The sequence below is a fragment of the Oreochromis aureus genome, linkage group 19, assembly GCF_013358895.1.
Source record: "Oreochromis aureus strain Israel breed Guangdong linkage group 19, ZZ_aureus, whole genome shotgun sequence".
Classification (NCBI taxonomy): domain Eukaryota; kingdom Metazoa; phylum Chordata; class Actinopteri; order Cichliformes; family Cichlidae; genus Oreochromis; species Oreochromis aureus.
The window spans coordinates 28,222,389-28,289,771 of record NC_052960.1 but is presented as its reverse complement, the minus strand read 5'-3'; the positions used below and the strand labels follow the sequence as shown (position 1 = coordinate 28,289,771).

At 40.7% G+C, this 67,383-nt stretch overlaps 1 protein-coding gene across 1 annotated transcript; it reads left to right on the top strand.

Moving 5' to 3' along the window:
* Nucleotides 1-12,524: 12,524 nt before the first annotated feature.
* On the top strand, nt 12,525-44,235 carry dicer1 (dicer 1, ribonuclease type III). The gene is made up of 29 exons (XM_031740371.2): nt 12,525-12,771; nt 14,824-14,928; nt 15,075-15,275; nt 15,882-16,044; nt 16,135-16,265; nt 16,996-17,130; nt 17,235-17,395; nt 18,007-18,175; nt 18,786-19,258; nt 19,788-19,920; nt 20,355-20,597; nt 20,718-20,872; nt 21,355-21,487; nt 21,620-21,695; nt 21,777-21,916; nt 23,889-24,068; nt 24,178-24,391; nt 24,481-24,634; nt 24,746-24,928; nt 25,077-25,182; nt 25,802-25,977; nt 26,433-27,192; nt 27,670-27,822; nt 30,165-30,800; nt 31,854-32,112; nt 32,205-32,473; nt 33,514-33,676; nt 33,878-33,953; nt 38,121-44,235. Exons 3-29 carry the CDS (start codon nt 15,162-15,164, stop codon nt 38,284-38,286), a joined length of 5,721 nt encoding a protein of 1,906 aa, XP_031596231.2. The 5' UTR covers nt 12,525-12,771; nt 14,824-14,928; nt 15,075-15,161; the 3' UTR covers nt 38,287-44,235.
* The last annotated feature ends 23,148 nt before the right edge of the window (nt 44,236-67,383 follow it).

Here is a 67,383-nt window from a genome sequence, read left to right as displayed (position 1 = left end):
GGCGCTGTGGAGCCATTTTGTGCTATTTAATGAAAATGGTAAAATAACAAGAAAGCGCTCATCACATTGGAGGTGTGCGCCAAATTTCAAGACATTTTAAACTTTTGAAGCCCCTCAAAAGCCGCTTCATCTTTCATGGTGAACCGCGTTGCCACCAGGGTGCGCCGTTCAGTTTAAAGTCACAATTTTCTCACTGAAGCATCATGAGGGACTGATCGTGATATTCACCACTTTTCAGGTGGCCACGATGAACCTGTGAAAATCAGTAAAATAAAATATAAGACATGACATTTCCTGTTCCCACTAGGTGGCGCTCTACCTAGTCCTGACAATTGGCACATCAAGCTGTTCAGGGCGGGTCTGACATCATGCCTTGAAAGTCTGGTACTTATCAGACTGGATTTCATTGAGTTAAACTAATTTGTTTCTTCATGGCGAGACATCAGTGTTCGCCATGCTGCTGGGGTCACACCCTTCCGCGAAAACTCACAGTTTTCTCTGTAACCCAAGACCAACTCCTTAAGGCTTTCCTGGAGAAATTTGAGGCTGCAGATGTAACCCATCACTATACTGTACCCCAAAGTGTAAAACATGACATTTCCTGTTCCCACTAGGTGGCGCTGTCCCTGGTGTCAAATATGGCAGTTGAAATATGTTCAGGGGTGGAGCCTCATCATATGTGTGCTCTTTGGTCCAGGTCGGACCATGTATGACAGAATGAGAGGCAATAAGAATTTCATGGCGAGTCATCGAAATTCGCCATGGCGCCGCCGCTTCACCGTATCCCGAAAACTCAAAAGCTCCGCAATTTAACATGGCCCAGGTGTGTAGTTGAAACTGACCAAAGATGAAGCTTATACGACCAAATCCCAAGGAGGAGTTCGAAAAAGTTCGAGGCATGGAAATGACAAAATTAGAGCCAAAATGTCACCTTCACCTCTAAATTGCGGACTTCCTGTTGGGTTTGTGTCAATGGGCCCACAGACTTTTTTGTTCGTCTGGGCATGATACACATGTGTGCCAGATTTCATACATGTAGCTCAAACGATGTGTTCGTAGGGCTGCATTAAACAACACATAGGTGGCGCTACAGAGCCATTTCCTAGTGCTCATACATAAAACCATTAAAATACAAAATTTTTCACCAGACCTGGCATGTGTGCAAAATTTCATGAGTTTTTGAGCATGTTTAGGCCCTCAAAAAGGCCCTTGTTTTGCCTGAATAATAATAATAATAATAATAAGAAACGGAGCAGATACAATAGGGCCTTCGCACTCTATGTGCTCGGGCCCTAATAATAATAATAATAATAAGGAACGGAGCAGATACAATAGGGCCTTCGCACTCTCGGTGCTCGGGCCCTAATAATAAGAAACGGAGCAGATACAATAGGGCCTTCGCACTCTCAGTGCTCGGGCCCTAATAATAATAATAATTAAAGCTGCAAGCAGCGATATGAGGGCCCTCGCACCCCAGCACGTCGAGCCAAGCCCAACACCTAAAACCAGTGCATCCAATCTGATGTCACATTGGTGGAATTCATGCATTTAACCACCAGCTAACATTTCATCTAATTCAATCATGATTATAGTTGTCCCACTAGGTGGCGCTCTAACCATTACTGACAAATAGCATAACAAACATTTCCGAGCTCGAGTCTCATCACGCTTGCGACCTTTGGGAGAGATTGGACATTGTATTTTTGAGTGACAGCAGATTACTGCTTTTTGGCGAGTGATTGAATCTCCACGTGCCGACACGACCACCCCGTTTCCCTGAACGTAAAAAGCTTCGCAATTTAACATCACAAAGGTCTTTGGATTCCACGCACTGGAGATCGTGTAAATCTGATGAAATCCCTTGGAGGAGTTCGTCAAAGAAAGTTACCTCAAAAGAAGGGGAAATGTCGCCAAAATTACACATTAATTTCAATATGGCTGACTTCCTGTTGGATTTGGGATATTGCTCCAAGAGACTTTTTTGTACTTCTTGATATCTTCCATAAGCTTACCAGGTTTCAGACTTATACATAAAACACAGAGCAGGGGCTGTTGTTTTGAAATATTGTAGGGAGCGCTGTGGAGCCATTTTGCGCTATTCAAAGAAAATGATGACATAACAAGATAGCACTCATCACATTGGAGGTGTGCGCCAAATTTCAAGACTTTTTAAACTTTCCAAGCCCCTCAAAAGCCACTTCATCTTTCATGTTGAACAGCGTTGCCACCAGGGTGCGCCGTTCAGTTTAAACTCACAATTTTCTCACTGAAGCATCATGAGGGACTGATGGTGATATTAACCGCTTTTGAGGTGGCCACGATGAACCTGTGAAAATCAGTAGAAGAAAATGAAAGCCATGGCATTTCCTGGTGCCACTAGGTGGCGCTCTACCTATTCCTGACAATGGGCACATCATTCTGTTCAGGGCGGGTCTGACATCATCCCTGTAAAGTCTGGTACTGATCAGACTGGATTTCATTGAGTTATACTAATTTGTTTCTTAATGGCGAGATATCAATAATCGCCATGCTGCTGGGGTCACACCCTTTCGCGAAAACTCACAGTTTTCACTGTAACCCAAGACCAACTCCTTAAGGCTTTCCTGGAGAAATTTGAGGCTGCAGATGTCAACCATAAGAATACTGTACACCAAAGTGTAAAACATGACATTTCCTGCTTCCACTAGCCGGCGCTCTCCCTGATGTCAAATATGGCAGTTGAAATATGTTCAGGGGTAGAGCCTTATCATATGTGTGCTCTTTGGTCCAGGTCAGACCATGTATGACAGAATGAGAGGCAATAAGATTTTCATGGCGAGTCATCGAAATTCGCCGTGGCGCCACGGCCTCACCGTATCCCGAAAACTCAAAAGCTCCGCAATTTAACATGGCCCAGGTGTGTAGTTGACACTGACCAAATATGAAGCTTATATAATCAAACCCCAAGGAGGAGTTCGCAAAAGTTCGAGGCATGGAAATGGCAAAATTAGAGCCAAAATGTCACCTTCACTTCCAAATGGCGGACTTCCTGTTGGGTTTGCGTCAATGGTCCCATAGACTTTTTTGTTCGTCTTGGCATGATACACATGTGTGCCAAATTTCAGACATGTAGCTCAAACGATGTGTTCGTAGGGCTGCATTTAACAAGGCATAGGTGGCGCTCTAGAGCCATTTCCCAGTGCTCATATGTAAAACCATTAAAATACAAAATTTTTCACCAGGCCTGGCATGTGTGCAAAATTTCAAGAGTTTTTGAGCATGTTAAAGCCCTCAAAAAGGCCCTTGTTTTGCCTGAATAATAATAATAATAATAATAATAATAATAATAATAATAATAAGAAACGGAGCAGATACAATAGGGCCTTCGCACTCTCGGTGCTCGGGCCCTAATAATAATAATTAATAAGAAGAAGAAGAAGAAGAAACGGAGCAGATACAATAGGGCCTTCGCACTCTCGGTGCTCGGGCCCTAATAATAAACAGAGCAGATACAATAGGGCCTTCGCACTCTCGGTGCTCGGGCCCTAATAATAATAAACAGAGCAGATACAATAAGGCCTTCGCACTTTTGTGCTCGGGCCCTAATAAACGGAGCAGATACAATAGGGCCTTCGCACTCTCGGTGCTCGGGCCCTAATAATAATAAACAGAGCAGATACAATAGGGCCTTCGCACTTTTGTGCTCGGGCCCTAATAAACGGAGCAGATACAATAGGGCCTTCGCACTCTCAGTGCTCGGGCCCTAATAATAATAATAATAAACGGAGCAGATACAATAGGGCCTTCACACTCTCAGTGCTCGGGCCCTAATGATTACATAATGTTAAGTACCTCCCCCAAATGAGGGATGTAATAAATTAATTAAAAAACATTCACATCAAATGCAATCCTGTTTTCATCATTTCTGAAAATACTATCTAGGTTACATCTGTACGTAGACTTAGGTTATGCTGTGTCACTACTGCATTATAATGCTGCTAATGTCATTGATGTCAAACTTTCAAATGAGTAAGTTTGATATCAATGACAATAGCTTAATAGCAATAGCAATATTAAAGAATAATATTGCTCGAGGAAAGCATGTATAATGTAAACAGTACAGGTCCTAGCACATAACCCTGTGGAATGGCATGACTAAGTGTTGTGTGAAGAGGACTTCCCATTTACATACACAAACTGCAATCTATCAGATAGATATGATTCCAACTACTGGAGCGCAGTACCTTTAATCTAAGCCATAATCTTAAGCCATATTTAAAACTGAAGCATTAATTAATGATAATTGTAACCCTACTTACGGTTGAAGAACAATGACCAAACTCTCACTAGGCCAGTATCAGAGAATCTAGGATCGGCAGGAGCCCAAGGTATAAACATCAATAATGAAGAACCACACCAGAGTAAACAGTGCACAAAATGTTATATCTGACACACAGCAGCTGCAAATAAATGTACTTAATACAATAAAAAAAAATACAAAATATTTCCCCTAAAATAACAAACTAAATTAAAGTGCGCGCATACAGCTTGTCTCTGAGTCAAATTTAGGAAAGGATGTCTGATAACTGATGCATTGTTGGGGCCTTCTGCAGGTATCTGTTTCACCACGCGATGGAAACAAAGCTCGAGCTTCAATAAAACCTCAGCATTCTTATCCATTCTTGGGTTGGCTCGCCATGCAGTTAACTGGAACAGTGGAATTGCTACTCCTCAATGGAGGGTACTGAGTTGCTTCACACTTCAGACTTCTTTGAGCAGTCTTCCATGAATGGGGTCTAAAATACACAATGATGATTCCGAGAAAGACATTATTAACCTCAACTCACAGTATCAATAGAAGAGAAACAGTCCAAGTACTGAATGATCATCCTATCTGTGGTAGGTCAAGGAGCACCTAATTGTGAAAACAAGGCTTTTCCTCTTCTAATATTTGTATTTACCGGTATATGTATTAAGTTTAAATAAGTAAAATATTTGACTTGCAAACAATTTCTTTGGGAGGTATGCCAAACTATTAATGAACTAAACTGTTTTTCACAGATAAGTAATTGCAGGGTTATTCCAAGTTTACAGATATTGGGCACAAAGTCAAAATACTGTGGCAGAAATTTGCAGGCTGACACAGAGAGAAACATTTTTAAGTTTTTACAAAGATACAAACAGACTGTGTCCATGTGACCCAATGCCAAACCACTGAACATTCTAAATGTTTAAACAGCACCAATCCAGTGCAATAAATGACATGACATTGAAATGAAATGACATTAAAACCCTTTGTCTCATGTGCTGTGTGTTTTGTTTTCAGCTCTCAGGGTGTTCTTGTTGTTGTATGTGAATCAGTTAAAGTTAGTGAAATGGAAACCATGAAATTAACCCTTTCACGCATAGTGGTCACTAAAGTGGACAGCTATTCAAAAACTGTTTTCTTGTGTTTGTGTCATAGTTGCACATAAACACAACACACAGCGTATATTATTTATTCGTTTGTCAAATTCATAAGTCAAAGCGTATGTTATCTACCTAAGTGGACATGTAAAAAACTCTTTGAAAAGTACATGTTTAAAAAAAATGAAGTTCAAAAATCTTTTTTTCATGTCTAAAGATAAATAAAAATACTTAAGAAAAAAATTGAGGTTGTCATAATTCACGCATGAAAGCGTTAAATTTATCTTTTAATTTATGCATTCGTTTTAGATTAAACTGGTTGCAATTGTGTCATCAGTGGGCCTGAATATGTGGCTGTGTGATGGCCAGTTGATGCACTCTTAGAATTAAATGTAAGAACTTTTCCAGGAACCCTGGTGAGGTAAAACAGGTGGAAAAAAAATTTGTCACCTTACCACAGAGGTGTAGTGCAGCCAGAAGGCAATGGAGTATTGCTCCGCCACTTCTTATTTCTGAGGAAATAAAATAGTCAATTAACTCAATTGGTTAGATTTATTCCACACCCATGCTCATGGAATTTTTGGGGTGGTCTACTAATATTGCACTAATATATATATTACAAGAATGCAGTTAGCTTATAATTTCAGTAATTACCTCCCAAGAACAGCAAATATCAGCGGCACAAAAACAAGGACACCAAGTGAGGGAGTGTGAGGGAGCGAGCAGTGTCCTGACAAATATAATCAAGTGGAAGCACATCAGTTACATAAACGCATATATTACTCTGTGAAAAGTGCCAGAATTCAAAATTCACCAGAGAGAGAAAAGTACAATAAATAATTTCTTGAGGCTATATACACTACCAGTCAAAAGTGTGGACACACCTTCTCATTTAATGGTTTTCTTTATTTTCGTGACTATTTACATTGTAGATTCTCACTGAACACATCAAAACTATGAAGGAACATGTTAAAGTGAATTGTTAAATGTTGTCATTTTTATGCTTACCATCTCTACATTGTTTTAACTCTGTGATGAAAGGAATTCCTTTGTCTCTGACTGGCTGGAGAGGCTTTTATTGCAAATACATCCTATCTGGAAGATCTGTTTCTTGTGATGTTGCTTCCTGCTTTTATGATCCTTTTGGTCAGCAGGAGCACACACACATTCTCACATAACACACACACACACACACACACACACACACACACACACACACACACACACACACACACACACACACACACACATACAGTGCCTTGTCTTAGAACCATTTGGAGGGTTTTATGGTGGGCATTGTTTTGCTGTGATGTGTATTGTGTGAACTGTTTTCCCAATAAAAGGCAGCAAGTGGAGGCCGTCGTTGGGGTCATTCGTAATGAGATTCGAAGTGCGTTTCTGAGATACCGACGAGGCCTCCCTTGCAAGTAAATCGATCGATCGCTGACTGTCTTGTTTTCTTCACAATGAATAAGTCTGTAAACCAGCGGGGCTTGTGGAAACACAGACCCAACAGAACACATGTGGAATTATGTTGTAAACAAAAAAGTGTGAAATTACTCAAAAAAGTTTTATATTTTAGATTCTTCAAAATAGCCACCCCTTTGCTTTGATTACTGCTTTGCGCACTGTTGCCATTCTCTCGATGAGCTTCATGAGGTCGTCATGTGAAATGGTTTTCCAAAAGTCTTGAAGGAGTTCCCAGAGATGCTCAGCACTTGTTGGCCCTTTTGCCTTCACTGAGCGGTCTATGTCATCCCAAAATATCTTGATTGGGTTTAGGTCAGATGACTGTGGAGGCCAGGACATCTGGCACAGCACTCCATCACTCTCCTTCTTGGTAAATTAGCCTTTACACAGCCTCGAGATGTGTTTGGGGTCATTGTCCTGTTAAAAAAATAAATGATGGTTTAACTAAATGCCAACTGGATGGGATGGCATGTTGCTGCAGGATGCTGTGGTAGCCATGCTGGTTCAGTTTGGAATGAATCCCCAAAGCCCCCTCACACCATTACACCTCCTCCTACATGCTTCATGGTGGGAACCATGCATGTAGAGACCATCCATTCACCTTTTCTACATCGCACAAAGACACAGCAGGTGGAACCAAAGATCTCAAATTTGGACTCATCTAAACCAAAGCATCTCATTGTCCATTCCCTTTTGTTTCTTGGCCCAAACAAATCTCTTCTGCTTGTTTATTTTCCTTAGTCGTGGTTTCTTAGCAGCTACTTGACCATAAACGTCTGATTTGCACAGTGTCTTCTGAACAGTTGATGTAACGGTATGTCGCTACTGTGGAACTCTGTGTGCCATTTATCTGGGCTCTAATCTGAGGTGCTGTTAACCTGCAATTTCTGAGGCTAGTGATTAATATTTCCTCAGCAGCAGAGGTGACTCTTGGTCTTCCTTTCCTCTGGCGGTTCGCATGTCCGCCTCATGCCAGCAACTTTCCAAGTCTTTAATGGATGTGTAATGTTTTATCATTAATAGTGAAAAAAGTATATTTCAGTAAAGCTTTGGAAAAATGAGAAGGATGAGACATTTTAAATAACACACATTTAAATGATCTTTTGGATCTGGTTCTGGGTCGACCTACTGAGACTGATTTATATGTTTCAGTGGAAAATGTGTCAAGGCTGAGACTTTGAATGCTGAGCCATTCCAAATATTGTTTCACACAACAAATAAGTGAATCTCAGTCTGTGAACACATTTTAATATGAAGTGTTCAGATCACATACGTTCTGTAGCTGCATTTGAATCGTTACTATAACCCATTTTAGTTCAGTATGGCTGGTGTGATAACACTGCAAGATGGTTTGTATTAACAAATTACTTTCAAGAATAAGCAGTCAATCAAAAAAAAACAAAAATAAAAAAATAATAAAAAAATAAAAAAATAATTGGCAACAGGTAGACTCTTTAACAGAACAGACCTTGCCGCCATCTGGAGGATGTTATGTAACATAGTCCAAAAAATGGTAGAGGGTACAACAGATTATGTACATATAATGGAGGAGTAGGTGGCGACCAAATCACAGCAACAAGACAACTGAATGTTGTATATCCTTTCATCAACTGTACACAAATATGACCTCTAGTGAGCTGGAAATGAAAATGTATTTTTTATAACACTTTTAACACACTATCACAGTCAGCAGAAGCAGACTGAGTGGAGTTTGAAAAGTGGACCCAAACGCAGACACTTGGAAAAAAAACCTGTAATTTAACAAAAGGTGAGCCGTTTACTGAAGGCTGATTCCCCAAACTGGACATGAGTAACATGAATACCTGAGACATGAAACCTGGAAACATGGCGCGAAACACAGCAGACGACCTGACGAAGAATGAATGAAAACTCACAGACTATATACAGACAGAAGCTGTAGGAGAAGCCGAGGAAACAGCTAATACAAATGAACATGACACCAGGGGAAGCATAACTTAATACATTGAACCTTGAACATGAGAGTGTCACAATAAAAAAGGAAGCACGCAGACTTAGACACACGGACTTGACATGGTGATAGTTAAGGAGAGGATGAGAGAGGAAGCAAGGGAACATGGATAAACATGACAGACAGAGGAGACATGGAATGAATACAAGCAAGGGGGGACATGGGAACAGAAAAGGGAGACATGCACATAAACACAAAAACAGAGATGGACACAGAGGAAAGAGACACAAGGGGGAACCAAATGGACAAGGGGATTACACATGACAATCAGGGGAGATCACGGGAGACAAAGACATCCCTGAAACACACAAAGGGTGAGGGAGGCTAAAACACAGGGGACTTGACAGACTTGCACACTGAAGACACCATGACACCATAGCCAACATAGTGGGGAAGACACAGACCTGGGACGAAGCTAGACAGACGAAAACTAATTAGGGAAACAGAACTCACTATCAACAGAACTAAATGAAGCCTAAACTATACAAACAGGCAAAATGGGTCAGAAGGCCACCTGGGGCCACCTGGGGCCGACCGCTGGGCCAGTGGGGGCAGAGCAGGCGTGGCTGAAGACTTTCCGGCGGCTTGGCAGACTAGGCAGACATGGCAGGCGCTGGGTCTGGCATTGCAGTGACAGGACCAGATGAGGCAGGACCAGACGACGTGACAACGCGTGTGGGAGATGGAGCTGGACCAGATGGTGGTCCAGCCAGATGGTGGTAGATGGTGGTAGATGGTGGAAGCCGCAGGTGGTGGAGCTGCAGGCGGTGGCTGGACGGGCTCTCCAGAGCTGCCAGCGGACAAGAGGAAGTGCTGGACAGCCTCTCCTGAGCCCCCAGCTGCTGAGAAGGGATGCTGGACAGGCTCATCTGAGCCTCCAGTTGGTGTAGCAGGATGTTCAACAGGCTCATCCGAGCCTCCAGCTGGCGTAGCAAGATGTTGGACAGGTTTGGCTGAGCCTCCCAGCTGAGACATGAATGGGTGCAGGCACCTGCCGAACACTAGCCACCCCCACCCAAAAGATTGGTACGGGTGCAGAGCTCAGCTGTGCCCTTGCTGGCCTCACCCTAGGAACCGGCGTGGGTGCAGGAGCCTAAGGAGTAGGTACGGGTACAGAAGAAGGATGGGTTGAAGCTACCCTGACCCTGGGAGCTGGGACTGGCACAAGTACTGGCTGGACGCCCGCTGTTTCCACCCAGAAATCAGACACGGGTGTGAGGACCAGCGCTGCCTCAGCTGCCCTGGGAACAGGAGTAGCGACCAGAAACATATTTCTTTGAGGCACTGACAGGGGAGTGATGCCAGAAATCTTTCATTTTGAGTGTGAGACACTGTCCATGTTTTCCTTAGTTGCTCTTTCAGGAGAGCTAAACACAGTTCTTTCAGTCTCAAAGCATGACTCGGACAGAGTTTCAGTCTTGGAAGGGGGCAGAAAAACGGTCTTAATATCATTGTCCAGGGAAACTACTTAAAAGTTCATAATCAGTTTCAGCCACACAAGACCTAGCCACAGCATGGAAACATTCTCTAAAAGTCTATAACTCAGTCTGAGAAACTGTTATAGTAGGCTCAGTGTTACGGTTTGCGGGGCAAGCCGTGTGTAAATATTAAAGGACCCAAGATGCAGGCAGCTTCTATAGTGAGCGAGCTTTATTAATATGAAAGGAGAAACAAACAGGAAAGTGGTGGGCATAAACCAAAACCTAAGAATTACCTAAACTGGGAAAAGCTAAGCAAAAACAAACCTGAAACCACAAAACAGAGATGCAGGGAGATGCAGAAAGATACGGGGAAACCACACAGGATGACAGAAGGAGATACACAGACGAACCAGCAACAGGCAGGAGAACACACAGGGCTTAAATTCTCACAGGGGTAATCATGGGATGGGAGACAGGAGGGAGACACGGACACAACGAGACAAGGGGAAGTGAAACTAGAAACACAGACCTTCAAAATAAAACAGGAAACACACCGACTGAACTCTACACATGCACACTTAACACGGACTGGGGAGACAACCCAAAATAAACAAAACCACAGAATATTAATAAATTTAAACATAAACATGGAGTCCACAGAATCTGGACGACAGACACTCAGTGACTAGACTCGCAGACAACTGCTGGGCACCAGCTGTGCTCACCTGAAGTGTTATGAAGCTCTTTAAACTACAAGTCACATTTAAAAATAAATTCATTTACTTTATTCTATGTACTTGAATTACTTTGTCTACCTCACACCAATAGTCAATTTAGAATCACCAATTAATCTAGCATATTTGACCTAGAATGTCTTTGGTATGTGGTGGGAAACACCTGTTCTCCTCTACAATGTATTCCAAAGAAGCACAGGGAGAACATGAAGATTAAAAAAAATACCTCCAAAATGTCACCTCGGTGAAAAAATAAGAGAATGATATCAAGTAAAACCTCTCAGTGTGTAGTATATGATAATGATTTTTTTTTAGAAGACTAGAGATGTTGTGTCTGGAAACTGATCAAATGTCTGTTTCAGTTATGCTTTAGGAGACTTTGTCTCCTAATGCTCTCATGACCAATGGGACCGCTTTTTTTTTTTACTTGCTACATCTGCCCCAGTTGTTTCTTCAGTCCCTGGTACTCTTTTGTGCTCCTTCTTTTTGATGTTGCTCTCCACTGGGATTGCCACATCTATCATATCTGCAGTCTTCTTGTCAACCATCACAATGTGGTTGGTTGGACAGCAGCTACTTGTCTTCCTGGAACTTGATGTCCCACAGGACCTTAGCCCCTCAACTATCTTTGTAGCTGTCTTCCATTGGAGCTTGGCACAAATGCTCAACTACATTATCCCAGCCACTTGGTTGTACCTCTCAATGTATCTCAATGTCTCAGCTTGCATCTCACACCCTTCTACTGTGTGTTGGATAGTCTCCGGGGCACCGTTGTACAGTCTGCAACATGGTCCTGTTCCCAAGTTCCAATAGGAGACACTACCGAAGATGGTTAAAAATTGGACAAGGAGCAGGAGACCAAAGATATGGTAAGCCTAGCAGATAACAACATCACAAAGGAGGAGGATGAGAACATACAGAAGTACAAGGGGCCAAATGAACACACACACATATTGATAGACAAAGGGTGAATCAGAGCGGAATCCTACATATTCTATATGTCTCTTCCCATTGCTTTTCTTAGTTTTGATATTACTATCATTTTTTTCCCCACAAAAAAACAAAACAAAAAACAAACAAACAGCAAATCCTGAATGATAGATTTTTTTTAATGTTACTTTTATTTAATATCCATTGGTATGGCTCAGCAGTAGAGAAGGTTTGGTACCTTTCACCCACTGAAAACATTTGTTAAGATGTGAAAGCAACAGTTTGATGCAATATCAAGTAAGAATCAGGAACACAGCATTTGGTGACATGAGTTTGCTGTCAGGGTTTTGTTAAAAGAAACCAGTAGCTGGGCTTCTGCTTGCCTGAATGCTGTCATTGCATCCTGTTTTCACTTACATTTCGCACAGACTTATTTATTTATAGTCTAAATAGTAGTAACGATTAATCCAACAGCAAAATGAAATATGTATAATCTGTAAACTGGACAGCGTCAGGTTCAGTGTCACAGGTGTTCAGTATTGCTTTGGTCTAGTTAAGTCCGTTAGTGGTTTCCTGTCTGAGATGATCGGGGGGGACCTCCACACTTCGTGCTCGGTACGGGGACTGCTATTCTGGTTCGCGTTAGTAGACTGGTGCGCCACTCTTTGACTAGCGGTTGCGTAGCTTACGTGAATGTTTTGTCGTAGCAGAGGCCCAGGTAAAAGGAAGTGGTCCCCCGTGGACGAGTAGCTACTAAATCGGGACGAGAGTAAATGGCACTTAAAATATTCAGCGAATGAGTTTAAGCTAATCGAGGTGATCATCAGAAAAGCATCCAGTGGTGAGTTTATAGTCGAGTTGCTTGATTCTTCTTTGTGAAATACTGCTGTGGTGTTTGGCCTCGCTAGCTGTTAGCTAGCTGGCTGACATGATGATGGTGCATGGTGGCCGCAGTAACCGTACAGATGTTGCACTACATTTAACGCTGTAAATTTCAAGTGAAGACATGGGTCAGATTCGCCTGTAGCGCAGAGTCAATGCCAGGAAAAACACACAGCCAGGCCAGTTACCGCAGCAGCACACAGGCCCAGTCTTTCATTTGTCGTGTGCTAGGCATGCTACGTTCACTTACTGTTTTGGCCGCTGTGAAAAGGTTTTCATTGCAATTTTACAAGTCTCTGCTCAATCGGCAACGGTTTGTACAATGCTAACGGATTCTTAGAGACGTCTGATTCTTTACATCATAGTGTAAGACAGCATTACGTAAATAAGTTGTTTTTTGTAATATGGCACACTTAGCAGTAGCTATCGCTGTACTCTGATAGCAGTTTTCAGGCCAGGGACCTTAAAGTTCTCGCTTTCTTCTAGTACATTTTTTAAACCACCAGTATTCAAATGTTTACTCTAATTTAATGTCGAGTCCGTGTGCATCAGCTCGACTGGTTGTCTGAAGGTGTTCGGTGGAAATGTGACATTTAGCTGCTAACTAGCCAGCCAACACACATTGTGCTCTTTGCCACTTGCTGACAACTGGAGAAATGCCAGAGTTCGGCCTTGGATTTAACGTAATATAGAACCTGGGAGGTGGACTTTAATTTGATCAAATATTGATAAAACTGGGACAGCATGGCGGTTAGCACTGTTGCTCATAACAAGAGAGTCCTGGTTCAAATTCACCATCTGGCCTTACTGTGTAGAGTCTGCGTGGGCTCTCCTCCCACCGTCCAAAGACTTGCAGTTAGTGGGGTTGGGTTAACTGGTGATTTTAAATTGCCCATAGCTGTGATTGGCGACATGTTCAGCCACCTCTTGCCCTAAGGCAGCTGGGATGGGCACCAGCCCACCGCAACCCTGAAGTGGATAATCAGAAGAAAAAGATGTTTTGCGATTTACCACCACCTTTTCAACAGCAAATTATATTTTTAATATATATTCTATTTTTTGGCTGCAAAAAGAGATTGTCACGCACACCAAAGTGCTACTAAAACTTCCCATAAGATAGAGTCAGTCTGCGAAATCTGTTAATCGTGCATGTGTGACAAAGACTCAGACTGATAGCAACATGTTGGCAGTCTGTTTCCTTTGGTAACTTAGACAGCAATTATTTGCTTTAACAATCTCTCTCTGCGAATGACTGCTGTCAGTCTAATTTAGAAAAATTGCCTCTTATCAGGCAACCTGTGCAATTGCCTTGTTCAGAAGTGGTTGTGAGTGGGCCACACCCACTGATATATTTTTTTTACATTTTTATTATTAATTTTTCATTTTTGTGCAGGTTAACACGTTAGCTTTCTCAATTTTGTGATCCAAACAGTTAGCACTATGCGCCTGTGTGTTTGCATCTGTGTGGCCATCTTTGAGGTGGACTTTGTCCCATGATAAGCCACACAGAGGTCCACAGTTGGTTTATAAATGCTACCGAATTTGAGCTGCTTCCTTCTTTCTTTCTTTCTTTCTTTCTTTTTTTTTTTTTTTTTTGTACCTGCATGTTGACATCTTGTATATGAAATGTTGAGGCTTCCAGCATTTGAGTTACCAGTGTGGTCTGCTTTAATTTGAAACACTTACTAGATTTGTGTATGTGAAAGACCTCACCTCAGACCTGTTATATCAGGTTGTAATCTTTTAAATTGCAAGCAAATGTGAACTGCTTCATTTACAGCAAGAAATGCTTGCTGCACCAAGCAGACTGCTGGGAATGGTTATAGCTGCCAGGGCTGAACAGCCTTCAGGCAAGCGTCAGGTGGTCTGGTGACGATTTCATGTTTAAGATGTGTTGAAAAGTAGTTGATCGATGGATCAGAATAAATGATTCTCATTTATAGATTATCTGAATCTTAATGACTGAGCTATGTTTGAAATACATGGTGATAACAATGTTTTAATTTCTCAGGTCTGTTTTGAGCCAAATGTGGGGAAGCATTAGGAGCTGAAGATATATTTTATGATGAAGCCCAGATTAACATTTGTCTGCCTAGCCCACGTGTCTCTTTTATCAGTAAGTATTTATTTATGTTTGCATTTTCCAACATATTGTTAGCCATTCTGAAGTCTTAAATTTAACTGCTTTATACCTGAAAACACCCTAATGTTATGTCTGTCATTTGCAGCACCCTAACAAAATATTTTCATGTCCATTGCCAGTGAACTGTTGAAAAGAAGAGGATGATGAAATGAGATAAAGTGGACGACTGGAGGAGCCTAGCCCCCTCACCTCCACCAGTTTGAAGCATGGCTGGCCTACAGCTTGTTACCCCTGCCACCTCACCCATGGGGCCTTTCTTTGGTCTTCCATGGCAGCAGGAGGCTATTCATGATAACATTTATACACCTAGAAAATATCAGGCAAGAAGGCTACAATTCATGAGCATTTGAGTGGTCATTTATTACTGCTGATTTTCTGTATGTCTTATTATTATCTTTGTTTTAACTGATAAGACAAAATAATAATGGCTCTAGTGCAGTCAACTCTATCTTTGGTCATTATTCTGTGGTTTTCTGAGCAATGTCCTGAGCACAGGATGAGCATGGAAGGCAAACGACCACATTTGCTGTCAGGAACAAAGCTCAGCTGTTCTGAAGATATGCTGGCAGACATCACTGATGTTGTACAAAGCACAAACTTATGCAAATGTGCTCCAAGTATGATACGTCTTTCTACCAGTAGCAAAAAAACTGAACAAGAAGCATAAGCGGCTAAGCAGGCATTCAATGACCTTAGCAGAGGTATAGCCACAGGACTAGGATAGGTTAGCAGGCAGCCACTTAACTGCACAAACCTGTCAATGAAAAGCAATAAGACTAACACCTTTGTTTTGTAATTAACAAGGGAAAGTGAAGACTTGGAGGTTTCATTTGAATGTGCCAGATTTTGCCATATAGACTTTTTTTTTTTTTTTATCTGTAAGTAATCCAGTACTGTGAATGTGAAATGTGAAACTGCCTCCACAGGTTGAACTTCTTGAAGCAGCTCTTGAACGCAATACCATCGTCTGCTTGAATACTGGCTCAGGGAAGACCTTCATTGCAGTACTTCTAACAAAAGAGCTCTCCCACCAAATACGTGGACCTTACCAAGAAAACGCGAAGAGGACTGTTTTTCTAGTGAACACAGGTACCTGTGCCAGAAATGTATTCAGCTGGTGTGACATTGTGCTTGATTTTTGTCTGTGCGCCGTTCTGTATCTCTGCTCTGTGTCCACAGCTTCTTCTGTAGTTCAGCAAGCAGCTGCAGTCAGGACTCACTCTGACCTCAGTGTGGGAGAGTATACAGATCTGGAGGAGACCTTAGTGTGGACTGACCAACGGTGGAGTCGAGAGATAATAGAAAATCAGGTGTGCTTAAGCTGATGCTAGTTGCATGCTGGGATGCTCTTACAAGTTTGTCTTCCTTTACACACAGACTTGGAGAGTAAAACAAACTGTATGAAGGGCGATACTGGTTAGATATAATATGTCTGATTGTTGATCTTTTTGTTTTTTCACCCTTGTAACATATTTATACAAACTAATTGTGTTAGCTCCTTTCAGTGTACTCCCTTTGAATGTACACAATATAAAACTGGGTCCCATCTAAACACAGATGGAACTTAAACTTTGGTCATTATTGTTCCTGAATGTCATCACATTCACATAATAAGCCAACAGCATCCAGTTAAGCGAATATTGTCTGATGCCAGTGTTTGAAGCACAATTACTCTGTGTCATGATAAAAATAATATCTGTAGTTGGATTTCTTTTTCATACCTTTAAACACTGACTTAACTGGCATGGTAAGCCCAGCACTCTGTTTCCCTTCATACTGCAGGCGGACTCTAAATCCCCCAGTGTACTTTCCCCGTGTGTGATTTCACTGGGGTCTGCTTGGGACAGAGTGATAATTTTGTCATTAGATCGTGAGTGCGAGGGTAATTGCAGACGTTTTTTTGTTTTTTGGTGACACTTCAGATTTGGCTGTGGACAATTTACATTACCTGATAGATAGATAGATAGATAGATAGATAGATAGATATGTACTCACTGTTGGTAGTAATCTCTTCTGTTGTCCTTGTCAACTTTCTGTAAGGTGCTGGTCATGACTTGCCACATATTCCTTCATGTTCTGAAGAATAAAATCTTACCATTGTCGAAAATCAACTTGGTGGTGTTTGATGACTGCCACCTGGCCATCACAGACCACCCTTACTGTCAGATAATGAAGGTGAGATTGTAGTCTTTAAGGAAATGGGATTACGTTTATTGTAATAGTGGCAGAGAATCATGCAGAATCATTGTGAATGAGCTGGCTGTCCTCTGTGTGTACAGCTGTTTGAGGGCTGCTCCTGCACTCCTCGTATCCTCGGTCTCACAGCTTCCATTCTGAATGGAAAGTGTGACCCATCAGAACTGGAGCAGAAGATTCAGAATCTGGAAAGAATCCTTAAGAGCAATGCTGAAACTGCCACCGATCTTGTGGTCCTGGACAGGTAAGCGTTATAACTGCGTGCATTTGACACTTCCTCGACTTGAGGCCCTTTCACATAGCATGCGCTGTGGTGGGCATGAGGTTCAGCAAAAATTTGCTTTGACTGGCCACTAGCAGGTTTATACTGCTGTGTGTCTGTTTTTTTTTGTTTTTGTTTGTTTGTTTGTTTGTTTGTTTGTTTTAAACAAAAAAATAGGCTTAGGGTTATAATTAGGGATGGGAATCGGATTCTCTACAAGAACTGGTTCCCCGTAGTCCAGTTCCTTGGAATTGTTAGTGCTTCTCGGTTCTTGCGCTCTCGCTACAATCAGCTGATTTCAGTTCACATGTCAGAGGAGGAAAATAGTGGAGTGGTCTATAGCCTCAATATAGACATTACTTTTATTTTTATTGCGGCTAAGCCAGCTGCTGCTGGACTTCAACAGGTAACAAACTGATGACCATTCAGCGTTTCTACCCCTACCCTACTACCCCTGTAGCCTTGTGTAGCTCAGGTGGTAGAGCAGGTCGCCTACTAACCTGAAGGTTCGTGGTTCGATTCCAGTCTGCATGCCAGTAATGAAAACCAGTAATGGTGGCAGTGAAATGCTCACATACAGTGTCATGTTTTAGATACGCCTCTCAGCCAAGAGAAGTGGTGTTGGACTGCGGTTCCTATGTGGACAAGAGTGGCCTCTCCTCCCGTTTGCAGGCTGAACTCAATGAAGCTCTTCACTTCCTGAATGACTGCAACATATCTGTGGTCAAGGAGGACCGTGATCCCACATTCATCTCCAAACAGGTCAGAGTTCCAAAGGTTTTCTGCCTTTTAAAATGTATTTTTTCTTCATCTGAGTTTTTTGTGTCCTACGGTTAATTACTTCATCTTACTGTGGAGGTGGTTTCTGTGCCTCTCACTAACAGCAGAAAAGACCAGCACCATGTTTCTTTGCCACACTTTTTACCCCTCAGCCGTAAAATGTTGCAGTATTGTTATCACCAAGCCGAAACTGATACCATACAAGAAGGCTAAGGGGTACCACTGGCTGCTGCCAGTATTGTTGAATTCATCAGTGAGAGAATAATGGTCATCATCTCTGGATAAGGAATAATAATAATGATAGTATCAATATAAGGATTTATAAATGTCAGCAAACTCCTGGGGGGAGGTTGCTAAAAAAGTCATAATGAATGTGAGGAGATGTACATCTGTGATTTCACCATGAATGTGGTATACGTGAAAGGATTTTGTAATTTGCCATGCGTGTTAAGGGGATTTTTACTGGTGGCTTTCCAGCCACGATGCTGGAAAAATGTCCCCAGAAAAGGTTTTAAAATTACAAGTAGAAAGGTGAGCTGCAGAACAGCCTACTCTTTGAACTTGTTGTTCATACTGTGCCCTTCCCGTCCAGGTCCTCAATGACTGCCGGGCCGTACTGCAGGTGCTGGGGCCCTGGTGTGCAGATAAGGCAGCAGGCATAATGGTGCGCGAGCTTCAGAAGTACATCAAACATGAGCAGGAGGAGCTCAGCCGCAAGTTTCTACTCTTCACGGACACTATTCTGCGCAAAGTGCACGCTCTCTGTGAGGAGCACTTCTCCCCCGCCTGCCTGGACCTCAAGTTTGTCACGCCAAAGGTCCTACGGCTGCTTGAGATCCTGCACGAATACAAGCCGTTTGAGCGGCAGCAGTTTGAAAGTGTGGAGTGGTACAACAACCGCAACCAGGACAACTACGTGTCCTGGAGCGACTCTGAGGATGAAGATGAGGATGAAGAGGTGGAAGCCAAAGAGAGGCCTGAAGCTAACTTTCCCTCTCCATTCACCAATATCCTGTGTGGAATCATCTTTGTGGAGAGGCGTTATACAGCTGTTGTCCTCAATCGGTAAGGACTTGAATAATAGCTGCAGTGGAGAGAATGGTGTTATTTTATGTGTCTGTCAGTCAGTGCTGCAGACATCAAAAGGAAACTGGAGTAATACCAGCAGGAGAGAGCACTGACTCGGGGTTAATCTGCCTGTCATAGTCTGTAATTAGTGGACATAAGTCATCATACAAAATTTGTCTGGGTTTTTACAATTTTTTTTTTTTAGGTGTGTTTTTAAAGCAGCTGAGTGCAACAGTGAGGCAAAATAAGACACAGTGGCTAGCTTAACTGTCGAAGCTTTGGGATTAAAAAAAAATGGGTGTTTAGAGCCAGTGAGTATCTTAAGGTACCAAAATACACTTTCTGTTCTTACTTTGGTGGCTGAGCGATAGGGGCGCGTGGTGAGCATGAACACACCCTCTAAATCGTCAGTGCAACAGGAGGTGGTGATAAATCATAAAAGTTTGGAAAGATGGCGCCTCTTGTTTGACTGACTGCATGTTTTTGTCCTTGGTGAGTTATCACTGACACTCCTTCTGTTCTCCAGTCTTATCAAGGAGGCAGGGAAGCAGGACCCAGAGCTTGCTTATATAAGCAGCAACTTCATCACAGGCCACAGTATTGGCAAGAACCAGGCACGCAACAAGCAAATGGAGGTGGAGTTCAGGAAGCAAGAGGAGGTAACTGAGCTTCTCAGTGGTGTGGCACTCTATGAAAAGTGTAACTATTTCTAAAGAGTTATTCTGACCTTGGAACAGGTCCTAAAAATTTATTTGGAGTTATTTAATTGTTTTCTCTAATCCTGTGAGCTAGCACTTGTGGTTGTGTGCACAGTGAGCACCATGGCAACAACACTTTCTCTTTCCAGACTATTCTCGATCAGGTGCTTTTCGGAAATGGCCAGATTCTGCACGTTGTGCTCCTGGTCTCCGGGTTCTGCCACTGAATCTGATAAGATAACTACAGAAAGAAATCATGCTGAATATAAAAGAAAACTTGGATTTTGAAAATGAACAGTAGAGAGATATGTGGATACTGTGTTAAATGCTTGGTTGTTTTGTTGTTCATCACTTCCTGAACCCTGAACTCAGGACCCTTTTTTCTTCTCTGACAGGTTCTTCGCAAATTCCGGGCTCATGAAACTAACCTTCTGATTGCCACCAGCATCGTTGAGGAAGGCGTAGATATTCCAAAATGTAACTTGGTGGTGCGGTTTGACTTGCCTACGGAGTACAGGTCCTACGTCCAGTCCAAAGGCAGAGCTAGGGCACCCGTCTCCAACTACATCATGCTGGCTGACACTGGGAGGACCAAAGCCTTTGAAGAAGATCTCAGTACCTACAAGGCCATAGAAAAAGTAATGTTTTCTCTTTATCTGACAAGACTGAGATGCTTAGTCTGTTAATGGATTGTAAGTGTGTTAGACCTGGGATTTGTTGGGAAAGGAACAAAGATGACCTCATTTTCTCTCAAACAGATATTAAGGAATAAGTGCTCCAAGTCAGTGGAGGTGAGTGAGTTTGAAGTGGAACAGGTGATGGATGATGACAACATCCTACCACCGTATGTTCTGCGGTCTGAGGATGGAGGTCCTCGAGTCACCATCAACACGGCCATCGGACACATTAACAGGTGTGCTTTCTGATTTTCAGAATGTGTTTATTTCCAGCTCAAATACTTTATTATTGATCGAGACTGCCAGTTGCTCCAAACAGCCTCTTTCTGTGTGCCACTTTAAATCCATGTGAACTGCTGCCTACATTGTTTCTGCTTGCATGGAGCCAACATATACATTATACTGCTGCTTCTTTTTCTCTCATTCATCGTTTTACATGTCAGTAGAGCTGAAAACAGTACAGCATTCCGAGTCCAGTGTTTGTGAGCAGTGAGAGTGTCAGACACACACACAGTCCTACCACCGCCACATCAGCACTAAGTTTGTAATAAACAGATGGGGTGTGTGTGTGTGTCTTTCATTCATGATTCCTGGGTACAAGTGCTCGTGGCAAAAAACAGTAAAGCACTTTGAGATGTCAGTAAGAACCAGCAGAGCTCTTAATGTATCAAAATATTGCCATAAATATTTGAAAAGGTCTTTCTGTCCTGGTGTTCAGGTATTGTGCTCGGCTGCCCAGCGACCCATTCACTCACCTAGCACCAAAATGTAAAACCGTAGAGATGGGGGATGGATATTTCCAGTCTACACTCTACTTGCCTATAAACTCCCCTCTGCGAGTTCCTGTCAAGGTAAGGAAGGCTGTTATATTTTTTAAAATTGCCAGTGTAAACATTTTGACGTGCTTCTGTTACTTATATTTCTAAAGAATGATTGATATTTTGACTTGCACCTACTTTATTGATGTGATTGAAATTTTACAGGGTCCAGTGATGAATTGTGCCAGACTGGCAGAGAAAGCGGTTGCACTAGTATGCTGTGAGAAACTCCACAAAATAGGTAAAACCACAATAACAATCTTGCGGACTGATCTTGTTTTTTTTGTCTCTATTGCTTCATCTTTTGCCTTTTCCTTCTTAGGTGAACTGGATGATCACCTGATGCCCGTGGGAAAGGAGACGGTAAAATACGAGGAGGAACTTGATCTTCACGATGAGGAGGAGACCAGTGTCCCAGGCCGGCCTGGTTCTACCAAGAGAAGGCAGTGCTACCCCAAAGCCGTACGTCATGCTCATTACAACAAGAGTTCAGTGATAACCCAGAGCAAAAGTTAACGTGCTGGAAAATGGAGGCAGTGAAAGCTGCAGTCTCACTTTAGTAGAGCAAGCATTAGATACAGGGAGAGGACGGCTGAACCAGTTTACAGACTGTTTTTGAAGTAATTCATCTGCAAATATCTGATGTAATATGGGGGGTGGGAGGGTCAACTGGCTGTATCCAAACTCTCATCAAGTCAAGTCATCTTTGTTTATATAGCACATTTAAAGGACATCAAGTGTCAGCCAAAGTGATGAACAGAGGGATAATATAATCAAATAAAAAGAATTCAAATAGATAAGATGAAAACATTATAGAAAACATTGTAAGACATCCAAATATGTTTGTAAAAATATGTGTACCTACAAATATGCACATAGATATACAGAAGTGTACACACAAGCACACATACGGGAACATAAAATACGTATATACATGTACACATGCAAACATCATCAAATGAGATAAAAGACCAGAATAGCTAAAACAGAATAAAAGTGATCTGAAGGCCTTAGAAAATAGGTAGGTCTTCAGAATTGATTTGAAGATTTCCAAGGAGGAAGAGGATTTTATAAAAGAGGGAAGACTGTTCCAGAGTCTCGGGGCGGCAATGGAGAAAGCCCTGTCACATCTAGATTTTAACTGGGAGCGTGGAACTAATAAATCCATCTGACTGGAGGAGCGCAGAGTTCGAGTGGGTAGGTGCAGGCTAGGGAGATCTGAAATGTAACCTGGAGCCAAGCCATGGAGAGCTTTAAAAACAAATAATAAAACCTTAAAATCAATTCTATATTTAATTGGCAGCCAATGTAAAGATGCGAGTATTGGAGTAATACTCTCTCTTTCTGTTACCCGTCAGGAGCCTTGTGGCTGCATTTTGAACAAGTTGCAGGCGGGTCAGGCTTGAGTGACAGACGCCTAAATAGAGAGAGTTACAGTAGTCAAGACGTGATGATATGAAGGCATGGACAACAGTTTCCAGATCTTTAGATGACAGGATATTTTTGAGTTTAGCTCCTGAGTTGGGTGAAGGGGGGGGAAAAAAAAAAAAAAAAGTAACCTTGCTATCTAGCACCATTAAGTAAAAGCGTTGACATCTACAGCACTGTGCTCCCCTCATTTCTTTGTATTCTGCTTCCTTTAAAGTAGGGTTTAGCAGTAGTACTCTAGGCTTCTTTAAGGTCTCTCACAGTTTTTCCTCAGACACTGGCTGCTTTCTTACTTCTTGTCAGTCCAGTCTCAATGCCTGACCATTTTCAGAGCCAAGTTCAGCCATTTTAACACTGACTTTTACATTAGCTAAGACTCAATTTTAAATTGTATCTTTAAACGCTTTACTAGCGGTCTGTTGCTAAAGCACATAATTTGCTTTATCTTTAACTATGAAAATACTAAAGATGGCACAATGAACCAGCATTAAATGATTCCCAAAGATCTATTAGCTGTAAACTTAACAAAATATGACATGGTGTCCTTTGAAAAAGGAAGGAAACTGGACAAGTGGAGGTCAACAGAAGTAGCAGGCCTAGAAAAACTAATCTACAGCAGATGAACGGTATCTGAATGTCACGGTCTTAAGACAAGGAAGAAATCCAGCAATGATGTGACATGGAATGGGAGGGATGCATGGTGCCATCAGCTGATCATCTGTTGTTCACTGAAATCCCATCAGAGGTTGTCTCAGTGGAAGGGTGGCTGTCAAGAAGCCATTCTGAAGACTGTGGTATGCCACATTACACAAGAACTGGACTGAAAATCAGTGGAAATGGCTTTGATTGAATGTACAGTATATACAGAGGAGGACAGGAGTGTGCAGCCATCCGTAAAACACACTGGAGGCTCTGTCATAATTTGGTGCATTTCATCCAGTGTGGTTGGAGGTCTCGTCATACAGTACTGTGCAAAAATCTTGCGTCCCTTCTCTGTCATCTCCAGATACCGGAGTGTCTGTGTGACTGTTATGCAGTACCGGAGCAGAGCTACTACCTGTATGTGATTGGGATGGTGCTCACCACTCCCCTCCCAGATGAGCTTAATTTCCGTAGAAGAAAGCTCTACCCGCCAGAGGACACCACCAGGTGCTTCGGCATACTGACTGCCAAACCCATACCTCGAGTATGTTGCTTCCGCACATTTGAGTACCTCAGTGCTTCACAATATTCTTCAGCATTTATTCTGTAGATGTGTTATACGTGTCAAAATGAGCAGCTGTGCTTTGATCCAGATTCCCCATTTCCCGGTGTACACTCGCTCTGGTGAGGTGACCATCTCCATCGAGTTGCAGAAGTCTGGCTTCACGCTCACCACTGCCCAGCTCGACCTCATCACTCGTCTCCACCAGTACATTTTCTCCCATATTCTCCGCCTGGAGAAACCTGCACTGGAGTTCATGCCCACAATGGCTGACTCTGCTTACTGTGTTCTACCTCTGAATGTTGGTGAGTGCTCAGTTCAGTGTGCAAATTCATTTCCACCTGTGTTAAAATGTTCGTTAACCATCTTTCCTTCTCTCATTTGGCTTCTTCAGTTGGAGACTCCAACACACTAGATATGGATTTTAAGTTTATGGAGGACATTGAGAAGTCTGAGGCCCGCACTGGCATTCCTACTACTCAGTACACCAAGCAGAACCCCTTCACCTTTAAGCTGGAGGACTACCAGGATGCTGTCATCATTCCAAGGTAGTGGAACGTCACGTGTCTGTACTGGATTGACTTTGTGTGAACGTGTCAGCTGTACGAAGTATACGCTGAGCCAAACTATGTGATAATGGCCTCGCTGCTACTTTCCAGGTATCGCAACTTCGACCAGCCTCATCGCTTCTATGTCGCTGATGTGTACACAGACTTGACGCCACTCAGCAAGTTTCCTTCGCCAGAGTATGAGACTTTCGCTGAGTACTACAAAACAAAGTACAACCTGGACTTGTCTAACCTTAACCAGCCACTCCTGGATGTAGACCACACCTCCTCTAGGTCAGTGGCGCTCTTATCCATGTTTAATACTCTCTATATATGTGTGTGTGTGTGTGTGTGTATGAATGTATGAATGAATGAATGAATGAATGACATAGGGAGAGAAATGTTAATGTTCAGTTTTTCCAACTCTCATGTCCCGTTGCAGACTAAACCTGTTAACCCCTCGACACCTAAACCAGAAGGGCAAAGCCCTGCCACTCAGCAGTGCAGAGAAGAGGAAGGCAAAGTGGGAGAGTCTACAGAACAAACAGGTACTCGCTGCCTCTGTTAGATTGTAGGGTGAGGAGATATCCATCAGTGTAGGAAACCAAGTATAATTTTGTGTGTAAAGGGACATGGGACATGCTCATATTTCATTGCTGTGTATTTTTAAAGAAGGTTTCTAGCTATCACTTTACTGCTGGTTATTACAGTGGTCCTGTGTTTACGTCCACTGGTAGGCTGGAGCCTTTCTGTGTAGACTGGGCATGTTCTCCCTGTATCTGTGTGCGGTGTGTCCGGGTGCTCGGGCTTCCTTCCACAGTCCAGAGACTGGTTCTGAATTGGCTGTGGGGTAAACGCTCGTCTTTCTGGCTCCAGCCCCACTGTGAATTTCAACTGCAAAAGAGGATGGATGGATTGATGTTGCTGATGATAATTATTATTATTGTTTTATTATTACTGATTTATATAACCTTTTATATTATAGAATACTGTTCCCATTGATGCAGCATTTAATATGACATGATCATGTGTGTGGACAGTGGCAGAGTTGATGGTGATCTGTTAGCTTTCAGGAATTGTTAGACCAGTGAGTGTCAGAGACAAAGTCTTGATGTGAGTTGCTGTTTATTCTGACAATCCCAGTCTCATGTGCTTTGTGTTTATCAGATCCTGGTTCCAGAACTGTGTGCCATCCACCCTATTCCAGCCTCCCTGTGGAGAAAAGCAGTGTGTCTGCCCAGCATTCTTTACCGCCTACACTGCCTGTTGACTGCTGAGGAGCTCAGAGCTCAGACAGCTAGTGAGGCTGGAGTGGGAGTCCAGACCCTCCCCCCTGACTTCAGGTTGCTGTTACATACACAATAGAATAACAGATTTCTGCATCACACTTTCCAAAAGACTTCTTTCCTGCTGACTCAGACACAAACACAATTAAAACTGTTCATAGGAGTGCAAGTGTAGTAAATGGGTCACTGTGGGTTAGACTGTAAAGCCTTTTGAGTTGTTAGACTAGAATAGGACTATATAACTGTTGGTGTCCTCAAATTGCACATTTTTTCCTATTGCACACTAAAACAAGTTGATTGCGTGATAAAGTTGTTAGAGTGCTGATGTGCGTGGCAAATATCAAAGTAACATCCACATGAATGGCCAGACCAAAGTTTCCCATTGGGACTTGATGAGTTAGTGTTAATGTCTGATCTTAGTTAAGAAAACCAAATCTTCTCTTTTAGGATTTCTTGTTTGTGAATAACTTGTGTGTGCGCATGCTAACATGTAGATGCTCTGTATGTGGCAGATATCCAAACCTGGACTTTGGCTGGAAAAGGTCTATTGACAGCAAAACCTTCATATCCTGCCCTGAGTCCTGCAGCGAGGAAGGTGCCAGTCACTGTAAGCACCAAGAGACTATAAGCCCTGATCCCAGTTCTCTAATGCTTCCCAGTGGTGAGCACTCTTCCATGCCTGAGCAGGAGGACTTCAAAGCTTTAGATTCTGAAGAAGTCCCCTGCACCAGGAACCTAACTAATGGCACTGCCTTCGTTGCTAGCTGTGATGATGGCAACCAAAATGAGCACCTTCCCCAATGTGACAATTGCCAATGCTCCCAGCTCAGCTTTGCTAAGCTGCAGAGCTCCAAATCAGTACAAAGCACTACCTCAGTTCTTGTGCAGCCCCCTCACACCTTGAAGAAGCCCAACTCCAGTCCTCCACAGCCTAGTGATGAATGTACATCGGGGAGGACTTCAGACCACACAAAAAAAGCTACCTCAGTCTGCAGCCAAGCAGCCACGAGTCCCAACACTCCCACAGCACCTTCTGGTGTCTGTGCTGATCCCCAGCATGGATCCCACGCAGCAAACTCACCCAAGAACTTGGGGCCCAACCCTGGTCTCATCCTGCAGGCCCTGACCCTGTCTAATGCCAGCGACGGCTTCAACCTGGAGCGTCTGGAGATGCTCGGCGACTCTTTCCTGAAGCATGCCATTACTACATACCTGTTCTGTACCTACCCTGATGCTCACGAAGGACGTCTCAGCTACATGCGCAGCAAGAAGGTGAGAGGCATGTTATTTCTCTGAACCACGGAGGGTTTCCCAGGGTAACGCTGTGGCAGTAGTAAGGTACAGGCTGTGCATGTGTGTACACAGTTGTGTGATTGCGTAAGGACATGCACTCACGCCTTTTTAAAATAAATTCGTAAATGATCCCTTAAACACTTGGTAACACTATATAATGCAATGCAGCCCGGCTAAGTACAGTACTGCCCTTGAAAATGTACAGAGTCCCAAATGCAAATTAGCACATCACATCAGACACACTTTGTGTCATTTGCCTTGTTGTAGAAAGCTATGAATTACAAAATGACTTGGATGAATTAGCAATTGGTCTGTCCATTAGTGTCATTTGGGAACAGCTGCAAACCTGCTTAAGAACTCATCTTTGCACTAATATGTCCTGGCTTGGCTAATGTCATAGTGTCCGTTAAGACAAGATGACTTCATTGTGTTACTCACACTCTGCCTGATGTCCAGGTGAGTAACTGTAACCTGTACCGTCTGGGAAAGAAGAAAGGGCTTCCTAGCAGAATGGTGGTGTCCATCTTCGACCCTCCAGTTAACTGGCTGCCTCCTGGATATGTGGTCAACCAGGACAAGAGCAGCACCGACAGACTTAATTCAGAGGAGGTCAGTGGATTACTGCACTCTACACTCTCTTTTTTTCTCTTTGTTGTGTTGTAGTTGATTAGCGTGTTCACTGGGGCATCCGTTCATTTCAAAGGGTGTTTCACGTAATGCTGATGTCGGGGCAGTGGAGGGCAGACTTTCTCCATGTTTTGCAACTCGTGGCAACATTGTGTGCTTGCATCTCGAACAGGTCTGAACTCTCATCTGAACTCCTGCAGCTCAGATAATGTTTTTCACAATGAAGGTTAAAAACCAAAATCCTTAGACACAGTCTTTTATACAACACTTGAGGAAAACGGCTTGAAATAAAACACAGTTAATGGTCAGATGTGAGCTAAAAAGGAATGACCTAAAACAGAAAGGACTGAAATCTTTTCCTTTTAGATAATAACCTTCAGTGAATCAGACCATATGCCCATACATCCAGTCATTGAACATTTTAAGGAGATCCATTTTTGAAGTGATGATGATACATACCATAAAATTAGAAGATGCTCACCTGACAGTTTGTTCATGGTTCGTGTGATGGTAGCTTTCTATATACTTTTCATCCCTGGCATCCCTTTTCATCATCCACATATGGAGGTAGGAAATTACACAATGCTGTATAGTCTTTGCTACAGCTTGTACCAATAATCTATGAAAGTCTGTTGCTAAAAGAACAGGCCAAAGACAAATCAAAGTTTATGCTGAACTGAAAGTAACCTGGTGCCCCACATGATCTTAATTAGGCACATTATGTGCATCAACAATTCTTAAAAGTTGCATAACAAACGAGATGGACTAATGCTGTGTGAATGCAGGAAATACCCAGAGTGCTGAAAACAGGCCTGCAATACTGTGTTTTTGTTGAATGATATACTGTCCCAGAAATGACTACAGGAAAATGTACAACAGAAATAAATTACAATAAAACTAATGCTTAACAATAAAAGGCAGTAAAACACAGAGACGAGCTCACTTTCTAATTTAGTTCAGATAGCAGTCTTCTGTGTTTTTACAGAAACATCCACAATATGGAGCAAGACACAGTTGCTATGCACAATTAGACTTTTATTAAGATTTTAGTTATGTTTTTTGATAATCCTTAGGGCATATCGTCTGTTATTGGCAATGTGTATTCTATACAGTGGCTTGCAAAAGTATTCGAACTTTTCCACATTTTGTCACATTACAGCCACAAACATGAATCAATTTTATTGGAATTCCACGTGAAAGACCAATACAAAGTGGTGTACACATGAGAAGTGGAACGAAAATCATACATGATTCCAAACATTTTTTACAAATAAATAACTGCAAAGTGGGGTGGGAAAGTTCAAGGGGGCCGAATACTTTTGCAAGCCACTGTATATGCATACTTCAGTAAACACACATTAAACTTAGGTTATGAATGACAGCTCACATACTTAAACTAAAGTTGCATTTTGAATAATTTCGCCTCTGGAAATTGATAAGAATTGAGCAGTTCTGATTACGTTATTGTTGATTGGTTATCGATTTGATTCCTTATCGATTCTTCTTGGCTCCACAGCATATCAATGAGATTACATTCATGCTAATTTATCGCAGGCTGTGTGCTCAGATGTTTGGAGGTGTTTCTTCTCTTTGTTGTGATCAGTGTTGGAGTTATTATTTTTAAAAATAATAATGTATTAGATACATGACACAGAACAATTTTCTTAAACCTAATGCAGTACATTACGTAATTATTCCCAGGAGAAAGTAATTTGTGCTGAAGAGACTTCAGTGATTCTACTATAGGTAGAAATGGAGCCTGACTGTCCATCAGTTTGTTTTCTGTTCAGGCTCAAGCTACTGCACTCAGTTTTAAGATCCCTCTGAGTTCTTGGCCAGCTTGGTGTTAGCAGGCTTTTTGTGCAGATGCTTGCAAAGAGTCAAAGTTGTGTTAGCAGTATAATCCCATTGTTTCTGTCCTAGATGCAGTTTCCACTTTACCATCGCAATAAAAAGTAAAAGTCATGTCCTTATCCACGCACTATTTTCCTCCTCCAGCACAGAAACTGAAATCAGCTGATTGCAGTGAAAATGGAATTGATAAGCAGAAACATTAGACATGCAGCTAACGATTACCGCAAAAGGGTTCTCAAACGATGGTTTCCCATCCCTGCTGTAATGCTTAACTTGCGTAAGGCAGTCCATTGATGTGACTGCATGCATTCAGGTGTGCTGTGTTTAAAGTGGCGTCTAAATTTGACTCCATCCCAACTAATAAGATTGCTGTCATGCAGTGAATGTCTAAGAGGGGAAAAACCTCCAACAGGAATGCCTGCAAACAATGTGGTGTGTCATAACTTTCTTTCATTTTTTTTCTCATCCAGGCCAAAGAGGAGCTTTTGGCTAACGGGAGATCTGGACACGAATATGATGAGGATGATGATGAGGGCGAGGATGTAGATGAAGATGGCGAGCTGATGCTGAAAGATGAGCCAAAAGATGAAGTGAACATGGAGGATGATCTTGAGTATTACAAGGAGCACATCCGCTTCATTGACAACATGTTGCTGGGATCTGGAGCATTTGGGAAGAAGATCTCATTGAGTGGGTTCCCTCCCAATCTTACTCCAGCTTCAGGCTCCTCACCAGCTATGGAATCTCCGTATGATTGGAAAACCCCCAAGAAGCCCCCCCATCCAACCGCAGCTCATTACCCCACAGAGCAGGTGCCCAGTGGGCCCTCACCTGAGGAGTTTGACTACAGCTCGTGGGATGCAATGTGCTACCTGGACCCCAGCAAGGCCGGCGAGGAGGATGACTTTGTGGTAGGCTTTTGGAATCCATCGGAAGAGAACTGTGGCACTGAGCTCGGTAAGCAGTCCATATCCTACGACCTGCATACAGAGCAGTGCATCGCAGACAAGAGCATCGCTGACTGTGTCGAGGCTCTGCTAGGTTGCTACCTGACCAGCTGTGGAGAGAGAGCTGCACAAATGTTCCTGTGTTCATTGGGCCTCAAGGTGAGCTCAGACCACCACACTATTCTGTCAGAATGCATCGCAATGCAGAGAAAAAAATGAAGACACACGAAAATGAATACATTGAGAATCCTAATAAAACCATGTGTCCTTTTGATGAGCATAAACATGATGTGGAATATTTCCTGCTACTGCTTCACCGACAGGTTTTTATTGTAACATCTAACTATAAAAGCTGAGACTGAAGAAGTCACTTGTATGAGTGACGAAACGTTTCTCCCATCAAACGCTACGTCCAGATGAACAGATTCAACTTTTGGAGATCTAACTATAAAAGAGTTTCCCATTTTTGAAGAGCGCACTTTTTCCTTCGCATGTTTGTTCTTTCAGACTTGTTTAGCATTTGCAGAGAACCTGAGTAGTACAAAGTGAAAACCACAGATCAAAGTGGCTTCTTCAAATTTAGATTTCACTTTTGTGACAGTGGAAAGTGGCAAATACTTTGTTACTGTGTTGTTTAATAGCCATAGAAAAACTGATAAACCTGGGCCTGAACCTAATACATCAATTAAAATATTGATTTTGATACATTTTAACAGCTTTCAGAACAAACGTTTTATTACTGTTCACTGTTCTGCTGTTGGCCTCAGCTTTACAACACGCTTCACCTGAAACTAAAAACACACTGCTGGTCTTATATCTTCCTGACTCAGTTCAAATAAATAGTTGATTATATTTGATAATATTTTTATATTAATTATAAATCATTCAGATACATGTCAGTTACTGAACATGCCAATTAGGAGATTGCAAACTTAAGTAAGCTCCTCCGCCTGCCTCCTAACATGGAGGTTTTGTGGAGTTTGAGTGACATGTATTGTTCAGGAGAATATTGCAACGACTGATGTTAATTTTTGTGATGCATAACGCATTAACCGCGCTAAGGTGTTGATGCAGTGCAGCCCCACTCACAGGGTGATCCGCGGTAACTCGCTAACGGAGATTTGCCGTGTTAATGCGGTTATGGCGTTAACATAATTTTAACGAGATTAACGCTGACAGCACTAATTAATTTCTTTTTTAAAATGCCAACAGGTTTTACCATTGGAGAGAGGGACACTGACTGGAGCAGTGGCACAGGTTCACACTCATACTCAAGTTGCAGACCTGTGTTACGGCTGGCTCAAGATCCCACCCCGCTGCATGCTGGACCATCCAGATGCAGAACGAACTCTCAACCACCTCATATCTGGCTTTGAGAACTTTGAAAAAAAGATCAACTACACTTTTAAGAACAAGGCTTATCTCCTGCAAGCCTTCACTCACGCTTCCTACCATTATAACACCATTACAGGTCAGTCTACCTTATGCTTTACTGACTTTGTCCTATATTCTTACTTGTGTGTCTCTAGTTGACAAATCTGTGCTTCTTTCACTTTTTCTCAGATTGTTACCAGCGGCTGGAGTTTCTTGGCGATGCAATTCTAGACTACCTCATAACAAAGCACCTTTACGAAGACCCACGGCAGCACTCTCCTGGAGTACTGACTGACCTGCGCTCAGCGCTCGTCAACAACACCATCTTTGCCTCTCTGGCTGTTAAATACGATTATCACAAGTACTTCAAGGCCATCTCGCCAGAGCTTTTCCACGTCATCGATGACTTTGTGCAGTTTCAGCTGGAGAAGAATGAAATGCAAGGCATGGACTCTGAGGTGAGTCCTGTTTCTCTGAAGAATGCGGCTATTATCGGTTCTGCGGGAACAAGCCTAATATTTGTTGTTGTAGCTTCGCCCTCTGAAATAATAGAGCGTTCGAGAACAGCTCGCCACGAATAACAAGGCTGTCAGCTTTTATGAAACTGTTTTCATATTCCAACGTTTGGGTTTCATTCGTCTGCAAAAGGCTAGTTTGGCACCTAAATCTCCTTTCATTGTGCTTAAGTACTTTTATGCCCTAGGGGACAGCAGGCATATAAACAAGAACGCATTTATAAAAATAAAAAAAGAGAGAGAGAAATTAAGCAATAACTCGCACACTCTTTCCTACCATAGCCATTGGCCTAATCCTTTCTAAATGTTTCTGCTGAGCACCCTAAGCTGAACAATAAAAGAACCTAGGGGGTCAGATCAGACTGAAAAAGCTGTAAAAGCAGTGGCGAAATGACTTAATGTGAGTTGGCAACGCAAATCACAGACAACTTTACAGGAAAGTCACTCACAATGTCCCCATTAAACAGAAGAAGATTAGGCTGATAGCATATACTAACCTAGAGTTAACATGCGGTGGCTGTAGCTCAGGTGGTAGAGCAGGTCACCTACTTAATTGGAAGGCTTTATAGCTCGATCCCCATCTGCTCCAGTCTGCTTGGGCAAGATGCTAACCTGTCCGGTGCATCCATCGGACATAAATGCAATGTTGTTGCATGTGAATGTTACAGAGCATAGAAAAAAGTGTTTGTGCAAATGGGTGAATGAGAAAAGTTGTGTAAAGCTCTTTGAGTGCTCAGAGTAGAAAAGTACTATATAAGAAGCTTCAGACTTGGAACAGTACTGGACTCTTAACTAGGATCGGGTTATAGACAGGTTGCACTGATGGTAACACAGAGTACAGATAGATATTGGGAAGGAAAAACTCCCTTTTAACAGGAAGGAACCTATGACAGAAAGGGGCTCAGGGAGGGGCAGCTGTAACTGGTTGGGGGTGTTACAGCTGTCAGTGTGTCACGGACAGCTTTGTTGTTTTTTGTCCCCAGCTGCGGCGCTCCGAAGAAGACGAAGAGAAGGAGGAGGACATTGAAGTCCCTAAGGCCATGGGAGATATCTTTGAGTCGCTAGCTGGAGCAATTTACATGGACAGCAGGATGTCATTGGAGACTGTGTGGCAAGTGTATTATCCAATGATGAGGCCACTTATAGGTGAGAAAGAGTGAAAGCATGTTTCTCTATTTATTTCTGTGTTTCTTGTTTATCCTCCGTGATTGATGGGCAGTGCATGCAGAGAGCTTGAATGACTGCAAACATTCATGATAATTTGCCACTTCTGTGGTTGTGTCAATTGAATCGTCATGATACCATCTCTTTCTACCTCACCAATCTTCATCCCCTCACCAATTACAGAGAAATTCTCTGCCAATGTGCCACGCTCTCCTGTGAGAGAGCTGCTCGAGATGGAACCAGAAACTGCAAAGTTCAGGTAGGACATGAAGAACACAGCTCTGACACACAGTTGCTGCTTCGTTACGCTGACTGTACATACAGGGGCAAAGGTGCAGTGCTTAACAAATGTGTTAGGCCATCTGTGATTTAAAAACAAGGAAACACAATTATTTTGTGTCTTTCAAAAGGATGTTTAAAAATCATCACACATTAATCAAGCAAAAATATTCCACCACTAAAAGTAGTTTTTCTGTTCATGAATATATGTAAATAACAGCTTTACTACGCAGTACAAGTACAAATTTATAGATAACAAAATAATTATACTTTCTTTAATTGTGGATCAACTATTTAATAAACATAAGAAAGGATTTTGTGGATGCTATTAACTCAGGGCAGCTGAACTTAGTAGTATTAAACTTTTGGACGGTGTGTAATTAGCATAATGACCAAAATATAAAAGGTAGACTGATCATACTGGACTAACACTGGTCTCTGACATCTTGCTCATGCAAAACTCCATCTCTGGAAAGATGTCTGTTCTTGCATGTATTTCCTGTTTTAGATTGCCTCATATATTTTTAACCCTTTAAAGCCAAGCATATCATATTTGAAACATGAGTTTTTGTGAGTTTGTGAGACTTCTACATCATCAGCGTGACTTTTCTTTACCTTTAAAAATGATATAAATTGCATGACAAATGTGAGTGACTAAATTGCAAAAATATAGCTTATGTAACAAATGTGATACAAATTAAAACTCATATATGCAGATTCAAATTTGATATTTTTTTTAATATATTTTGTCTAAAGCTTCAACAAACACTCAGTTATCAAAAAATTAAAGACTTCTGGCAGTTATTTCATGGTTCATTTTTTAAAGGGTTAAACCTCTATATGATCACCTTTTTCCTATCTTTTTGAATCATTATTATTGTTATTGTTGTTATTATTATTATCATTATTATTATCATTATTATTATTATTAGGGCCCGAGCACTAAAAGTGCGAAGGCCCTATTGTATCTGCTCCGTTCATTATTATTATTATTATTATTATTATTATTATTATTGTTATTATTTTGGCAAATGAATTGGCCTTTTGAGGGCCTAAACATGCTCAAAAACTCATGAAATTTTGCACACGCGTCAGGTCTGGTGAAAATTTACGTATTTTAATGTCCTCAGACATGGCCAGGCAATATTGGCTCAGTAGCGCCACCTACAAAAATGAAAAACGCGAGCCCCTGGTGTTGGTGTGACCTACATGTATGAATGTCGGTACACATATCTAACGTTAGGAGACGCACAAAAAAGTCTGTTATGGCCATGTCCTAAACACAACAGGAAGTCCGCCATTTGGACGTGAAGGTGACATTTTGGCTCTAATTTTGCCATTTCCATGCCTCGAACTTTTTCGAACTCCTTGGGATTTGGTTGTATAAGCTTCATATTTGGTCAGTGTCAACTACACACCTGGGCCATGTTAAATTGCAGAGCTTTTGAGTTTTTCACAATACGGTGAGGCCGTGGCGCCATGGCGAATTTCGATGACTCGCCATGAAAATCTTATTGCCTCTCATTCTGTCATACATTGTCCCATCTGGACCAAAGAGCACATGATAAGGCTCCACCCCTGAACATATTTCAACTGCCATATTTGACATCAGGGACAGCGCCACCTAGTGGGAACAGGAAATGTCATGTTTTACACTTTGGGGTACAGTATTGTGATGGGTGACATCTGCAGCCTCAAATTTCTCCAGGAAAGCCTTAAGGAGTTGGTCTTGGGTTACAATGAAAACTGTGACTTTTCACGAAAGGGTGGTACCCCGGCAGCATGACGAACTTTGATGTCTCGCCATGAAGAAACAAATTAGTATAACTCAATGAAATCCAGTCTGATCAGTACCAGACTTTACAGGCATGATGACACACCTGCCCTGAAAAGATCGATATGCCCATTGTCAGGAATACGCAGAGCGCCACCTAGTGGGAACAGGAAATGTCACGTCTTATATTTTGATATATTGATTTTCACGGGTTCAGCAGGGCCACCTCAAAAGCGGTGAATATTAACATCAGTCCCTCATGATGCTTCAGTGAGAAAATTGTGAGTTTAAACCAGGGTTTTAATAGTTTTCCAATTTTCATTAGTTTTTATTTTTATTTAGTTTTGACTTCAGATTTTCAATTTTATATTAGTTTTAATTAGTTTTTACCAATTGTTTGCTAGTTTAGTATTTATTTTTTTGAAAATCCTTAGTTTCAGTTTAGTTTTGATTAGTTTCAGTTATAGTTTTAGTTGTGTTTGCAATAATTAAGTGTAACAAAATCCCAGTTTCATCATATCAGTCATGCTCTTCTGCTTATCCTTGGGTATGTTGCTATTCCAGCTACCATACCCTGCACCCTGGACAGGTCGCCTGTCTGTCACAGGGCTAACACGCAGAGACAGACAACTCACATTCCCACCTATGGGTTCTTTAAATAAATAAATAAATAAATAAATAAATTAGGGCAGATGAACAACCATTGATACCAGGCAACTATAAAATGTATATCTTGGCCGCAATGAGACTATTAACTTTTGCAGCACTGGGTGTTCGTAATTTTGGTTCAAGTGAATTGATAAACCTTTTGAAGGCAATTGACTCACACAGTTATGTAGATAACCCAGTCCTGTTGTCTCGGGATGCATCACGCTGCCTTGCCTGGTGTTAGCTTCTGTTTCTGGGGATGAGGGTTGAGTGTGCTCCCTTACCTTCTCCAGGTAAGCTAGGTTAGCCTTCTTGTGTGGGCTTTTCAAGTGCACTTTAAGGTTTGTGGCATTTTTTCCCTTTAGAAATGTCCCTCATAATTTGTCCCTTTCCACTACAAGACACTTGCTTTATCCAAAACACAGTCATATTCAAAGTAATCCCAAATTGGTAGCTGGCGCTTTTTCCAGACTTTTCCTGACATGATTCTGCGCGTGGACGGAGCACCAACACAGACGACTCGACTAACGTACTGCCACCTGCTGGCATAATGAGACACAGCAAGAAAAAAACCTGGAAACTAAACTTCATTTTCACCCTTGACTATTGTATGACACGCACACATCAACGAAAACTAAGCATATTTTTGCTATAAATTCAGTTAATTTTAGTTAGTTTTGTGAACACTCATTACAGTTTTAGTTAGTTTTCCTTTTTTCGTTTTTATTTTTATTTCCGTTAACGAAAATGTTTTTTCACTTCTAGTTTTCGTTATTTCGTTAGTTTTAGTTAACGATAATAACCTTGGTTTAAACTCAATGGCGCACCCTGGTGGCAAGGCGGTTCACCATGAAAGAGGAAGTGGCTTTTGAGGGGCTTGGAAATCTTGAAAACTCTTGAAATTTGGCCCACACCTCCAATGTGATGAAGGCTTTCTTTCTTGTGATCATTTTTCATGTAAAATTGCAAAATCGCTCCATAGCGCCCCCTACAAAATTTCAAAACATCAGCCCCTGCTCTGTGTTTCATCTATGAGTCTGAAACCTGGTAAGCTTGTGTAAGTTATCAAGATGTACAAAAAAGTCTCTTGAAACAATATTCCAAATCCAACAGGAAGTCAGCCATTTTAAAATTAAAGTGTAATTTTGGCGACATTTTCACCTCTTATCAGGCCTCGTACTTTGACGAACTCCTCCAATGGATTTCATCAGAACGACATGATCTCAAGTTTATGGAATCTAAAGACCTTTGTAATGTTAAATTGCGAAGTTTTTTATGCTCAGCGAAACGGAGTGGTCATGGCGGCACGTGGAGTTTCAATCACTCGCCAAAAAGCAGTAATCTGCTGTCACTTAAAAACACACTGTCCAATCTCTCCCAAACGTCGCAGGCATGAGTCGAGAGTCAAGCTCGAAAATATTTGGTATGTGATTTGTCAGTAATGGTTAGAGTGCCACCTAGTGGGACGACTATAATCATCATTGAACGAGATGAAATTTTAGCTTGTGGTTCTACGCATGAATTCCATTGAAGTGACATCAGATCGGAAATGCTGGGTGTAGGTGTTGGATGTGGCTCGATGCGCTGGGGTGCGAGGGCCCTCTTAACGCTGCTTGGAGCTTTAATTTCTTATTGGACTTGCAATATTCAACTTGAATACTGAAAGAATGCTGGTATATTTCTCAGAATAACAGTTGTGCCCTGTTTCCGCTCCTGTCTTTGCAGCCCTGCAGAAAGGACATATGATGGGAAAGTCCGCGTGACAGTGGAGGTCGTTGGAAAGGGCAAGTTTAAAGGTGTTGGCCGCAGCTACCGGATTGCCAAGTCGGCGGCGGCGCGACGAGCTCTGCGCAGCCTCAAAGCCAATCAACCTCAGGTTCAAAACAATTGAGCTCTCTTACTGAGCTGTCAGCATTAGCACCTAAGTTACCGAAGCCGACAGAGCAACGTCGGCTTCCGAACACAGCGTGATACTAGCCCTGTATCTTTAGCCTGTGATGGCACAACAACGGCACCCAGGGAACACTGTGTGCAGACACAACAATTGAAGAAGACTGATATCACAGCCGATTTCACATGAGATATTCTACCTTTCTTCTTTTTTTCTTCTTTTTTTTGCGCAAACACAATCTTTACTTTTCCTCTCTGCTTTGTGTAATCATGAGTGCTTTATTAACGTTTAGCAAAGTGTTTATAAAAAAAAAAAGGTCAGGTCACAGTGTCAATTCCCCACTGTTCTTTTTGTCGTCATCTGTTTTTAACCTTGTGTCAGTGAGATGAGGCTTACGCTTATTGTGTAGTATTAGATTGTACATAGTTCAATCAGAGGTGTATGTAGGAAGAAAAGAAAACGCTAAACTCCTCAGCCTGTGCACTAGTGCCAGTCAGTTTTAAAGCGGTTTGTAAAACGCTAACGGCAGACGTGGCTAACAGATACCACTGGAGCAAACACCTGGTGGGATTTCTGTCTAATCTGTCTTGAAATGTATTCTTGATCAGTTTTGCACTTATTCCATTAGGATCTGTTATTTTGAGAATGGTGTGGTCAGATTGACACCAAAATCATATACGTAGCAAAGTATATAAATATATATGAAATGCATCAATGATATTATTGGCCTTAGATGCTAAGGCTCACCGTCATCCTGCAAAACGGATAGGAATTACAACATTCCCAGTTACTGTAATTTAAACTAGTTTCTAACCGCACTTGAGGTTGCATGTTCTTGTAGCTTATGTATAAACCGAGACAACTGGATGGCTTCTATAAATGTTTCAAGTCTACGGCTATATGTAGTGCGAGAGCCAGATGAGATGTTTAAGGCATTATCTCGGCGATTTGGTTTTAGCAATGCCAAGAGGTGATGGAGTCGACTTGGTCAGTCTTGCGCAATAGATGTCTTTCCACAGCAAATCATCCAGTTTTGATACGAGGAAAAAAGAGAGACATATCACCCGTTCAATATGCTGCAGAATTTTCTATGAATTGGATACTCGTGTGTGACACGGAATCTTTTCAGACAGTCTTTGTGAACAAGACCAATTCATTTCAACAGTGTTCCTCACATCCCTTACCTACCAAAGCTATAGTAGATGTGACACTATGAGAATGAAGTCAGTTCCTGAGGGTAAGGATACCAGCCTTGTCTGTGGTTTTTGCTTCTTGCTAAATGTCTCCTCCTCCCCCTCATAAATAAGCCCTTTTCACTTGAATACCTCAGTTAATTGCATGCATTTTCTTGTCTTTGTTTTTCTTTTTTGTTTGGTGCTATTTTTTTTTGTATTAAGCTTGAACTTCTCATCTTTTTGCACTGTAACTATAATACCTCTTTATTTGACCTCCTTTTTTCCCTTTTTTTTTTCTTTTTTAAACTGTTTAGTTTGGTGGTCCTGTTTGTTTGCTATAGAGCTGTAAAGGAGAGCTGTGTGGTCGACTCTTCTTCCCTCTCATACTTGAGGCACTTGATGATTTTTAGAGGGCGGGGATAGGAATTGTTTTCTCTGCACATAAATTAGTTTCATCATCTATTCATTTCAAACAATTTAGAGTGTCTTTTTCAATTCAGGGGTAAAACAGACGATTGATTGATCACATGAGGATACATGCTTGTAGAGGTAATCGGATTGCACTCTTAAATTTGCTCCAAAACATAGGCGGTGAAAATACTTGACTTAACTCTTCAATTCTGTCTTCATAAATAAGGGTTGGAGACTTTTACCTGTGTGACACCTGAACTGTTAGTATAGCGATCTGAAATCTAATCGGTCACAAAATCCTCCACACAGGTCTTCTACCTCAAAGGACCGTCCTCTCAGTGTTCATTTCTGCACGAGACTGCAGTTCAGTTCAGTGCACTCTGACAGCGCCGTCTACATCAGATCTTCAGTATACAATAAGCCAATCTCCAATTCCATCATAATGATTTGCGTCGCTTGTCTTGAATCAAAGATGTGACTCAGATCTTAGTGCCTTCTGTGGGAGGAAACCAGCATGTGCACGGACTGGATCGCAGGCCCTGCTCGTATCTGACGTTAACATGGATATTCGGCGTTCTGAGTGGACAGCCCACTTCACTCCTGTCATTAGAATGCATCTCGTGGGTGTTGTGGTGCAGAGTACCACTCATGATTGGCTCTCAGTCATCCACTCTGTATGTAAATATGTGCCTGCCTCAACACCATTTTCAACAACCACATGCCAGATCCTGCACGGGTACACTTTCCAAACCCGCGTTTGCCCCTGCTCGGACGGCTCGGTCATTCCCTGTAGTCGTCTCTAGGTCAAATCCAGATAACTTGCCATGTATGGGCTATGGACAGTGTTAGCTATGATACTTGGCCAAGATGGGTCATTGTTTAGAGTGGGCCTGTGGAAAGTGACTTGGGGAACACTGAAAAGAAAAATGCCTGGTGAAAGCAGTTAGCTGCAGGATTGGATTTTTGGCCTGGAGTTTTCTTTTGTTTTGTTTTACTGGCAGGTTACCAGTCAGTGGAGTAGCCTCCCGAGTAGCGTACACAGGATGTTCAGCGACACACTGAATACACAAATCCACATGAATGTATATGTTCTTGCTTTTGATCTAAACTCCCTAATTAAACTGAAGATTATTCCTAAATAAATCATGTCACTGATTGGCTCCAGTGTCCTTGGCTGATTGAAGACCCACTGCAGACATTTTCTAACTCTGACCTGTGCTAAGTGTTACTAGAAAAAAACATAAACCTGAGAGCTCAGAACAGGGCCTTCCCTCTGATTGGTTACCTGAAAGGGTTTCGATCAGCAATAGAGGGCAGAAGTATTCTGTGTTAGAAACACCCAAACGAAGTTCAGACTGATAGCTGCTGCAGTACAGTAGTTTTGAATCTGTCGGAAGAAGGGCACAAATCCCAAATTTCTGCTGACCCGTTTGTTGCACCAACTGGTCCTGGTTTCTTTTTCCCAGATTTCCGTTCACTTCCTTTGGTCCTGCAGAATGTGAAACTTTGCAACACTTCAGTCCACCTTTTTACAGCTTATCACCGTCAGAGTGCAATCTGTTATTATTTCTCAAGCAGGCAGAGTGGAACTATGAAAACCAGGCTGTGATTTCTCATTCCCCCATTAGAGACACTGTGGGCTGTCAGTTTCACCCTGCCACTCCTCAGTCTGTAGTAAACACACAGAGCTGAACACACTAATCATCAGTGAGACTCTGGGAGGGACGGAAGAGGGATTATTTAAAAAAGAAAAAATGTGAATCGCTCACGGTGCCACACCCACTGTATTTTGTGTGACCGACAGAAAACGAGGATCACGAATAATCTCGTCAGCCACGTGTGGCATCTGTCTCGAACAGCCGTTTCAGATGGAGACGAAGAAGTGTGTGGGAGTGCTGAAATAAAGGTAGCCCTGGATTATTTTGAGTGGACAATGTATTCTTCTACTGGCAAAGGTTTTTGTTTTTGGGGTTTTTTTTTCTTTTTGTACATGTAGCACAATTGAGCATTGCACTTGGGCGCCATACTTTACCTCATGTCAAAGTGTGAAAGGGACTGAACAATGGAGGAAAAAGCAGTGTGTGTATATATGATGCCATGTTAAGGACTAACTTGTGGTTCAGGCTTTGCTGCTGTCTCCGTTGCTGGTGTTACACAAATCTATGTTTAAAATGAGAGAATGAGATGATTGGAGAGGAAAGATAAAAACGTGCCTGCAGGCTCTCACCTGACAAATACACTGTAAGAAGAATCTCTGTAATTGGGGCTAAAATGTCTGGATGTCATGTGTCAGATATCCTGCCTTAAATGTGTTTGGAAATGAATTGTGAAGTCCAACTGACACTTTGAATTGAATTCTGCTTTGTCACAAAATGCAAACTAGCCCACTACAGGAGGAGAAATGAGGCTGGCACGTGTAATCAAACTTCCAGCCTTTTGAGAACCTAAAGGAAAAATCTACTCATGCTCATGAGATGCGGCTCACATGAGTACGTCTGCTCTTCAAGTGTAGGCTGAAAGTGGTCTGTCATTCGTACGAATTGGACCATAAACTGTTTACATTTGATTGTCTGTGATCTTCTGTGAATTCTTTGCCTGTAAAACTATTGCTCAACTTCGCTGTGGATGTAATTAGAATGTTTTGACACCAATCACGAAAAAAGCAACACTTTGAAGTCAAACTAGATAGATTACTGTAGTAACACTGTTTGGTCTTCAAGTTGGGATTTATCAGAACACCTTCAGCATCAGCAGCAGTCTTCTTTCTGCAGCTGCTGTAAACAAGCAAACACTGCACTTCTTGGTCCTTTGTGCAAACTTCAACAGTTACTATGGAGACGCTGAACTGGGTCTCCTCCAGTAGGTCAAAGTATCTAGCCCCGTATGCAGCCTTGTGTCCACAGCTCACTCTGTAATTTTCCCTTTCATTGATCTGACTACATAAAGTCTGCAGAAACAACAAATGGTCCTTTTCAAGGTAGAGTAGAGCCTAACCAAAATGGCAAACTTTCAGTACTGATATATTAACTGATATTGGCTATGTGTGCTAATGTATGCAGTACCATTGTGTACTGTGGATTTGACAAACTGTGATTATGTCATTTCTCAATTACATCAAGCGTTCCTGAACTGTAGTGCTCCTAAAACAATACATTGTCTCAATACTACTTTATTTAGAATTTAATTTGCGAGCTTAGACTAATGGATCTGACACCTGATTACAGTGTCAATGATTTTTAAGTCTCGGCGAGGTGTGTGCAGTTTAACAAATAGGGAAGATAATGTGTGCTGTTATATTTTTAGTGTGGGGTGGGAGACCTAGCAGAACTCACTCTGTAGTTTATTAGACATGGGAATGGAAAGTTCATGCTGATGATTTGTGAAAACTCCAATCCAATAGTGTCCATAGTACTGTGTTCAGTAGTCCTACATGAACATCCCAGAACATCAGAGTGGTATGCACTTTGGTGGAATCATTCAGCTGAGCCGAGTTTTCAAAGGGGCAGACCAATGAATTTAGCCCCCCCCCAAAAAAAAAAAAAAATCAGCTGAATAAAGTGACAGCAGTAGAAGTCCTTTAATGTTTATGGTGTTGAAGGTGGACTTGGACTCACTACGGTGTGCTCATGTTTGTATTTGTATTTTAGGACCTTACAGCAGATATCAGTGGGTACTGTGGTGAATAGTATGACAATCTTGGGAAATGGTTAAGGTTTTCTAAAATGCTTAATTACAATCAAGTTTCCAAAGTGTTTAAGTTTTCTGTGAATGAGTGTCAGAAAATTCTTTTTTTTTTTTTTTTTACATCCACCGTGACATCAGAGTTTCAAATGTTTTTATGTTGGGCAGGCACTAGATCTCGATGTCAGGTCGGCTATCTGCATTTGTCTGATTGACTGACTGTAAATTTGTAAAGCAAATGTCACCGTATCCAGCATTATTGGTGTTTTTTTTTTTTTTTTAAAGTGGGTTTTTCCTTCAAGGATCAAATATGGAGTGTAAGAAAACCAACATTGCTTTGTTAAATGTTAAACAGTGAAAAGTGGGGTAAAGAGAGAACTCATGGCAGCAAGAAATTGGTCTCATGAAGCCAGCATGGAACATCCTGTTCACCATGCGGCAGAACACCAGCAGAATGGAGCTACACAGATCGAGTGAACTGTTATCAGTATGAGGAATTATGGGCCATCACAACCTGCAGCAAATATATTTAAGGGACTTTGGAATAGAACTCAATCATACTGTAATACCGTGCTGCAGTGGTTTGCGGTCTGCACCTTATGGATCACAAATACCTTTAATTCCCCCCATGTTTTTATAATTGTAGCCCGTTATATCTACAATAAAAATAATGGTATGGTCATTCTGTTTTTTCTGTGGAGCTCTTTTTTTCCATCAAGTGGACCCTACACAGCATCTTGGTTGAGTATGTTGATGTTTCAAGCTACAATTAATTAGCAACCAGTTACACTATCACCACCAAATGTTCTGTTGATGGTAGGGACGGCTACTGTAGCCAAACTAGACTGTGGATTTGAATAGTTTGACATTAGCAGTTGAATATATTGGTCAAATCCCTATTTTCTTTTTGTCTGTAATGAATTTATAACTGTGTAGAGAGCCTTTCCGCTTTCTTCATGAAGCATAATGGTGAGGCAGTCCTTTCACAAACTTCTCCAAATGTTGCAGCAGTTAGCCTTGCTGCTCTCCCACAGCCCACTTGCAAAGCAATATAATATTCTACAAAGTTGATTCTGTTCATCTGGACCTATCATTTTGTCACTCATCCAAGTGACTTCTTCAGTCTACAATCATTGGTCTCAGCTGACTCCAGGTTTCCCCAACCTTATAAACGGTACATTGCACACTGACTGAAACCACTGAATGAATAATGGGCTGCGAGGTCAATTTCTTGATCATTAATATGCAAATTGTCATGACTATTGATCTCACAGCCTCATTCAGTTACTCAAACAGAGTTAGTTTTCCCCCAGATGTGAGGTATGCTGTATATGCCATCTTTTTATTCTGATAAAAGTTCTGAAACTAGAGTTCATTATGCCAATACTTCTAACTGCTCAGACGTACTTGCTGAACATCTTTGTTATAACACACAGTTTGAGAACTAGGGGGTTAAATGTCTCACTAATCATATTCTGTTTGAAATGAACCTATGATGATAATTCCAGAAGGTATTGTAGGATTTGAGTGTTACAATACAGTCTTCATATCTCATGTGCCTTCGATGATCTTGATTTAACATTAACGTTCATTTAAGATGATGTACAGAAATGAAACAACTGTGTATGTATTTAAGTTGGTTTTTTTAAGGTCTTCTAAATGTGTAGGCCCTTTATCACTTTTAAGTCTGTCCACTGATTGGAGCTTGGATGGGTCTAAGCTTCTGAATTCAGCTCTGTATGGACGTACAGCCACTCGGGTCTGAAACTCATCAACGGCACCCACTATACTGGCTCCATCTCAGGTGCCTGCTGACAGCATACCACAGCAGTTAATTCAGCCTCTGGGAACCAAAAAGGAACACTCAAAGCAGGTTCACCATCAGGGTCACATTTCACTGGACTAAACCGGCTTAGAGGCAGCTAATTTTTCAGTCAGACCAATATGTCAGTTAAACTTCAAACTTCAATCTGTCATTTTCTTTGTTCGTCCCATGTTGGGGTGTTCATTCCTATCTGGAAATGGCATTCTGCTTTCATTTATAAAATCTTAAATGCTAACAGGTGGGGGAGGGGACTATAGTGAAGCCTGTTTGCTGTACTTCAACTCTCAAAGTAAATAAAGTACATGTGTTTTGATGAGTTGAACAGGAAAAGGAGCAGCTCAGAGAAAAATGCTTGTAAACCCGTGAAGCACAGTTCAGGCTACAATCTAGGAAAAAGCCTGTAGAAATATTTATTTTTCCATATTTACATGATTCTAAATGTCATTTAGAATAGAATAGCCCTATTGTATTGTTATTGTACATGTACAATGAAATTGTGGGTGCTACTCACCAACTGTGCAGGAAATACAAATGGTACAACAACTGGAATAAATAACAAGTATATAAAACAAGAGAAAGGCACACATTGAAAGGACAAGTTGCAAAGTGCTTAAATGTATTTCAAAGGCCTTGGTCTGAGTATGCAGTCTGCATGTGAGTGGCCTGAGGGATACTCAGACCATGGCTCAGATTGGTGGGTGGAGGGGTGTGGGATGGTGGTTGTTTACAGTCTAAATGGCCCAGGGGAAGTAGCTGTTTGTGAGTCTGTAGGAGGTGGTGGGTGGGATGCGAGGAGACACCTGTGATGGCCCTGGTTTTCCAACCGTGGTGGTGTCATCGGCCCTTGTGGAGTCCAGCTCCCATTAGGGGCAAGTCTGTCTGTAAGCAATGCAAGCCATGCGCTCAACAGAACAGGGGGCATCCACCAATAACAAAAGGCATGTAGCCTTTTGTTATTGGTGGATCCCCCCTTGTAGGACGACACTTTTGTTACCTCAGAGGGGTAATCTCTGAGGTGGCAAGGCTCTGAGGTTTATCCAATCATCTACATGTGCTTTGTCATCTCCAAAAAGGAGTATGTTAATTTCCCTCAGGCTGACCTGTGGAAAATTCATCAGAAATACGGGGCGTGTATCCTTTTGTTACTGGTGGTTCAGACCCTGTTCTGTTGAGCGCATGGTTTGCATTGATTTTGCAGTAAGTCAGACTTGAGACTGAGCTGATAATTGATAATTGAATTGGTTCATTCATCTCATTTTTTTGTTCTCTTATTGTTTGGAAGCGCTCAGGATAATGTTTTCTCCTTGAAGTAAAATTGCAAAGACTTTCTAGATTTCATCATCTACAGTACATAGTATCATCAACAATATAATCTCTGAGCTCAAGGGGACATGGGTTGCCCTGCCTGCATTCCAGACCTTTCACCAAGTGAAAACATTTGGAGCATCATGAAATAAAAAAAAACAACCAAAAAGAGCCAGGACTGCTGAGAAACTAAAATCCTCCATCAGACTCCCCCGAAGTGCAGCAGCTGCTGGCCTCACTTCCTACACTGTTGTTAAACAGGGGATACAAAGTGTGAAACATTGATGCCGTTTTTCTTCCTTAAGCTGCATTTTTTCAGTTTAAATATTTAATCTGTTTTCTACGTTCTCTTGTGAATTAAATATGGGTTTATGAGATCTGCAAATCATTGCATTGTTTTTCCTAACATTTGAGACACCTTCCAGCTGTTTTTGGAATCAGACCCATGGTTCACATCATTACTAGCATAAACCAGTCAACACGCTTCCTGTTAGTAGAAGGTCCAATCTACAATGAAGCACATTACAGAAAAATGTTTCCAGGAATATTACATCTTCAACATCAGTCCAGCATTTGGGGTCAAACGGTCTCATATTCAATTGTCACAGATTTCCACTGAGCTTTCAGAGTACAAATATCCACAGTGTGGTGAGATTGGAGGGAGAACTGTACAGAGTGACAGACTCTGTAGCACTGCAGCAGGCTACAGTGAAAATCCCTGAAAAACAATTCAGGCAAGTCCTCCCTCCTCTTCCTTCTACTTGCATATTTATTCATGGTTTCCTTTGATTTAACTTTAGAATAAATTGCTGATGTGACACACCAGCAGTCTGTACATTATCAGCACAGGCAATAACTCACCATTAACCCTGCTCATTCCCCCTCTATAACCCCTGATTCCACCTCAACTCTGTTTACAACAAGGCTGACCCTATTTGCATTCAGCTTACAGTGTATCCACAAGTGTGTGTGTAAAACAAAAGTTAAAAAAAATATGGCTCACTTAATGAGAAAAAGAATACACAACAGTGGGAGTACAGATTAAAAGTTTACAGTTTTAACACTGGATATGTTCAGTGCCACCATCTTGAATTGCTAACTCAGGGTTTGTTGGTCTGTTTTGACTTTCCAACTGGGAAATCTGAGTTGATTGGGTGTTCCACATAACATCTCTGACTGGGAACTTGGACTTTCCAACTTCCACATACCAATAGGCCTGGGCTGCTATTCCTCTCACTGAGGGTTTCTCACTCTACTCTTTTCTCACCTGATGTGTTTATATGCCTTTAACTTTTATCTCCCACAGTATGTTATGCATCCTCTGTTTAGTTCTGTTCTTTTTGCCCTCATTCCCCAACCAGCTGACACAGATAACTGTGCCCTGCTATGAACTGCCTCTATATAATTAAAATTGAAGTGAATGGAACTGAAAATACAACTTTGAAAAAATAAACATAATTGTGAGAGGCCCCTTCTGAAAGTGTAACAGTCCTGGGTCAGTGACCCAGTGTTTTGAGTTTTGTATTATTATTGAACTTTGATTTTGTCATTATTTATCATTTCTAGTCTTTTGGTTTAAATGTTAGAGTTCTTAGTCTCCTGGCTTCTGTCTCTGTGTTCCATGGTTGCTCTGTATCCCCTTGTCACGTCCTGTGTCCTCTGTGTCATGTTTCCTGTTTTACTTTGAAAGTCCGTGTCCTATGTCAATGTAATAAGTTTTGCTTCTCCTTGGTCTGGTCATGTCTGATTACTTGTCATCCCCTGTATTACCTCTGCTCTCAGTCCCCTCGCGTTTTCAGGTTTGCTAGTTCTAGTTTCAGGTTCGTGTTACTTTATTCTTAGTTTTCCCAGTTTAGGTTTTGGTAAGTTTTCTCTGTTTGTATCTTTGTTCAGCCGTCAATAAAGGCTCGCCTTTTGTGATCATCCAACTTTGCCTGCATTTGGGTTCACTCCTCACTCCCTCTGCACGATTTGCCTCTGCAAATCATGACAGAAAATTCTGAAACACAAAAAAAGCTTGTCTCTTAAGAGAAAAGGTAGTAAACATACCCCTGTCCTATACTTTTTCAAGCATGTTGCTAACATTAGTGAGCGAGTAAAGGAGAGTGACAGAATTAGCTGAACCTTTCAGCTAATTCTGTCACTCTCCTTTACTCGCTGCTTTTTCTCATCACACCTAAAGAGCTGAGATGACTGTCATAATAAAAACTAGTGCAAACCAGAAGTAAATAAGAATCAAGCTGCTGATTGAAGCCTTAGTCAGTGTTAGCAAATAGAAAAAGGAGCTGACAGCGCTTGCTTAGGCAGATAATTAACACAGTGTCACCTTTCCACAATACTGCGTTTGCTGCTGTTTGTTTGTGTGCATGATGCTACATGGGGATACTCATCATTCTCTGCCAAAGCAGTATTTGAAGGCTGGAGGAGGACCTCTAACCTTCAAATGCTGTTTCCCTTTATCTTTGTCTGATGAGACGCAAATATTGAAATGAAGTCTGGGCACTGGAGGCTTGAGAAGCAGCATGGGAGCAGTGGGAGAGGTGCCACATAATTAGAAACATCATTTCAGCTCCTGCTTGGCCTATTTTCATTCAGCATTACCACATCTCCACAGGTAAATTGCTCCCTGTATTCCTGTGATGATGGTAATGAGCAGTGGTTAGGTCTGACACCACATCTCTTTGATTTAACATAAATGAGAAATATGCCATCAACAGGGGGGACTAAATCAGAGTGACTTTAAATATGATATGAGCCTAGCTGAACTAGAGGGGGTGAATCACAGTGTAAAAGTATGATATTAGGTTGGCTGATGGAAAGAGGTACTCACACCATCAGAGGTGTGTGTTATCATTTGTAAAGTCAACTCTTCTTGGAAAAAAACTTATTATGCAGATAATAATATATGAAAACCATATCAGCTTTGGTGGTGGCTCTGGCTTCGTTTTCTCAGATCACAGCCTGTCACTGCATTTCGCTCTCACTACATTTCAGCTAATTGTGCACTCGTTCAAACAAGAGGGAAAAATCAAATTTGATCTCCTCCTACAAGAGTATTTGTTCAACAAGAAATTTCATTGACTCAGACATTAGACTTTCTGATGTCAAATCTCTATTTGCCACAAATCATTAATAATATCAAAAGAAGTTTTTCTTCCGTGAGTGTGTCTCAGTCTTTGTTCCACAGCTCAAAGCACCAATCCTTTAATAAGATTGGATACATGTTTTATAAGGACTTTTAATTGGGTTTGTGCTGCTTCTCAGTAAAATGCGTCTTCAACTCTAGAGGCGAATAGACAATCAGGAAAAAGACAACACACAGGAAGCCAAAGAAGAGAAATGTGTGTACGGTTGTGGCCTAAGCGCTAAAACCTCAGAGTTAGCTTTAACCCTATAATGTCCTATGTATCATATTTGATACATGAGTTTCTGAGACCTCTGTCTCATCAACATGACCAATGCTTGCCATAATTTCAAAATGTTACGGACAAATTTTTTTTTTGTCTAAAATTGACACTGTTGTTAACAAAAAAGGTTGCCAAAAACGCCTAGTGTATTAAATGTGATTATATATATATATATATATATATATATATATATATATATATATATATATATATATATATATATATATATATATATATATATATATATATATATATATATATATATATATATATATATATATATATATATATATATATATATATATATATATATATATATATATATATATATATATATATATATATATATATATATATATATATATATATATATATATATATATATATATATATATATATATATATATATATATATATATATATATATATATATATATATATATATATGTATACATATATATATATATATATATATATATATATATATATATATATATATATATATATATATAAACACCCTTTGTGGATTTTGTTACAAGGGTTAATTAACATCTCAGTTCCAAAAATCTGAATTTCTTCAGCTATTTTTTGATGGGTTGGGTTGTACAGGGTTAAGTGACTGAATGCATGAAGCTGATAGTACTTACTGCCACATATCTTGATGCACATGATGATGGTACTATTGTGGACTGAAAGTCTAAAAAGTACTGTAGGTCTGATACCAGTACTTTTGAGCAGTGTGTCATGATTTATGAGATGAATCATCATGAATGTGCAAATACTGAACACACTTTAATGTAAAAAAAAAAAAATGTTAGTACCTGTCAGCATAGGTTAACACAATAAAACACACCTTTCAGCGTTTCATGTATTTTGAAACTAAGTTTAAAATGTAAATACAAATGTGTCTTTATAGCACTTTGGGTCAGCTTCTGACTTGACAGTCAACACGCAAAGGTTACTCTTTCAGACATTTTTCATAGTTAATGTTAGAGGTAAATAAAATAATAAAATAATTGGTTTAACCGAATTGAGAGGTTGATTATATTATTTTAGTGCCTGAATAGACACTGCTTGCAAGTGTAAAGTACTTCTACACAATGCTTTCTCCCTCACTGCAGCCTGCATGCTGTTGCTCAGTGCCACTGAGTCACATGACTGTGGGACAACTAAAGACACCTAGGCATGGAGGAATGTGTAGAGCAAAGTGTCCCTGTGAGAGACAAGCACAGATATGAGTACTGTAAAACCGATGAGTGGGAGCAGTGTGTTGAAATTAAAGACAAACAAATTAAAGCATTGATCCTATTGTGCTAGTATCGATCCGATACAATACCATTTTGGTATTGATTCTATCGATATTTGGATCAATCCACTAGCCCCTACTTCCTATCGCTAATATATCCAGCTTCTGCACAAGCATCAGAGTATTTCTATTGGTGGCATGACTCAGAGATGTCCTGAAAGTCTGAATTATGAAGGTGAACAGCAGTGGGCATCCATCAGGACAAGCAAGGCAAGCAGTGTTTGCCTTTTCAATAGTAAAATTAGATATTTATTAAAATGTACCAAAGTAAATCGTTCTCTCTCTCCTTTCATCTTGGACACTGCTGTCATAAAGCTCCTCACCTGTTTGCACGCAGCTTCTACATTACTGCCATCTTGTGGCAGCAGTTGGCTATTGTTGGCTTATTTGTAGACTGCAGCTCTCTCTGTCTCGAGGACGTGTCTGTCTCTCATTAAAGTGGGATTTATAGTCCTGGGCATGTGTCTGTCCATGTGCACTTTTCAGTCGGACAGAGGGGGGAAAGAGGTTTCACCCACGCACGATTTGCTGCCATGCAGTCCTCTAAGATCCTGAGTGCGAGTTGCTGGAAGCAGATAATTTCTGCCACTGCCAAATTTTGATTTTGAAAAATCTATTGCTTCCATTAAATTCATAGTTGACCTTTTTATTTTTAAACTATATATTTTCCAACTTGTTTTAAAAAATTGGAGGTTGTTCCATGGCACTATCTTCTTCACCGGTTCTGCTAGAAATTTCGTCTTGTTAAAAGTGACTTCCTAACGTTGTCCAGTGCTTTTAGGGAATCATCTGACTTTTGGAGTTTTTGCTCTAATATTGTAGGGCCTTTAAGAATCCTGAAACCACTGCCCACACTATATAAATAAATATTACCTGAAAGTCAACTGTCAACCCAACATTGACACACGATGTACTGTGAGCAACTCAGAGTTGTGTATCTTGATGATATTTCAGCATTAGGACCAGAGGTGTCAGAGATCAATCCACCAAGCTTGCAATTGGTAGATGGACTCTATGAATCACATAGTAATTTGGATCATTCTTACAAGTGTCAATGCAAGAGGTAATGTGCCTTCATACAATGGAAATGTAAAATAAGGATGTGATGGTCACCCCAACAGTAAGTACTCACGTTTTTCAGAGGTCGTTTGGTTTTCTCATCATTAACTCAGAGTAATTACTGGCAGTTACAGTGAGTTGCCATAACTACAACCTTCACTTTACTCTAATATGCCATGGGCAGAGATTTGTTCTGGTCTCTGGGTTGACTATTCCACGTTTAGAAACCACTAGCATCATTACATTTTCTACACATTTGTGTATCTAGCAGTGCTACTGCTTTGCCACAGCCCATTGTTGCTGACATGTTGTGCAGCAGTATATTACTATGGAATGTAATGAAACACTACAGTAAGTAGGGGACAGCATGGCTCTAATCTTATTTTTCCTCTACAATTTATATTCAACTGGCTAAACTGTTGTTAATAAAACTAAAATCATTCAAAGAAACAATTGTTTCTGACATGCTCAGTTGGACCTATTTTCTTTGACATTCACACATTTGCACTCCTTCAGCCACTGGATGAAATAGACAGCATATATGTAATGCTTCCAGTGGCTTGTTTATCAAGTATCACATGTTGCCTGCAGTGACGGAGTCAAGAAATAGACCGTGAAAAGACAGGGATGAAATGAGGTGATGAGCAATACTCAGCAAATTTTTACTTAAAATATAAAAACTTAAGATAAACCCCTGGTCTTTGGATGTTGGCTGCGGTAAATGATGGAAATTTGCATCCAGATGGTTCTCCTGAGTATTTCAGTGACATCAATACCAACAGAGATACGCCTCAACATCTCCCCATGCAGAGCAACTGTGACAGTTTACGCCGAGCTGTGTTGTGATTGGTAATGTGGTACAGCTGTGACCATGAAATCAGGACTTAGCATAATTAGTCACTTTGAAGCAGAGATTTAATACCAAAATCTTCAACAAAATACCAGGCCATCTTTTGCTTCTTGATGATAATCTGATATCTAAAACACTCCTCTCATGTGTTTTTCTTCTATAAAACCATGCCATTTTGGGACTGAAGGATGAAACGTGGGTTCCATTTGAACTGACTGTTCATGAGCCAGATAGAAATATTGCCTTGAAATACCCTCAATGCCTATTTGTAGGCGGGAGCCCAATATGACACATGCACTTTTTGAAAAGAAAATAAGGAGCCCAAGTATAATATTACAGTGTTATTAAAGAGGGTTTTTCCCTCTTCTAAATACTTGTACTGGCCCCATAGAGCTTCAACATTGAGTTGATTTGCAGCAGTGTATTTGCATGAGACCTTTGACAGAAGCCATTCACATTCTAGCGATATTCTGGGTGGTATGTTCGTTGCATACTTTTAGTATGCAATGTTTCATTTCATCAGGGCCCCGACACAATTAAAACAGAAAGTTATCCATTAAAACAGCAGTAATGAACACTAGGAACTAGTGCAGAACTAGGACAGGAGTGCAATCCTAGCCAGTTACCTATTTCACAGTTAAAAAAAACAGTCAGATGACACTGTGGATGTCAATGTCTAGAAACAGTCCTCTTCCATGAGGCAAGAAATTGTGTCCTCTAGGTAGAAGCCTGGTGGTACTGTATGCTTGCTTTCTTTGAAACTTAAACTTGTGTGTCACTTCCATATTGGACAATATGCTTCTCTAAAGCTCTACTCAGAAAGAGTGTTCACAGCATGTTAACACATCACAGCAAAGGGCAGTATGTCACATGGTGAGAGTGAGACTATGTTGCCATTGTAAGGTAAAGACCCTACAATGATAAAAAAACAGAGAAACCCCCCCAAATCAAAATACTGTGATTTTCTCCAAAATTCGTGGATATGGCTTTAAATTGTTAATATACAATTTAAAGTATATATAGTATAATATACAATATACTATAAATATCATAAATGTAGGAATGTTTCTATATTATGTTTCATATACTTTATATCTTTTAACACTGTTCTTTTAGTGTCAGTCAACCCAACTGGTTGTTTGTGACTGCATCAAAGCTAATTTAGTAGACGGTGAGTGTCCTCCAGTGGTGTAAGCTGAGACCCTTGCAGTTGATGATGAGGCATAAATGGCCCAAATCAAGGTTCCCCTTTGGGCTGAATTGGCTCCAGCCACTCAGCTTTCACTCTCAGCTGTTTAATGCCTTCCCAGAGCAGCCGGGGCAAAGCTGCAGCACGGGCGGGGGGGGGCTTTAATGAAGTGCTTTCAGATGGAAAGTCTTTTCATGCCTTGCAATGCTCTTATCAACCCCCCTTCAAGTCCAGAATAAGAGAATTAGCTAAGCCTTGTCCAAACCCCCACCCACCACCCATCTTAAACACCAATCTTAGAGGCCCCCTGCACAACCCCTCTCAAATCCCCCATTCATTTATTTTCCCTCTCCAGTGCTGTCCATGTTTAATGAAGTTGTGATATATTTATGGCCAGCCAAATCCCGCTCTAATCCCACCCCTGATAATAATAGCTCTGTAACTGTTTTCCTTAAACATGCTGCATGAGTACTGGCTGGAGACTCACAGATCCAGCTCTGTGAATATTATTCAGTAACCTAATTTGCACTTTGTGTATGTAATGCACACCTATGCACAGAGAGACAGGGAGGTAGCTGCACAGCTCAGTGGCAGGCTGCTCAACTGTGAGGAGGTGGCTCTGGAAAAACGGGGTCCTGCCCGTGTCACGAAATGGGCACCTTGTGGGGTTCAGAGGGCAAAGGCAAAAGCAGGGCTACCTCAGCCAGTAACGAGGTGTTGGTGGACCTGTTTTTTAGAGTCGGATTACATCAGAGCTCATGAGAGCCATTGTAAACATGAATAAACCATGCCGGTCTCCAAAACGATATTCGAGAGAAAACAATAACACGCTTGTACAGAAATGACGTAAAGACATTAATTCTGTTTCAAAAAACATTCTGAAATTTCTGTTGGCAGAGATGGAAGTGATTTAACTTTTTATTCTCCTCTAAAAACAAAATATAATGAACATAAATGTGTCCCGATCAGCCAGCACTCACATTGTTGATATAATGTAAAGGAAATTTAGATACACTAGATTTTAAGGGTCGGGGTCTTAGTTAAGTTCAGGATTGCAGCTTGTGGGTTTACTACAATCAAGCCTGCGTCATATCCTCTTAATATTCACAAATAACACTGCCAAACATTTTCAAGGCCACACAGTATTATTATGAATTCCTCTCTAAAGAAAATGTACAAAAAATCTACATCAGAAAATCTGTTAAATGAAAACTCTTCCATTAAAACCAAAATCATCCATTATTATTGTAATCATATTTATTTGGGTGTTTCTCTTAATTGTTTTTAAAAATACATCTCTCTCTCTCTACACACACACACACACACACACACACACACGGACACCCCATTGACATAATGCTAACCCTAAACATCAAAAATGAATGCCTAGCCCTTACCCTAAACCTAACCATAACCCAATTGTAACCCTGACACTAAAACCACATTTTGAGCCTGAAAAATGCCTTCAAACTTGTGGGGATCTGGATTTTGGTCTCCACCAGTATAGTAAACTTCCAATTTTAGGTCCCCACAAAGATATTAATATGCATACGCACACACACTACACAGTCTGTTGATGAAAAATATTATTGTATCTCAAACTGAAACTGAACCAAGCTAAATTTCCTTTAGGGTGCAAACACGTTGATTGTAGCTGGTTCGAATGACAGCTCTGATTTGGCATGGTCCTGATTCGAGGTGCAGGAGGGTGGACGAGGGGAAGCCATGGTTCTCTAAATGTAAAACTTTTACACCTGAGCTGTCAGTTAAGTGAGAAAGTGTGAATGGCGGAGTGCTGGCCTGCACATGCAGTTAGCTCTGATAGGCCAGACCCTTGAGAAATGACAGAGTCCCTCTCTGTGGACTCATGGTGCCATTTCAGGCATTCTGTTTATTTTCACCATTTCACACAAGAATTTTAATTTATTTCATCGTCCTTTCATTTTTCTCAGCGATGCTGACTGTTGTTTAAGGTTACCTTGCCTCCTCAGGCAATTACTGTGTCAGGAAGACTGAGCTTAAACATCTGCAGTCACTGAACGACACTTTGCTGTAACGAGAAAAGTCCTCCGTCTGAGGCTTATGTATAAATCTTTACACAAACCTCTCATAGTGGAAGCGATGTGATTTGTGGTTACTTAAACTGATGAAATGCAAACAAAAAAACCCATTGTTGTTCTCAACACTAACTTGAAAAAAGAAAACCTTGCCTCCACTGGAGTTTTCTGCAGACCTTTTATTTGCCAAGCCACTGCCAGAGACTGACTGCGGATTAGCATTTTGAGCTGAGAAATACCTCCCTATTACCCTTTTACATTGTGACAATTTCTGGGGCGATTCCTTTGTAATATTTCTTTGTTTAAGCTCTGTGCCTCCCTTATAAGAGTGAGTGAACCAAGCACACATGGCCAGTGTCAGCTGTAATTAGCTTTGACAGGGGCATTTAGTGGTTGTAATTCAAATCTAATTCAGAACATCTTAACCCTGAAGTCTGTCAAGACGCTTGAAATGCACTGGAACACTCATGGTCCCAATCAGGTCTGCATTTCTGTAGCAGCACACTGATGTGTCAACAAGGCCAGTTAGAAAAACAGGCGCAGAAACCTCATTTACAATACAGTTGGATACATGCAGTTTTCGAACCACCACAGACCAATGAGAAATAAAACTGCTAAATCTGCTTTAGATTTTGGCTCTGCCAGTGTTTATGTTTAACGCAGGAACCGTTTCAGCTTCATACCTCGTGATACCTTTTGAACTTTTCTAGCAAACAATGAAACATCAGTTTGTAGAAAAGAAAACACACAGAGGTCTGACTGAAAGAGAGAGCAGAGGAGACAACGCTGCCCAGCTTAGGCCACTCCTCGACTTTGAACAGCATGCACTGTTGTAATCCTCTTGAAGTACTTCTGCCATACACTGTGCTGCACAGGCAAGGTTTGAATTTGATTTTGTTTTCTGTGATCTCTAATATATGCCTACTTTCAACATTAACACAGAGACAGCATGTTCATTGATGAATTTGAATAGACCAATCTTCAGTATCAATATTTCCAGTGCCTCCCTAGCATTTGGAAATTTTTGATTATCTGATTTGCAGAGCTGGACAAATCTGTCTGTTTTAATTACATACTGCCTGAGAGTAGTGTCGTGCCTCCTGCCAATCCCAGTCTTTATTCAGCACGGACAAATCCTCTGCCAGACAACTACTTGTAATTTTCTTTATAGTGAAAACTGTAAGCAGAGATTCAGCGAGCCTGAAAAGGCCAGCTGTTGGACAGCATGCATTTAAGACAGCATATTTGCATTTCCCCTATAATATAACACTTCTGCTAAGTGACACATGATTGATGATGGGGAGCGAGGTGGCTTTTCTAACCCCTGTAAGTGCTCTAAAAACAAATTAAAGCTTTCATCATTGTAACATCTCTATTACAATATGTGGTAATAGCCCCTCGTTCTATCAAATTATTTGTGTGTCTAAATAATTTTCAAAAATTAAACTATTAATCATTCCCTAGAGTGTCTGACAAAAGATCACGGTGAGGTTCCAGTGGAACGTGCTGAGTCTATTCATAATACACTTAGAGGTGTTTATGGCTTACTTTGTGAAATGGGTGTAATTGCTTAATTGCTCATCTGCTGGTGGCTGTGGTGTTTTGGGGGTAAAAGTTACCGTCTGACTTGAGTTTCACGGGAATTATCCTAAGTAAAACCAAATGTTCGCTTTGAGGTTTTCATTGCTAATTTCAAATGAGAATGTGTTTGTAGCATTCCCCCAGCGCACACAGGGTATCGTTCAAGCTCAAGGTGGCTATTGTCAAATTAAATTCTCATACTAACAGAATATCCTTAGTTAAATTTCCTGCTTTGTAGCAGCTGGCTTGTAATTCCTCTCTCTGTCAGTCATGCAACTCACAAGATTGATTTCCTCAACATGCCTTATCCCAGCAACAGTCAGTTTTGGAACAGTAGGTAATAGCTTCAATCCAGTTAGTGTTGGAGAAAAGACAAAAAAAGGAGTGAAAGTTTACACATGGAGGTAAGTGGAGGTGTCAGTTGTGTAAGCTCAATGAGTTTCTGAGATGGTATACTTTTTGTTATTAAGCAGGTCCAAGCAAAACACAAAGGAATAGTGTGTTTTTTATATGAGTAATGCATTAACCTGCTCGGGAAAAGTTCATGTTAAACGTATGGACTTGGACAGCACAAGATTTATGGCGATGGCTGCAGAAATTATGCTTTTCTTCCCCCCAAAGGCACTTTAATTATGTAATTACAGACAGCTGCTTTTCATTTGTGGTTGTTGTTAATTAGGGCCCAGGGTCCACAGTTCAAGTGCTGGGTTTCCCTCTCTCTCCCTCTCTCTGATAAGTCCAGTTGTCTTGGGGTGGCGGCCTGAGATGATTAGCCAAATCCTCAGCAAAACTCATTTGTTATTCAAGCTTTGCCGTGCTGCCTCCTGCTGGGCTGGAGAAAGAACCCCAGAGCCAAATTTCTTCCACATCCTCCTCTCCTTATCCCTCGAACTCATCAGCAACTATCATCCTCAAATAAGGAGGAGAAATATCCACGTTTCTTTTCCTTATTAGCCTTCAGGATGCAGGGCAAATTCATCAAAAGTAGGCAGCTGAGGAGCCCCAACCAACTGATAATCTAAATTAATCACACTCTTTACAGTGGATTCCCTTAAGCATACAGCACGGTGGGAGGGTGGGGTGTAGCAGTGGATGGATGGACAGAGGAGCCGAGGGTGGGGAAGGGACAAAGCAGAGGTGCACAAAATAGATATCTGTTTCTCCATTGTAATTGCTGGATTAATATTCAAGTCAAACCTATGTGAAGCAGACAAATGAAGCATAAGCCTCTGTTTTGGGAGAAATAAGAAAACGCCTCAATATTGGTCACAGTGTATTCTGTGTTCTGGGTTAGTATTGTGTCTCTACCCTGTTCTTACTGTCAAGTTTTCAGGAGACTAGAGGGTTGTTAGAATTTTATTCTAATTTGATGTTATGAATTAGCCAAATGTCTTACTAACTGCTCAAAATACATTTTTCCAGTTTACATATACTCTTCGTGGGCATGAATGCTGTGCACAGCTGCCCGCACGGACAAGCCAAATGCCTTCTAGAGAAAAGCCTATAGTCAGCTGAGACAAAGACTGAGCTCTTTGGCTGCAATGACAGGTGGTATGTTTGGATGAATAAAGGTGAGGCTTTCAGACTCAAGATTATTATAGCCGCTGTGAAAGCATTATGGTGGTAGCATTATTTTGATATTGCTACACTGCTCAAAGTGGAAAGTGGATGGAATAATAAATAAAGAGGACTATCTCCAAATTTTCATCTCAAATCAGCAGTTAAATGGTTGAAACTTAGACACAACTAAATGTTACCAAACACACATCACAACTGGTTTTGGAGTGGCTAAAGCAGGCTAATATTAAACTCCTTGAAACCCTTTTGAAAATTTGTGGACTGTACTTCAAACCCAAATGTTAAATGGTAAATGAACTCTTTCTTATATAGTGCTTTTCCACTCTGAGCAAGAACAAAACTTGCACACAATTGCAATGCAAATAATACTAATTCTAATACTACTACTACTACTACTAATAACAACAACAACAACAACAACAACAATAATAATATAATTAATTATTATTCTGTAATAATATTTAATGTTTGTCATAATATGCAGTTTCTTCTCTGGATCCAAAGCACTGCCAGCTGATCAAGAGCATGCACCAAAAATGTCTAAATGTAGAAAAAGATCACAATTAGAGTTAAAATATGTCCCTTAACAGAATACTGAATGCTGGAAAATTGCCCTGACTAAACATTAAATTCCTGATTTTTCAAAAAATTGAAAAATAAAATACAAAAATAAGTAAAATTAAAAAACAAAAGTACAGTAAAAAGCATTTGTCTCCTTCCTTAGTTTTTATTGTTTTGCATATTTCTCCCACTTAAATGTTATAGATCATCAGTCAGAGTCGGAATCAGTTTTGTGTACAAATATAAGAGACTGGCCATTGGCTATTTCTTTGCATAACAGAATCGACAAAAGACAATACTGACATTAGCAACATGTCCAGTATATTTGTTGCAAAGTGCAAAGATGTTGAAACAGAAAACTAATTATAATGTTAGACAATAGATAACCTGAAAAAATTCAAAATATACTTTTATTAAAGAAAAAGGGTTATTCAAACTATTTGAAAAATAATAATTAATTAATTAATAATTGCCCCTTAAACCAAAGAACTGGTTGTGGTATCCTTGCTCACTCTTCCTCGCAGAATTATTTTAACTCATCCACATTGAAGGGTTTTTAAGTATAATGCCAATAATGCCAAATCATTGCTCTCAGATTTAAATCCAGACTTTGATAAGGCCACCCCAAAACATTCACTTTTAGACATTCAGAGGTGGGCATGCTGGTATGTTTTAGATCGTTATCCTGCTACTACATAACATGACTGCGTGGAAATAAAGGGAATGAAGCCCCAACCAGTTGCAGCAGATGGCCACACCTCCCTGACCCTAGGAGTATTTTTTCTCTTCCCACTGTCACCATTGGGGTGGCTGTAGCTCAGGTGATAGAGCAGGTAACCCACTAACTGGAAGGTAGATGGTTCCCCATCTGCTCCAGTCTGCATGCCAAAGGTCCTTGCTCATAGGGGGTCATCGGCTTTGCTCTGTATTACTGCAGGGTCTTTAACCTACATTATAAAGCCCCTTAAGGCAACTGATTTGGTGCTATATAAATAAGACTGAACTGATGTTGGACGTTCTCATTCAAGATTTTCTGGTAGAATTCAAAATTCATGCTTTCATCAGTTACGACAAGTCATCAGGACCATCACACTACCACCACCATATGTGACCGTTTGGATGAGTTGTTGATGGGCTCTTGGAGTAATGTTGGTAGGTCAGTCACTCCTAGGAAGTCCAAGGTTTTTATGTTTCTTTACAATGGCTGAACTCAGCTTTCCAAAAAAAAAGTTAAATTTTTCAACAATACTATTATTATTATTTTGACTATCTGAAGCATGTTATTGTGGAAAATATGCAAAAAAAGCAGAGAAACCAAAATCGGGGCAAATGCTTTTTTCACTGCGCTAGATACTGCACACACATACAGCAAAGACTGCAAAGACATACAGTGTAGAACATATAAAAAACCAAATAATTCAAAAAATTCTGCCAGAATGAATGAAACAAAAACAGAAGAGACAGATGAGTTTTCTTCTACAAACCTCTTTAACTCATGGAGTGCCTGTAAGTGGTGCCCAGTGAAAAAGACTCCCCCTGGGACTAAGTGCTTCCATTTCTTTTTTGTCCACTCTTACCCCCGGCCAGCCTGACAGTACAGTGCCTGGCACAGAGCAAAGAGGAGCATCCCACGAGCCCCTCAACTGTCACACATGCGAATATGAATGCTTTCTTTCCTCAAATGAGCCACATCCATTTAGCACTTAAAAGAAAAATCCAAGAATAAAAAAAATATATATCTGTTGACACGGGTGCTGCACAAGCTCCCTTGCATGCTTTGAGTTTATGTGTGAGCGTGTTTGGATGATTGTGTGAGGAACAGTTGACAGGTCTGACATGGGCTTGATATTTTACTCATGGAAATGACGCCCTCACCCAGCCATCAGTGTCACACAGTCTCCCTGTGTGTCCATCACAGGCTTTGGAGGAGAAAAAAAGCCAAAAGGGGGGTTATTTTTTAAAAAGGATGTATTTCATGTTTGGAGTGGCTGGCCGATTGGCCTGTCAGTAGGGGAAGTGGTGAGAACTGACACGTGTGATTACCTATGCATTAGGGCAGATGATAAGGGCCTTACAGCTCAGGAAAGCTTCAAAGGAGCAGTGAAATATTAAGGCAGCCAAGCACTGAATGCATTACAGTATAGGACTGTTTATCTAAAGCTTATGCATTCTGAATGTCATAATGCCAGATGAGATGTGTGTGTTTGCCTTTGTTGAATAACACACCACAAATGAAAGTGTGCTTTGTAAGGCTTTCTGCTCTGTTTGCTCTGCTGAAATGCAGCAGCCCTATTTGTTAACAATTTGCAAAATGTTCTTTTAGTTACTGCATTTCATAAACGCATCGCTTTGGTATGAGCTTAAAAATCAGTTTAAATTTTTAGACCCAATTGATAATTACAAACAGACAAATACTGGTTTAAAGAGGGAGCTTTGGTCCCTTTTGTCCAAACCTCCCTCTTCAGCAGAGATGAGCAGCTGGCAATCGTGATATTTTTGTAAGGGCACATATAACAAAATTAATTAGTATATAAACTGACTGTTTTTTTTTCTGATCCCAGTGGCCACTACATATAGATATAAAACACATAACTGATATCATTTCTTGCTATCTCTTATAGCAAGAAATTCTGCAAAATTGATATTTTAGGTCTCAGGGATCTTGAAAACAAATTTTACGCAAGAGCAAGATGACACGTCCATTGTTGTTTTATAGTATACATTTGACATAATTTTCACACATGAACTATTAGGAGAATGGGGCCATTGTCTAAAGTTTTATTTAGGCAGATACAACAGAAGAGATTTACTTTTCCTATCTCAAAAAATGTTTCTGAAATTCAAATGAAGTGAGCACAAAATTCTTCTTCACAACAGTTCTTTTAAACTGAATTTTGAACCTGATACAATGGATTCCAATTGCAAGATTCTAATGGCAGCATAACATGCAACACATTGTATAATACCTGATATAATCTACTCCTGATGAATATGTTACTTTACAGAGTGTTTTATGATGGAATTAAAAACAAAATGTGATTTGGTTGAATTTTCGGTATTTATCTAACCTTTTATCTAATGTAAAAGCAAATAGAAGACTATCTTAAAATACAAATATAAACTGATTTCCCACTGGAAGCAGTTTAACTAACAGTTCTATCATCTAGGATAATACTCAGGATATTATTTTTAAAAAATTGAATGCAGGCATGCTTCTGTACAGTTTTGGTTACACTTTCTATAGCAGTTTGGTAAAAGGTAATTAGGTGACAATAGTAGAGGAAAAAGTTTCTTTCTCTCTCCACACGCACACACACACACACACACACACACACACACACACACACACACACACACACACACACACACACACACACACACACACACACACACACACACACACACACACACACACACGCATGTGTTAATAAAAGCAAAAAAGGTTTGGCTGCTTTTTTACTTTTGGTCACCACACCAAGTAGCTCTGCATATTTTATTTGGCGGTTTAGTTTTCTTTCTGCAGGACGCCTCCCCTGATTTTTGTCACCTCTTGAGATTGAACTGGGGATCTTTTGCTCATTAGGTGAATGGGTAACATAATGGGGATAATTAATTAATTTATTTGTATTTGGACACCGTTTTTGCTTCATTATGCAAATGCTATAAATGCTGTCCCATGACATTTGCCTAGATTTTTAACGCAATCATTGCTAAATATGGCTTACTATAGGACTGAAATGTAATAGCACTTGCTGTAATTTTAAATTCTCAAAAGTGCATAAAGTTGTGCAGCTTCATGCAATAACAATCCACCAGACATCACATACCTTATAAAAGCTTTCTTTCTTCAAAATTTTGGAACTTTTTATTCCATAAGAAAATTGTTCAGAAGATGCTAAAGCTCTCCTTACCTGCTAACATGAACATATTTACTAGAACACTAGGTTGAATACTATAATTCCACCTAGACCCGTAAAAGGAGAAAAATGCACTGTTAAATAAATATTTTTAAAATGTTCTTATCCATTTAATTTTTTTGTCATGAATCCCAGACATTCCAATAGAAATGTATAGAAATAGAAATGTATTGCTCAAGGAAGAAAAACTAAGTGTATGCCTTAGCCTCATAATGGAAAAAGGGATTAAGTGTTGTATGAAAAACAAAGGTCCAGTTTCCAAAAGATATCCGATAGCTTTCTCTGGGATTTTTCTATCCACTTAACCAAAGCTTTTCAACAAGCAGAGTTATCAGGAATAGTCCACACATCATACTCATACACAGCTGGACTGTGACGATGGTAGGAGAAGGTCATTTAAAGACAGCATTAATCAAATGAAAGTTGACTGGGTCCTGATGTCCATTTCCAAATACCTCATTAAGATTCCTCAGTCTTTAAGACATTTTGACATGTTAACATATGTTTTATGAATTAGCTTCCATAAGATTTGCAAGGTTCGTTTTCTCTTCAACCAGGGGTTCTTAGGTGGATTATCTTGAAATAAGCAAACAGTTGGCAAGTGCTAATGCTCTCCGTGAAAAAGCAAACACTTTCAGGCTCATAGGACATCAGTGCAGCAACTCAGGATACCACAGGCCAAGTCTGGGATATTATTTTGATAGTCATCTAAGTGAGCAAGGAGAGAAAGAGCCTTGGGCTGTATTATGGGCCATACCAGTGAACATCCATTAGTCAGGTCATCTTTGGATTCTGCTCAGAAATAATAGTTAAAGCTAAGTCTCCGACTCTCACCCATATGCTGAGAGTCTTGACTTGCTCTGCTATCACTCAAATGAAAATGACCATTGTTGGGAATTAATGTTCAAAAAAGACAGGCGGTGGGGAAAAAAAGTATACACACAGAAAAGGGAGGGGATCTTGATTTTTACAAAATCCAGGCCCACAGAAGTAAAGGTTGGGAGAAATACCCTTGATACTTCATTTTATGAGTGGTTTGAAGTCATTGTTTTGTAATAATATATAATACCTGGGTCATCTGCAGTGAAACGACGGCCATGACCTGGGCCAATTACAGACAGGCATCAGCGAAGCCTCCCTTTAAGTCCTGTTGCGCCTGAATTCTCCTGACAGTGGATATTACTCTGCTGTCAGGGCACAGCCATTACAAAAACCTTGCAGTTTGCTAGTGTTCAGCTCCCTCGGAAACAGCAGGATGTTATAAATCTAATAGGGAAAAACACCTCAGTTCAAGTTACCGAATCAGATCTAAAATTCCAATAAGATTGAAGGGGTGGTAGGGTGTGCTGGAAGTCTGACAGACATATCAGATTGTTTTTACTCGTAGAGATGTTTTTCATTTGCATTGCAATTTGTTAATTCAGCTAACGCTCTCATAAAGCACGGCTCTTTCACTGTGAAAGCGTGTTCCAAGTACAAAGAGGCTGTTTGACCTGAGGTACTGGTTAGTGTTGTCTCTTTTTTGTCACTACATCTCTTTTTTTGTGATGGGGTGCTTTTAGCCCAGGAAAAGTACTTTTCATATGTAGCTGTATAAATCAGACTGGCCAGCCTGTACATTTTGCACAATCCCTGTCCAACCACCCAGCAACTATGACAGAAGACACATCTGACTCTTTCTGACATTAGACGTATGATCCCTGTTTTCAATCGTAATCCTTGAAGATTTATTGGTGCCTTCCCTGTGTTCATCCCGATTTTTACTCGAAAGTCTTCCCTTCACCCTTGTGCAGGGACCTATAAAGGTTTTACGGGGTTCTGCAGCTGTTTATTAGATCCAGCTGCCTGACTCTGTATAGTTTTATGAGATAGCATCATCATCATCAACTTACATGGTTATAGTGGCAGTGCTGAAGCATTGAACTTGGTTATGTAATGTTATGTTTGATTTGTAGTAGAATCCAATTGAATTGTGTCAAATAAAAAGGGGGGCAGTCATAGACGTCCATTTGTGAGAGATATACAACTGTAACCTCTTGATGCCGAGTGTATTGCATTTGAAACACAGGTTTTGCGTGATTATTTTCCTAATGAAAAACTTAAATAAATTGCAGAACAAATTGTTAAGCTTTTTTTTTTTAAATGCCAAATATAGCAAATATGATTTATATTTAAAGTAATATACAAAAATGTAAATTTGATTAATTTTTTAAACAAATTTGACAGATGGTTTAATAAACTCGCTGTTTTCAATTCAGTGTTTCAAGACTGGACAGAAACACAACACAGCTAAGATATAAAACTATTAGTGGCAAAAATAACAAATGTGTGTCCTTAATCAAAGTGGGTACAAATCAACGTTTCACAACCAGAAGAGGTGGCTAAAGGGAAATCATTTAATTCAATTTTATTTATATAGCACTAAATCACAACAATTGCCCCAAGGTGCTTTATATTGTAAGATAAAAACATTAATTAAAAATTATTATAATTATAATAGAAAAGTAATAATAATAATAAAAACATATGTGGTGGAAGTAACTGTTTTGATTTTATATTTTCAAATCTGTATCTAGCTAAGAAGTTAGGTTAGTCATAATGCACAAAACTGACTGTTAGAAAGCTTTTCACTATATCCTCTGTTTGTGCTCCTCATTTGTTTTTTTGCTTCTGCTTTTCTTTGTTTTTCTTCCCCATGCTTCTTCTTCCTCTTTTTCTTTCCTTCTTATTAGTGAACTTTGCTGTTGCTCCTGTTCATGCTAATAGAAGATATGATTTTTTCTTTTAGTAAGTTGCTCTCTCAAGTCTTTGTGATCACAGAACAAAGAAAAGAATCATTCTATTTTCATTAGCTCGGGAGGTGGAGGAGGACCTATACCAGGCTGGTGGTTTACACCCTGGCTCCTCCAGTTTGCATATCGAAGTATCCTTGGGCAAGATACTGACTCCTGAGTTGCCCCTGATGCATCCATATGAGTGTTAGATGCTTAGGTATAGAAAAAAGAGCTTGTATGACTCAGAATCAGAATCTTTCTGATTCTGATTCTGATTCATGTGTGTGAATGTGTGTGAATGAGGCTTGCAGTAAAACTAATTTAGGTGCCTAATTATAGCAGTTCTGTTGGACTAGTCTGTTTTTGAAAAACTGTGCACAAGTGCATCTCCATAGCCACTGCATACCTTCCTCTTTCTGTG

What these genes read in the sequence shown, in the direction of transcription:
- dicer1 (XM_031740371.2), top strand. Translation starts at nt 15,162, where the DNA reads ATGGCTGGCCTACAGCTTGTTACCCCTGCCACCTCACCCATGGGGCCT. An exon ending in CTGCCAAACCCATACCTCGA is followed by an intron (nt 24,069 to 24,177) that starts GTATGTTGCTTC and finishes GCTTTGATCCAG; the next exon opens with ATTCCCCATTTCCCGGTGTA. An exon ending in TGTGTTCATTGGGCCTCAAG is followed by an intron (nt 30,801 to 31,853) that starts GTGAGCTCAGAC and finishes AAATGCCAACAG; the next exon opens with GTTTTACCATTGGAGAGAGG.